The sequence below is a fragment of the Sturnira hondurensis genome, unplaced genomic scaffold, assembly GCF_014824575.4.
Source record: "Sturnira hondurensis isolate 20B ecotype Veracruz unplaced genomic scaffold, ASM1482457v3 Scaffold0003693, whole genome shotgun sequence".
NCBI classification, from domain to species: Eukaryota; Metazoa; Chordata; class Mammalia; order Chiroptera; family Phyllostomidae; genus Sturnira; species Sturnira hondurensis.
Genome location: NW_028076324.1, coordinates 6,233,029 through 6,289,736, shown reverse-complemented (window position 1 = coordinate 6,289,736; position 56,708 = coordinate 6,233,029). Strand labels below are relative to the sequence as shown.

General features: G+C 51.7%; 2 protein-coding genes across 4 annotated transcripts in view; one reads left to right on the top strand and one right to left on the bottom strand.

Annotated features, from left to right (window-relative positions):
- The window catches only part of CLU (clusterin), a 14,875-nt gene extending 13,427 nt beyond the window's left edge, over positions 1–1,448 (bottom strand). Inside the window, exon 1 of the mRNA XM_037042239.1 lies at positions 1,342–1,448. The gene's annotated coding sequence lies outside the window, so the exon portion shown is untranslated. The remainder of the gene's footprint in view (positions 1–1,341) is intronic.
- A 13,336-nt stretch (positions 1,449–14,784) lies between these two features.
- SCARA3 (scavenger receptor class A member 3) lies at positions 14,785–50,461 on the top strand. 3 transcript variants are annotated; one of them, XM_037042234.1, is made up of 6 exons: positions 14,785–15,239; positions 28,783–28,836; positions 30,071–30,190; positions 33,350–33,448; positions 34,404–35,447; positions 48,632–50,461. In XM_037042234.1, the coding sequence occupies exons 1-6, from the start codon at positions 15,233–15,235 to the stop codon at positions 49,081–49,083; spliced, it is 1,776 nt and encodes a 591-aa protein (XP_036898129.1). In that variant the 5' UTR covers positions 14,785–15,232; the 3' UTR covers positions 49,084–50,461. The 3 variants fall into 3 exon arrangements, with proteins under 3 accessions (XP_036898129.1, XP_036898128.1, XP_036898130.1); XM_037042233.1 differs by having other exon boundaries at positions 28,741–28,836; XM_037042235.1 differs by lacking the exon at positions 28,783–28,836 and having other exon boundaries at positions 14,786–15,239.
- The last annotated feature ends 6,247 nt before the right edge of the window (positions 50,462–56,708 follow it).

The window sequence follows — 56,708 nt, the reverse complement described above, 5'->3', positions numbered from 1 at the left end:
GATATTGACACGGCTAGTCCAGGCTGCGCTGCCACCTGCTGTCACTTTGCACTGATTGGCCTCCCCTCTCAGCTGCTGGCCCGGGTGCCTGGCTGGCAACTGCCCTGATTAGAGGACCCATGCCAAGGCCCTCCCCTTCCCACCATCGCTGGGCAGCCTGTTCCCCCAGGAGGGCGTCAACTGTGCAGAGGGAGCCTGGGGAGGTCTCGGGAACCTAAACAAGCCGCCACACAGCTTATACACTGCAGAGTTTAGAGCTCCGACCCCACTCCCTCCCAGATGTAGAAAACTAAACCATGAAGAAAACAATTTACCTGTAACTCATACCATCCAGAGGCAGACATTACCACTGTGGCATATTTTCTTCTATTTCCTATGCATTTATATACAATCGGATTCCTTATATCCACTATATCAACCATTCTTTAAAAGCACATTTATAATAATATAGCCCATTTTGTGATATACGTTATTTTGCTACCCCATCAGGCTAGACGTTTAAATCGTAAGTTCCCACTACTATAATGAACATTGTCATGAGCATCATTTTAAGATTCCTTTCTCTTTTAATAATAATAATCAACTTCTTTTTTTTAATTAGGTCCAGAAATTCTGGAAGGTTCAGAGGCTCTGGTGCTAATCTCATTTCTGACACCTACTTGCTGCTTATATTTGGAGACGTCCTAACCCTCTCCAGGCCTCAGATTATCATCTGTGAACTGAGACGGGTGAAGCAGACGTCTGACGCCTGGTGGAGGTGGTGTGACTTCCCTCTGATGTGCCGTGGTGCAGCGGGAAGCAGAAAGAGTAGGACTGAGTGGCGGCAACATATATTTAAAACATCTGTAAACACACTATCCAGAGAACTAGAAAATTCTGAGGCAAAGGAGATGACTCAGGCACGCAAGCTGACAATCACCACTGGGGAGATGGTACCCTGACGGGGAAGATGCTGCAGAAAGGGCCTATGTGCTGGCGGACTCTGCCACTCATCAACCTGGGCCTCTGGCTGTAGACGTCAGTTTCCCACGTCTCGGTTTCCCCAGTCTTTGCAAAAAACGAGGATCTTTACACCTGTCCCATTTACCCACAGAACTGTGGTTGCAGCTGATGAGCCGAGCCCCAGCCTGAGCCCCGACCCCAGCGATCTGACCCTCTGCTCCGCTGCCCGGTGGTCGGGCTACCCGCCTTCCCAGGCTCCCCCGACTCCCCTCCATCCTGGCGCACCTCCGACAGCCCTACGACTACTAGCAATCGTCCTCTGTCGCCTGCCTGACACCCGCCCGCCCATTGGTCCCGGAGAGGATCCGCGCTGGGGTAGGAAAGGTGGGGACCTCTCACCGGTCAGTGGCGCCCGTGGGCTCCTCCTGGCGACGCGGCGTGGTGAGCGTGCGGCGCCCGTATTTATAGCGCTCTGCCTCGTATACACCCCCTTTAGGGCTGGCTGCAAACCTGCGTGACTCACGCCCGAAGAATGCTGGGGAATAGACCCGGAGCTTTCTGGAAGCAGACGCGGGAGGGGGTGCGGGGATCCGGTGCAGCACCCGGCGTGGGGCACGGGGAGGCGCAGCTGCACTGCGAAAGGCCGCGCTATCACCGGGGAAGACGGGCCCTGGGGTGCGCCGGGCACCGCTCCCCGGGGGCTCACAGATGGGGGACGGCGACCCGGGAGGGGCGAGCCTGAGTTCCTCAGGGTTCACGGGGTCCACTGCGTTCCTTGCCCGTCTCGGTCCAAATTAAACGTCGCAGTTCCGTAGCGCTGTGGAACACACGCCACTCCTGTTTCATTTAAGTAGAAAAATACTGAGAGTGAGGTGGGGAGGGAGGGGTGTTGTGGTAGAGAAGAAATCATTAAATAAGAGATACTGACTTCCCAAATCACCCCAGTAACCGAGAGGAGACAGAACTATGTTTATAAGGATGATTATAGCATTTATTTGTGGAACCAGACCTCCCAGGAGCCTTGATTCCCGGACCTTAAGTAAGTATTGTCCCCATTCCCTGGGGCCCAGCCAAGCAGGGTGGGCTTCAGGGCGCGGACTCTGCAGCCCCGCGCCTGGTGCGGTGCACTGTTGTTGCAGTCGAAATTCTGAACAGTTGGTGAGTTAGGGCTCCGCATTTCCAGTTTGCACCAAACCTGGAACCTTACGCCACCCGCCCTGTATGTAGCATGAAAGGAGCTCACTTGGCCCCAAGTTCCTTCTGCTTCCGGGAGGAAGGGTTTTCTGGATTCCTTTGGTCCAGGAGCTTGGATGTGGGCAAGGGGTGGGAGCCATCACAGCGGCACCCCCTGGCTAGGAGGGGGCCAACCCAGGAGCCCCTCAGGCCTAACTACTTCCCCCGGAAGAAGCAGAGCCCACCCCTACCCACACTGTGGACCACCAAGAGGCTGGAAGATTGTTGTCTCGTGGGGCTGGGGCGATGGGTGGGCTGGGCAGGTGTGGGCAGCCTAGTTGGGGGGTAGGGGGCAGCTTTGAAAACAACGTGAGGTGAAAGGGTTGAGAGAAACTATGGGCAGGGGCTATTTTCCTGTTCACTAGTTTCGAGGTACAGCTTGAGGCCCAGACCCTGGTTGCCCAAAGTTCAGAAGCAACTTAGGACCTGGTCCTCCTCCGGAGGGAGTCCGGGGAAAGCTTCTAGGCCTGTGAGGGAAGCCCCCGGAGCTGAGTGCCTGGGATTCTGACCACAGTCTCGGCGCTGCACGGAGGAGCTGGGTAACCCTGGAGCAGTTGCTTTGTCCTCTGGGTTTCTTCCAGACGGTAAGGAATCTGTTTTGTATCATCTCTGAGGTACTCCCTTCACCCTAACTTGAGACAATGCCAAGTGTAAGAAAATCCTCAGCCCGGAAAATAACAAAAATCTAGTGAAAATTTGGAGCAGTATTTCTCCCCAGAGGTTTTTTCTTAAAAACAAAACAAAACAAGTTTAATTATCAGTAACAGCTACATGTTTTATGGAAACTGCCTCCTCTCGCCTCCTCCTTGGTCCACGGTGGACAAGTGGAAGAACTGTTTCTGAACAGGCTTCTGTAACTGTTCTGTTCCATGGCTCCCCCAGCATCGGGCACAGGCCCTGTACATCTGTGATCATTGTATTTCAAAAATCGAACTTTGCAGGGCAGGCGAGATCTGCCTTGGTCAGCTGAAGTAGGGGAAGGGAGGAGGGGAAGCCGGGACTTGGAGAAAGTAACCTGATTCCCAGCCAAGGCTGTGCCCCCTCCCCCTGCCCCGCCCACCGGGCACCATGACTTGATTACTCCAGGGGAGAAGTGTGAGTTTTGAAAGCACCATAAATGCATCACTGGATTATGGCTATTCTGAGTAAATCACAGAGGTCAGTGGGTCAACCCTCACACAATACCTGATTCCTAACCTCCCCACCTTCATTGCTTGCCCTTTGGCCTTCTGGACCTGGCCTCTCTTGAAGCCTTGGGCTCAGCCCCGGCCTGCCCGAACCAGAGAGGCCTGACCTCAGCACAGGGCAGGACCACCTGTGCTCGCCCACACTCTCTAGATTAGCTCTCGTGAGCTGCTGAGTCACTTGGCTGATTCATGAGAATCCATCTTTTTGGCAATGCTGCTTTCAAATCACTCTCGTCCCGTGTGCAGTCAGGCAACAAGTTTGGGGTTCTTAACTTGATATCTTTTCTTTGAGGGCATGGGGAGGGACAGGGAAGTGGTTCTCAATTGGGAAGAGGGGAGGGAAAGTCAGGAGCTTTACATTGATCTGTCTCTCCATGCTTGGCCTTGTTAGTGTCCCCGACCCCACCCGTGTCAGGCCTAGTGCCACCAGCTGAACAGCTTAACCACCGCTGATACAACTGGAACAAGTAGAAATGGCCGAGAGCAGCGCTCGGTGGCCTGTAATTAAGAATCACTCTCTAGGCTCTAATTATTTAATGGGTGTATTCAGTCAATTACAGGTTCATGGCCAAAAAGCATGGATAATAAAAGCATATACAATAGAATCAGCCCACAGCTGGTGCAGAAGAACCTCAAGCACTTTTTTGGGGGATGCTAAAGTCCACAAACGCTCGCTTCATTGGTGTGTTTCCCCGATCTTCCCGCCTGGGATCTGTCTGGGAAAATGAGTGGGACTGGGCCCTCCTGCACTGCTTAGCATGGACCTGTAAGGAGACGGACATCACCAAACGGCCTTTACTGTCCATCATGCTCTTGACCGGTCAGCTCTAACCTTTGCTCCAATTCACAGATTAATGGGCATTTTTTAATTGGCTCCCAGATCTGCCTGAGGTTAAATCTACGTATTTTTCATAACCACTGGGAATGCAACTAATTATTTTGGATCAGTGGTTCTCAGGGGAACTAGTCAGTGGAATTACCTGAGAAGAGCTTTAAAAGTGACCAGTACCTGACAAAAGGGAGAACCCTAGGGTCAGGCATGAGCACAGTGAGGTATCTGCCAACCTCACTCTGTGAGAGGTTGGCAGAGTGAGGTTGGCAGATACCTCACTCTGCCAACCTCAAAAGTGACCAGTACCTGAGTCCCGCCTCCAGAGGTTATGATGGAAGCTGGAAAGAGCATTCGACTCTCCAAGTAAGTTGTTTTGATGTTTTTTCCCCAAGTGATTTTAATACGCAGCCAGAGTTGAGGACGACTGCTTACAGTTTGCCCATTCGATCTTTAATGTATCTCTATGTTCTTGTTAAAAGTATGTAGTATTCTCACTTTATAGAAGAGAGAATTGGGGGTCAAGGGACTCTCAGTGAGCAGGTTTTTGCTTACGCGGAGCTGAAATCAGCCCCCTTATGCCTTCTTCTCTTTCCTCCCTTGTATTTCTGTGGTACTGTGTGTTACGTCGTTCCCTCTTTACAGCACAGCCCTTCGAACATCTCCAACGTGTGTCTTTGTGCAGGTCCTTTGCCCTCCTCTCACAGAGTGAGGTTGGCAGATACCTCACTGTGCTCATGCCTGACCCTAGAGTTCTCCCTTTTGTCATGGTCCCCCTTGTGTAGCTTTAGGAGCAAATACCAGCTTGGGCCCCCCAGGTGAGAGGGTGGTGAGACTCTGCCTGTGATTTGATATGAAGCTTCCGTACCCCCAAGGCACCGTTTGGTTAACTTTATGTCGTTATAACGCGTCGCTTCCCAAACGGGTCTGCGCCGACCCTGGGGCAGGCAGTGGTGCCCTAGGAGTCCACAAAGACACAGAAGCAGCCGGCTGCAGTTCCACTCAGAGGTTTAGGGAGAAAAGTTAATATTTAATGACAAATCAGTCTTTTTTCTCTCTTCCTTTCATCCATCTTTTTTCAAATCCTCTCTAAATCTCATGCTTCTAATGGGTGTTTATTTATACATACATTTATATTTAGAATGCGGGTATATAACAGGTATATGCATGATATATATTACATATATAAACCTATAAGAGATTTTGCCTTTTTCTTTTCTCTTAAAAATAAACATAAAATCATATTATATATATTGCTTTGCAATTTGTTCTTTCCCACTAAATAAAATGTTTTGGACATTCTTCTAGGTCAATACGTAGATCTAACCTACACTTTTTAGTGCTTACGTATTTTATTCAGTCATTCTCCTATTTCAGCTCCCTCTGCGGTATGGTGGTGCCTTTATTGGTATAAGGTGGAGTCTCAAGTTGAGATTGCTGGATATTGTTGCCCTTCTGAATTTTTGCCAATCTAGTGGGTCAAGTATTTTGCTCCCTTCTTAATCTCTTCATCTGATTACTGTTTTCAACTATTCATCTTTACATAAAGCTTCCCCTTGTTGTGTATTGATTTTTTAAAATCCTCACCAAAGACATGGTGAGAGAGAGAGGGGGGAAGGGAAGGAGAGGAGCACAGATGTGAGAGAAGCATCTACGATGGCCTCTGCATGCCCGAAACTCAGGCGCGTCCCCTGCCTGACCAGGAATCAAACGCCTGACCTTTCAGTGTGCCGGGCTGGGTGATGTCCTAACCAACTGAGACACACCTGCCGGGGCTTGGTGTGTATTGATTTGACGTGATTTCAAGTCTATTTACCATATTTTGCCATGTATAATGCGCACCCATATTTTTTGCCCAAACTTTTGGGGAAAAACCATTCATTTTAGTGCTTTAATTCAATTTTTATTTATTTGTATTTATTTATTTTTTTTAAAAAAAATTTTAATTTATTTATGTATCTTTAGAGGGGAAAGAGAGAGGGAGAGAAACATCAATGTATGGTTGCCTTTCGTGCATCCCCTGCTGGGAGTTGGCCTGCAGGGAACCTGCCTGCAACCCAGGCATGTGCCCTGACTGGGAATTGAACCGTGATCCACTGGTTCGCAGGCCCGTGCTCAATCCACTGAGCTACGCCAGCCAGGGCTATTTATTTGTATTTAGATATTTATTTTTTTGTATTATAAAGGAATTTTAACATTTATTTTTGAACATATTATGGTACAAGAAATTTTATGTGACAAATAACTATAAAACATAAGAACAGATACAAGATATTTCAGGCATTCCCCATGTATAATGTGTATAATGTGCATCCTTATTTTTCCCCTCAAAATTTTGGGAAAAATAGTGCACATCATACACAGCAAAATACAGTATTTGTGATGTAGGTGCAGTTGCTTTGGTCTATTGTTTGTGACTTACCTAAAGCAGTTTACAAGGAGGCTGTGTCTGGATATTGTCATGACGGTCGGTTGTCACTGAAAAGCATTCAGTAGCTCAGCTGATGAGGGGCACAGATGGGGATTTACCGATAAAACACGTGGAAAAGCAGCGATATCAAGGGGACATTTCGACTTTTAAGTACCAAGAGTTTGTGAGGCCGCCCTGAGGGCATTCACTCTGGGCAAGGCTATGCTTGCTGATCTAAATAGCTCTCTAAAGACATTTGGGGCACTAACTGCTGCCTGGACCAGGGCCACTCTTACCAGCCGTGGTGGAAACTGTCCAGTGGACCCATGAAAGAGATCAGCTTGCCTGTCAGCACTGCATCCCTCGTTGCTTAGCAGGTGCTCTAGCAACAACGGACTTTTGCTTTGGCACTGGCAGCTGAAAGCCAGCTCTCCCAAGTACCAAGTCATATAGAGGCATACCACAACTGAATTTGGAGTTTATTCCTTCATCTCCCCTTGCCTGGGACAATAGGGTGATGAATCTACTAGTGCTTTGGAATATGTTATTTCTTTATTGGCTTACTAAGAGATATTTTCCTGTATGCTTTTGGCCTGTGAAATTAGTGTGATTCCTGCAGTGAAGTGGTGTTAAGCTGTTGTCAAAGACAGTCTCAGGCTCCGAGCACAATCGCCTCCTTAAAACACCTCTTTTGTGATTTGCCGAATCCTATTGTCTGCTTGTTTTATTGAGTTATTCATCCTTGTTTTCTATCAATTTATAGAAACATTTGAAATAAATAAAGTAACCCTATATGTGTTGAAAATATTTTTGACCAAGCTAGCATGTCTCTTTTACCTTTTGACTATGCAGGCTTTTACAATTTTTTATGTAGTGAGATTTGTTCAGTTTTCCCTTTTTGTTTCTAGGCCTCCTGTCTTGCTAAAGAATGTCTTCCTTCCACTGAGATATGAACAGTTATTCTCCTAGTTCCCTGTCCTTTTCTGCTGTGTTGATTTGGGATTCAGATAACCCCAGCGGACCGTGTGTGTGCGTGCCTGTGTAAGTTTGTGAAGGAGGGGGTAAAGCAAGGATCTAACTGTATTCCTTCCAGGTATGGAGCCAAGTATGCTGACATGATTTATCAAATAAACCACCCTCTCATACAGGTGGAGCTGAAGTGCCGGTTTGTCATCTGTGAAGTCTCCCAAATGAACTCGGATCTGTTTGAGGACTTTCCAGTTTATCCCTCTGATTTATATCTTTATTCATGTGTAACATGTTATTTTCATTACATAGCTTTAAGCCAATATTTAATTTTGAGAATGTAATTGCCCTCACTTATCTCTTGTAAGTTTTCTTGGCTGGTCATGGACATTAATTCTTCCATATAAAATTTAAGTTAATTTTGTCCAGTTAAAAAAATGGTATTGTAGTTATAGTTGTACTGAATGTACATTTTAGTTTTGGAAGACTATACATTTTTGGGTTCTCTCTATTTAGAACCATGTCTAGAAATAATTTAAGCTACTATTTTTATTTCTAAATGAATTTTTCTTTTATGGAAGTAAGATATGCATATAATTTTACACTATCAAATAGTGCTTCAAATAAAGCATTACAACCTACTAAAAATAAATAGTACAAAAAAGCCCCAATGCAGCGGACCTCAGCCACAAAACCCACCACTCCGCCACCCTGCCACCTCCCCCACCCCCAATCCAGTAAAACTATTATTTTCGTATGGAAACAAATATTTTTTCATTATGATATGGCACACAATTTTTGTATCATTTTTTTAAATAAAAGGAAAGACTTTAGATGTTTGCTACTTCTGTCATTATGGCAGTGGAAAAATAAGAGCAATCCTGACCAAGCACATCATACTGAAAAATTGCAGATTATTGTTCAACTGTTTCTCCTCTTTCATTCAGCTTTGTGCTCCCATTCTCTAAGTTGTGGCCTAATAGGTGTTAAATACCTTCCTGTTAGATTACCTGAATTAATTTTTCAGGTAATTTAAGTGCAATTTAAGATCCCTTTTTTTTAGTAATCTCACCTCATTTTTTATTTATATCAAAACTATAATGCCCGTGAGGCTGGGGGAAACATCCTCAGGACTACATAGCTGTCGGCCACGGATTTGCTTAGTAAAGGATCGAAAGCTGTGAATAGCCCCGTACCGATTAGCCCTTTCTCTCTGGGTTACTAAGCTTCATCCTTGCAACTGATGATGAATGTAGGGTTTAACTTTATTTCTCTGGAATTCTATCTTATAAGTGCACTGTATACACCTGTCCACATTGTTCTGAATTTTGTTTTCCCAGTTTTGAATGAGAAACAAAACCTTGCAATGAAATAAGTATGGCTTTGGGGTCTCCATCCGGAGCATAGATAGAAATGTCCTATAGGGCTCTTCTGATCCATTTTAAAGCCCAACCTCTTGAAAGGCTGCTATAAAGAAACACCTGTGTACCAAATCCCTTGGAGAATATCTTCCTCAGAAGCATTCATGCCCCTTCTGCTCTGGTCTTTTTATTTTGACGTGTGTAGTTCCTGGCCACCTGGATACAGGGATTTTCTGGTCCTATTTGCCATCCTGAAATTGGAAAGGGATGCCCGAAAGGAGCACTTGGCATTGTCCAGGGGATAGTTTGGTTAAAAGAGTCTCTGCTTCCTACAGACTATTAAAAATCCTTCTTTTTCACCTACGTCCATCGCCAAGGGAAGTCAGCCACTTTCTTTCTGAATATGTAACTTATTTGGATAAACTGTCTAAGTAGTTTGTCTCTGCTGAGACTTCATTGTAGTAATCAGGAAGGTTTGTGGTTACACTGCTTTTCTCAGAACCTCACCCTTACAGAGTTCATCAAATAAGGTATTAATTTGACAATATGAACCCCCCCCCCCTTTAAGGATTTCTCAAGCTAGAAGTCATATTACATAGCATCACCCACTGGTAAAGAGTGGTATTGCAAGGCACTGCTTGGCCATTGATGCGCTGGCTTTCCATTGCTCACAATTTTGCTTTCGTCATTTCAGTTACCCATGGTCAACCACAGTCTAACATGATGAAGGAGAAATGTAAGATATAAACAGTTCGTGTGTTTTAAACTGCACTTCGTTCTGAGCAGTGCAATAGACTCTCACGCTGTCCCCCTCCATCCTGCCTGAGTGTTGCCATCCTTCTGTCCAGTGTACCCACGCTGTACACATGCTGTACACAGGGCACAATTAGATAGTGAGAGAGTCCACATGTGGGTCCGCTGTATTGTTAATAACTGTTCTATTTTATTGGTTACTGTGGCTAATCTGTCGCTGGGCCTAATTTATAAATTAAACTTTATCACAGGTACGTATGTGTAGAAAAGTTCATAATATACACAGGTGCAGTACGATCCATGCTTCCAGACGTCCACTGGGGGGTCTTGGAATGCATCCTTCGTGGACAAGGGTGAACTACTGTATGAATAAATTCCAATACTGGTAAATGTAATGCGAGGTAAGAATCTGTAGACATGGGAAAAATTTCAGGTGAATTTCTGGGAGAAAGCAATAAAAGATGGGAAACTTAAGCATTGTGAAAATATAACATAGTTCGGAGATTGGGCCAAAAAAAGCCAACTTAATATCGCTCAGGACAAATGTCTCCAATAGAGGATGTTGATGGATCCTCTTGCTTATTTTAACCAGGGAATTCTGTTACTTATTTAAAGTGGAAGCTGGTAGGAAAATGGGATCTAGAGTTTCCCTTGGAGCCAACTTTTCTGGAAACTGCCACAAATCAGGTACTGGGGAGCTTATTGAGGAGAAAGGGCAAAACCCTGGCAAAGGTCTGGGTTGGACAGGGGTATGTTAATGAGTGGTGGGGCTTGCCAGCACCCACGTGTCCCCCTTTCCTTGTGGTGATGCAGCTAAGGGGTGTATCCCAGCCCCCTGGCCTCTGGTTGGGGCCATGAGACTGAGTTCTGGCCCGTAGAATGGGGCCAATAGTCACTATATGCCTCTTCTACGCCTATTCCATGATAATCTCCACCCCTCGAAGCTCCAATCTCCTTCCTCTTCTACGACCAGCTTGGAGGCTACTTACTAAAGCAGGCGGCACCACATGGGGGGAAGAGGACTGGATCCCCAAGTCAACATTTTTTTTTATTTTTTAAAAGATTTTATTTATTTATCCTTAGAGGGGAAGGGAAGGAGAGAGGGAGGAAATATCAATGTATGGTTGCCTCTCATGAGTCCCCCGCTGGGAACTGGCCTGCAACCCAGGGATGTGCCCTGACTGGGAATTGAACTGTGATCATGTGGTTTGCAGGCCGGAGCTCAATCCACTGAGCTACACCAGCCAGGGCCCCAAGTCAACATTTTTTAAAGATTTTATTTATTTTTAGAGAGAAGGGAAGGAAGGGAGAAAGAGGGAGAGAAATATCAATGTGTGGTTGTCTCTTGCATGCTCCCAACTTGGGACCTGGCCCGCAACCCAGGCATGTGCCCTGACCTGGGATTGAACTGGTGACCCTTCAGTTCACAGGTTGGTGCTCAGTCCACTGAACCACAGCAGCCAGGATGTGAGTCAACATTTTTAAGAGAAACAACCAACCTGCAATGGATTGTGATTTGAATGAGAAATAAACTATTATTGTACGATCCTTAGAATCTTGCACTTATTTATTAAACCTAGTGTGACTTACTCTAACTACTATAGAAATTATCTTACAATGGGATGCCACTGGAGTGAAAACGTAACTGTGTGGCAGGAGCTCAGCAGGTGAGTAGCAGCAGGGTGTGAGGAACCCGAACATCTTTATTTTTCATTGGTACATTGTCTGAGGGGCCTCAACATCCCCACAGACCGACAGCTACTTCATCCTTCATCCTTCCCTTTCCTGAATGGGCCTGTCTGTTGTGGTGCTCTGGTCCACACTCCATCTGAGACAGGAGTCACTTCCAAACCTGTGGAAAGGACAGCATCCCAGGGAGCACCTTGAGGCCTTGGACTTGGAGCTGAAGCCGTTCTCTCTTCCATTCTGCAGCGACTTTAACGCTACACGTCGAAGATGGCGGTGACACATGATGGAAGCTCCCTGGGCCCCCAAATCACCATTTGATTGTCTTGTGAATGAGAAATAGACCTTTGTTGTGTTAAGATAGTGGGGTGTGGGGGTTGTTGCCACACCAGCAAAGTGTGAAAGTGAAGTTACTTTTACTAACTGATATAAGACTAGGCAATGCTTATATTTACAAAATATACCAAATAGGAGGAGTCATTTGAGAAAAAGGAAGTCAAAGGAGTTTAGGAGAAATAGAAGTGTGTAGAATATGATAAACCGGGGAAGAGAAGTTCAAGGAGTTGTCAGTGGTATTTGTGATGGGTAATTCTCTGTGCCAACTTGGCTAGGCCATAGTACCTGCATATTTGGTCAAATGTTATTCTAGATGCTTTTAGATGGGAAGGTATTTTTTACATGAGATTCGCATTTAAATCAGCAGACTTTGAGTGGAGCAGATTTCCCACCACTATGTGGTGGGCCTTGTCCAATCAGTCAAAGACTTAGTAGAAAAAGGCCGCCCTCCCGTGAGAAGGAGGGAACCCCCCCAGCAGCCTGGCTGCACAGTTAGCTGCAACACAGCCCTTTCCTGGGTGTTCAGCCTGCTGGTTGTTGCCCCTGTATCTCTGGAGAAACCTGACTGATACAGTGTTAAATCTACAAAGCAGCTGAAGGGATACAGATTTCGAAAAGGCTATTGTATTTGGCAAGTCAGAGGAAGGGAGCAATTTCACTGAGCACGGAGGGCTGAAGCTACATTCCGAGAAGGAAAACAGAAGTAACGTCCTAATGCTGGAGAGGAGCCTGGCTGGGGAAGGAAGCCTGGAGGCATAGATGGGAACACTAAGTTCTAGGAGGAAGAGAGATGGGCTTTTTGTTTGTTTGTTTGCCTGAACTTGAACGCTGAAAGGAAAGTCTGCAGTGCTCCCTGGGAGGTTTTATTCTGAGCAAATCACAGCGTGGCTCAGGAACGGAGATAGGACTTTCTCCCTTCACGAGTACCTGGAAGATTCCACCATTAGTGATTCTGTTCCCCCCCCCCCATGACCTCTGCTCTTTAGCTATTTCCTTTGACTTTCAACCAAAACCTGGCTTATGTGCTTCAATCAATGGCCCCCACTCCATCCCCACCCCAACTCAAGTTAAAAACTGTATTAAGCCATTCCCCCAACCCCATCGCACCTGCCCTACCCTGACTGCGACTGTCTGGGCCTCTGCACGGTGGGCCCAGCTGAGCCACATCCTGATAGTCACAGTGTGGTCTCCCAGGAGGAGTGGGTCCAGTCAACCGCGAGTCCATCCCTCTAGTTGTTGGTAGAAACAGCTGCTGAAAGCTTTCATCCGAAGGCTGATGTGGTATCCAGGAAATCCAGTCTCCTCCCTTCCTGATCTGTGAGCTGTGGGGGTCCATTATGCTCCTCTTGCTGCCGTCTTCCTCTCTGAGCTATTCTGGGGCTGTGGCCTCTGGTGTCTGCCAACCTGTCTCCAGCCCTTTCTGGCCAACCCACAGGTCTGGGGTTCCTCTCCCCGGAGTGCTTTGGAACTGGAGTTCATCCTCTGAACATCTTCAGGGCTGGGGACCAGCTCTGCTCATCCAGGGCTCATCCACAATCAAGCACTGATATCTGTCATAGCTTTGCTGATTCCCCTGCATTATCACAGCAACACCACAGGTACATAAATTCTCCAATAGCAAAGGGGCAACATCCTCTCTGTGTGCATGTAAGAAATGTTCAAACCTGCAGAGGGTCATTATGCCTTTTTTGAGCCAAACTGATGATCATGACCAGTAAGATCTCAAGTGCCCTGGAGAACGACAGTTGGCCGTTTCTTTTATACATTTGGAAGGAAGGAAGGAAGGTATGTTACATGAAGTTGGGAGAAAGCAAGGCAGGAATCACATTACAAGAGAGTTAAGAAGTCATGTGCTTTCTGGAGGGTGGCTATGCTTCTGCGGGGTCTGAAAAAGAGGCATTTCAAACGTGTGTTAACCTACGTGCACAAAAACAAGGGGTAGGGCTGGCTCCAGGCAGAGACACACCTTTTCCTAGGGAAGCTATAGATCTGAGGCACGACTACCCACCACGCCCTGCTCAGTTAGGAATTTATGATCAGATCAATGTGTGAGATCACTTTTGGTTAGATTTATCACAGTGCTCCTTTTCCATCCTCATCCCTGAGCCCTGGTCTCCCAAAATGGTACCACGGTTCTCAGCCTCCCTCTCAAGGCTGTCTTGAGGTTCATTTTGAGACCTGACACTGCAAAGTAGAGGAGATTAGAGGTAGCTGAGCATCACCCTTTCTGAGTCGGGCGGGGGGCAGGGGGGGGCGCGGGAGAAAGTCTCTCTGCCCCTTTGACGTCTCCTACTTTATACTTCAAGGGCCAAATGGGGGTCGCTCAGAGGCGTGGCTGTGTGGCGCAGGGACTGCCAGCAGCAATCCAAAGGGACCAGGCAGGGCCATCCTCACGCTGAGGTCCCTTCTCTCACTGAACTGCTCTGTGCAGCGTTGGCATAATGCAACGCCATTGCTTGTTTCATCCTTGGCTTTCCTCACGCAGACGGTGCCCTACGACGCGTTCCACGCACTCCCAGGTCCCGGGGCAGAATTTGGCACGGGGTAGGTGCTCAGAAAATTAAGTAATTGTTCCACCGATGAAGAATGACATGGGAAGATCTCAGAAGGCAAGAGGCGCAACTTGCTGGGGGATCCCTCACTGTTTACACCAGGGGCCTCTCCAGGGACAGAATCACGGAATGTGGGAGCGCTGGGGCCCAATTCTCTCGTGAGGAAAACCAGAGTTTGTGGATATGAGGCAACTGGCCAGTCACTCGCCTAGGGCGGCAGAGCTGGAATGACCAACCGTCCCTGGCGGCCCAGAACCGAGGGGTTTCTGGGAATGCGGGACTTGAAACGCTAACATGGGGACAGTCCCGGCAAACCAGGACGACGAGGGCTGGGGCTGGAACCCGAGGATCCTTCTTGCTCCCAGGCCCGCTACCCCTTAAAGGGGTGAAACAATGTCCAGGTCGAACCTCTTTGCAGCCCCACCCCCATCCCCACTCCCACCCCGCCTCCAGGCGGCCCCCACAGGCAAACGACTCCTCTGGAAGCGCCTTCCCTCTGCGCTCCCCCAGCACAGCCGGGCAGGGAGGGCGGTTGGCTGCCCCGAGGTCCTGCGCCGAGGCGTGGGCGCGGGCGCAGGGACCCACGGCGGCACAAAGAGGCCTGGCCGCGGCAGTTTTGAAAATACCAAGAAGTTGATCTGGGCCAGGGCCCAAGAAGTGACGAAGAGGGAGGGAGCGAGGGCGGGAGCGCGGGGATCGGGCGGCCGCAGAGCTCGCCGGCCTCCAGCGGGGAGCGCGGGCGGCGGGATGGGCGGCGGGCCCGGCGCCCCCAGGCTGCGACCCCGCAAACCCTCCCCTATGCGCGCCGCCTCTGCGCCCCGGTGCTGCCGCAGAACTCCAACTCCCAGCCCGGCTTCCGCGGGCGGCGCATAGGGCGGCGATCGGGTGCCCCTCGAGGAGCTGCCGGCTTCGCCCCGGTCACCCCGCCGTTGAACCCCCAGGAGCGAGGCCCTGCGGAGGCCCTGGCGCAAGGGACCATGAAAGGTAAGCCTCTGGCACTCCAGTTCCCAGACGAGACCCTGCGGGGACCACCACACCCAGGCGGGGCTGAGGAGAGGGGGACTCCCCGGGGCAGGGGCATCAGGGGTCTTCTTCCTGCCTGACCAACCCACTTGCGAAAGGCATTAAGAGCCCTGAAGTTAGGAAGAAGGGGAGAGCAGAGGGAACGTGGAGAAAGTTCATGCAGTCTGTCCTGTTCATCGCTCTGGCCCTAAAAATCTGCTTTACATCCCAGAGGCGTTTCGGATCCCTTTAACTGGCCAGTGCAGAAAGCTGTCACCAGCCTTCAGCTGTGTAAATCCCACCGGAGGACCCACCTCAGGCTCCGGCAGCCCCCACCTAGCCTCCTGCCCAGCGCCAGGACAAGTGTTTTCCTCCAGAAAGTCAACCCCTTCCTCAGGAGAGCCCTGCAGTGTCTGAGTCCCTCAGTCCAGGCTGTGCCCTTCCCAACCTCAGAACCCTGGCTGACCTGCCCTGCCCTCTGACCTCCTGGGAACAAAGCACCTGGAAAAGACCAGTGGTCCAGACCGGAGCCATCCATCCCCAGGGCAATGGGTCATCAGATGGTGGCCGTTGCAGCCAGTTCTTGGGATGAAAACATGAACCAGACTTGGTCCCAGGTGCTCCTACCTGGGCTGGGCTTTCACGAGGCCTGGGAAGCCCGGTCTTCACACTCCTTTTCAGGGTAAGAGAGAGGCAGGCTATGTATGGGACGAGGAGCCATCAGTGTTTCCGAATGCTGTCTCCTGTGCTTTTCATCAGTCCTTCCTTAGGACCCAGGCACACGCTTGTGCTTCTGGCAGCGAGAACCTCACTGCCTCTTCGACTTAGTGAACGTTGAAACTGAAAAGGACTTGCAAGGTTACCTGCAGGGCGTGCAACTATACTCTCAGGTGATGCCGAAGGAGCGGCTGTTTGTGTCCTTTATATATAAACGTCCGAGGGTTTCTCTGATTGAAAACAGCCTCTGTAGGTGAGGAAACTGAGGCCCAGACAGGTTGGACACAACCTGTGCATCCCCACAGGGAATGGCTACGCAACCTGTGCATTCCCACAGGGCCCTGTGCTTGGGAGGCCTCACACTAGGGTAATGCTCTCCTGTGGCTGTCTTGAAATTCTTAATAATTTTTTTTAACAAGGGACCCCCACGCTTTCATTTTGCATTGGGCTCTGCAAATTATGTTGCTGGTCCTATGGGCAGGAGAAAGGACTTGCTTAAGATTCAGAGCCGGTCAGGGGGAGTAGAGCCCAGGGCTCCTGACTTCCAGGCCAGAGCGCTTCCTTCCCTGTGGCCCCTGGTCTCCTGATGGCCTCACCATGTCTTGTGCTGTCTAGCGTAAGGCAAGCTAGTTATAATCAACCTCAGGGAGTTTGAGTGGCAGCAGGGAGGAGCCTCCCCCAGAAAGTTTCTGCTCTCTGCTACCATGCCTATGGAGCCATACCCTCTGCAGTGAGCCGGCTGGGGCAGGTATTACCCAGAAGCCTCTGGGAAGGTCTCGGACCACATCTCACCACAGGCCTGGAGCCCATGCCGCTCTCAGCCTTAATGATGCTGCCGAGATGCTGTGCAATCGCAGAGCGGTTTGGCTCCACCAGCCATCCAGACAAGCACTGTGAGGGAACGCAGTGCAGGAAAGACGGGGGCAGGTCCACAGTCCTCCGAAATGGAGGAGATACCCAGCTCCCAAGGAAGATGGGGTCAGGAGCATGTGACCCACCGTTCTGAGACTCAGCAGGCAATCCTATTCCTCCGAGTGGAGGAGAAAAGAGTTGGTGTGACCATATTTAGAGGAGGTCCCTGAGGAGGGCCAACTGAAATGTGTCATCATGTCATCAGGCTTCAGGGTCCCCCTGGCTTGCTGACTGGGAGGCTCAGAGTCTCAGAAAGACTTTTTCAGCCTGCCCCTCTCACGTCCTTTTCCTGCTCTCAGCCTGCAGCCTCGGCACCACGTGGGGCCCAGTTCCTGCCCACTGGGGCCTTCAGGGCAGCTGTCATGTATTTCTCCTCCAGTCTCCGGGAAGCCTTCCCATGTTCTCCCATAACTGGGACATGGGCTGTGGGACTGCAGGGCTTCGGGGGAACGAGGAGTGAGGCCCAGCGCGCCTCCCTGCGGGGTCTCCCATGGTGCACCCCAGGAGCCAGGAATTGCTGCCACCTCGGGCTGAGATGGAAAAGGCAGGGCAGACAGCAAATATTTGGCCTTTGGGATCGGTGGAGTATGAAAAATCAGGATTTTTTTCACCCACATGGAAAAAGTAAAGTGCCCGGCGGGGCAGGATGGCCCCTTCCAGGGCAGCCCTTCCTGGGGGGGGGGAGGCTGGCTTCTCCAGGGCCCACCACTCGGAGAACTATGTCTGTTGACGAAGGTTCACCATGCCCGCTCAAAGCAAAACATGGTGATGTTATGTTTTGTGGGGGAGAGGGGTTTTGGCAGGGATGGTACTTACACAAGAAAACACGTTCTCTGAGGAGCGCTGCCACCAGTGGCCGGGCGCCAGGGCCGACTCTGCCAGCCGAGCTGTTTCCACCCGAGGCCCCCCCTGCCCGCCCGCCAGCCAGGCCTCCCAGGCAACCGCATCTTTTGATGTAAGCTGGCACCTGGCCCCAGGTGCAGCCCCGCTCACACCCGAGAGCCGAGCAGCTGCCTCCAGCCCCCTGGTGATGAGCCCACCTCCAAGCTTCCCCATGACTTGTCTGAACCATTCAGAGCCACCTGTGGGATTGTTTCCACAGCTCTGATGAGAGGGTCCTGTCCTGGGAGACCTCCCAGCTCTGGGAGTCCCATCCCCAACCCCAGAAGCAGCCCGGTCCTGCGTTCACAGTGTTTCCCTCTCCTGGTCTCTGCCTCCTGGGTGTCCCCGAGGCCATCCTGCTTCGATGCACCGGAAGCAGAAGTGACTTGGTGGAAAACTGTTTAGAAGCAGGCCTGCTGCCTGGGCCACTCTATGCTCCTGGGAGACTTGTCCTCAGCTGCCACTGAGGACAGGGCAGAGAAATGCCCCACCATTCTCCAAGCAGGGGAGGAATAGCCCCTGCCCCCAGAATCAGAGAGCAGTACCCACTGCCTGTGGGCAGAGGGCAGGCCGGGCAGGAGGGGGCTGCGGAACACAGTGGTTCCACAGCTCAGTGAGAGGGGATCATATCCACTCATGAGTGGGCAGACTGGGTCCCCTTTGGAAGCCCGACCTCCATTCCGAGGCCCTGGGGCACTAGAAGGAGCCTGAGACTAGAAGAAAAGGAGCAGATGTGGCAAAGGTGCAAAGATCTGTTAAATGGCCCATGTCAGGGGAGGGGGAGGGGCTTAGATATTGGGGATCAGCTCCAAACCCTCTCTCACACACACACCTTGCCATCCAGCTGGGGTACCTTTAATAACGGAAGATTCATATCCCATAGCTAATTGCAGAGAGAGGAAAAGGAATTCTGCTTCTCAGTAGATGTTTGTGGATGTTTGTTCATGAAGGGCAGGCAGCTGTGCTGGGCGCTAGAATAGGCAAGTATCGCAGAATGACACACGGTGCCAGTCATGTACACACTGCCCATGTCCGTTGTGTTTAATTTAGCAAGTGTGTGTGTGTTGTGAGCACCAAAGCCCAAGGTTAGGCCTAGCCCTGCCCCAGACCAGCCTTATAACTATGCAACCATGAGGAAGTCATTGGTGCTCCCTGAGCCTCAGTCTCCTCCTCTGCAAGTGGGCTGGGTGATCTTTGAGGTTCTTTCCAGCGTTAACATTCTATGCTATCATTTCTCCTTCAGTGAGGGCACACACACACACACACACACACACACACAAATCTCCCCCCCAGAACAAAACTGTAATGCCCACAGGGTAATATGAGAATGTGAGTTCATGAATGTGGAGTCCCTGTCTGCCCCTTTCCTGACTCACTCCTGCACAGTGCCTGGCGCATGGTAGGCGCCCACTACATTTGCTCGGTGGGTACACCTGAGTCCCCCACCCAGCTGGAATCCTTAAAGGCAAGTATCACACTGTGGTATCCCCACATCTCATGGAGGTATTCAGTGAAGAGTCATGCTTCTATTTAACAAGCATTTTTTTAAAGATTTTATTTATTTATTTATTTATTTATCTATTTATTTATCTTTAGAGGGAAAGGAGAGGGAGAGAAACATCAATGTATGGTTGCCTTTCATGCATCCTCTGCTGGGAGTTGGCCTGCAGGGAACCAGCCTGCAACCCAGGCATGTGCCCTGACTGGGAATCGAACCGCGATCCTCTAGTTCTCAGGCCCGCGCTCTTAACAAGCATTTTTATTGAGCAACTGCTAAATGCCAGCTAGAGCTTGTGTATCCATGTGTGTCTAATGTCCAGGAAAGATGCGAAGAAGAGCTCAGACACTGCTCTTTCTCTCAAGGAGCTTACCTGTTGCTAGGACACGTAAGATGTGTGCCCAAATTATTCAAAAAAGACTAAAAGTGGTAAGTGTCACAGGAGAAGCCCCAGGAGGCAATTCGGGTGGTACTGGTCCTTTCCCCATCTCCTCTGCTGCTCCTCTGGATGAGTCTGTGGTTCCAGCCGTGAGCTCCTTGCTCCTTCCTGGACACCCATTCTTTGAACAGTCTTACCCGGGGTTGTAGATGTGTCATGGGAATAGGTTGATGACACCTCTCTGAGCTCCAGACTCCTCTGTCCACCGGAGTCCCTAACGTCTCCAGGCGCAGACCTGCAGGCCCAGAGGAGACGCCTGTATGTCCACCTGAAGCCAAACTAGAAAGCTGGTTATTCTTGGGTGTTGCCCCACGCTTTTCAGTCAGCAAACATGTGTTGAGTACAGGCTTTGGGGAGGAGGCATGCAAATTTAGGCAAACAAGGATGGTTCCTGCCTGCAGGCAGAGACCCCTAAGAAAACCGAACAATCCAGGGAGAAGATGCAGAAGAACAAGTGGGGGTGTCTCTGGTAGATCCGATAGGAATTACCAGAGGTAAAGAGAGCGGTTCAAGTTGGGGTGGTTCAGGAGGACTTTGGGGAGGGGTTGAGGGTGGGCAAGGTTTGGATGGGGTCACTCAAGGGACAGTCAGAAGAGGCAGGTGATGGTGTTGGTGAAAGCTGGGCATCATGCCATTGGGCAAGTGTGTTTAGGGGTGGTGGGTAGAGATTTGTCTGGAGTTGAGAACTGGCTGAGAGACACAGGGTGTCACCAGACCGGGAGGCCTTGAGTGCCATGCTAAGGACTTCCAAATGTGTGCTGTTGACACTGGGGAGGATTGGGACGGGTTCGTCAGGAGGTAGCTTGGTCGCTGCTTCTCCCTGGAGACGGGGCGGGGGTGGGGGGAATCTCTCCTTTTGGAGAATGAGAGGAAGAAAATGAACTTTCAAGGGAGCCAAAAGGAGTGGCCAGAGCTCGTGCAGAGAAGTGTGACAGTACTGTCATGGAAATCGGGAGGAGAACGCTCCGAGAGAGAAGTCAACAGCGTCAATACAGCTGGCCCTCAGTCAGCAGAGCTGGCACAGGCTTGTTGGGTCCAGAGGGAGCCAGGCTGCACGGGCCGAGAGGGAAACGGGCAGGCTAAAGCAAAGATGCAGGGAGGCCTTGGGTCAGACAAGTTTCAGGAAAAGGGAACCGAATCATTAAAGTAAGGAGCAGGGCCAGGCGGGAGGGTCTTTCTAGGGGCTCACTGGAAGGCAGAAGGAGAGAGAAGAGAGGAGTATCGGGGACACGGTGATGGTGACGAAGAAGGCAGGGGTGGGTGAGCTCTGCCGTGGAAGGAAGAGACGCTCTCTCCAGGGGCCCCAGGGGAGGCTACGGACATAGACTTGTTGCATTACTAGAGAGAGAGGAAAGGCGAGAGAAAAACATCGATGTGAATGAGAAGCATCAATTGCTTGCCTCCAGTACGTGCCAGGACCAGGGACGGGCGCCCAGACAGGGGATAAACCTACGGCCTAGTTATGTGCCTGGATCTGGAATTGAACCCGAAACTTTTCGGTTACGGGAGGATGCTCTAACCAACCAAGCCACACCAGCCACGGCACATTTAATCTTTTTATGATATATACTCATTATGAGAACTTTTGGAAAATTCAGAAAAGGAAAAAATAATAGCCCTCACTTGCACTCTTAGCCCTCAGAGATAATCGACAAGATCTGGGTGAGCTTCCTCTCAGAAATATTTCCTCGTGCATCTGCACACAGATTTTTTACGTACCTAAGATTACACTAACACGTGTGTTTTAAAATTCAATGATAGAACACATATCTTTCCCGGGCAATAAGTACAGAGCTGCATTATTTTTTCAATGATTGCATAATATTCCGTAGTACAACTTTACAATAATTTATTTAATCAATCCCTTATTAATTGAGCTATTTGAGGCATTTGAGCTATTTACATTTTTCTCAGGTTGATCATAGCCTCTAGTGACAGTCTGCACACATCCACCTCAGCCTAGTTGAATACGTGTTCCCTGAGGGGGAAAGATGATTAGAAAGGAGGTTGCTGCGTCCAAACGCAGGCTCACGTGAAGCGTGGAAAGGAGTGCCACTCTGTGCTCCTGGTGCACAAGACGGCCCGTTTCCACACACCTGTGCCTACACTGGGTGTGTGGTGAAGCAGCCAGAGGAGTTTGGGGAAAGTGAAGATTTTAAACCTAATAGTTTTGGTTTTTTGAGAAAGGGAGGAGGTGAGCTCATCTTTGAAGAACAGGAGGGGCATTGAAGGAGGACCCGGACACCAGGACTTGCCTGGGGCCAGCCCCATACCACCCTCTGACACGCTTTCACCCAGCCGGGTTGTCCCAGCTCAGAGCCGTGAAAACAGTCCGAGGAAGATAGGGCACCAGGGCAGGAGAGGAAGCTCAAGGCTCCAGGGTGCGGAAGCGGACCCTGGGGTCTCGGTGGATACCCCGGGCAGAGAGCAGAGTGTAAAGGCTCCGTGTGGTAGGTTGGGGAAACAGCAAGGGAGGTGGAAGAAAGAGCTGAGACTGTGTGGGTGGAAAGCAGTATGTGGTCAGGCTGAGCCACGGCCATCTAGGAGATGAGACCTGCAGATTCCTCGTCATGGAGCCCTGAGGTCCCGAGGGCCAGTGGGCTTTAAACATAATGTTGCCGCCATGACGGTTGGTGGGGGGAGGCAGGATGAAGAAATCGCCCCGTGCAGGTGAGGACTGGCCCAGCACAGTGTTCCCTGAAGCGGGTATGCCTCTGAATACCATTTCCGTGGGGTTTTATAGGTCACTTTTAAAAAATTTATTTTATTGTTGTTCAAATACAGTTGTCTGCATTTACCACTGCCCCCCCACCCTATAGGTCATTTTTTTTTCCGAGAGTGGCAGCAAGTTCTTTATCAAATTACGTACAAATTGCAGTAGGCTTATTTTTTTGAAGGACTAAAACTGTTTTAGCATAGTACTATGTGTTTCTAAGATGGTGAAAGTGTGAAGCATTTTCCGGACTAACTTGATCAAAGAACCCTTTTTCAAAGAATATTTTGTAATTTGCATTCTGTAGGTCATATTTATTTGTTTGTTTGTTTCCTGAGAAGGGAGAAGGGGAGGAGGAAGAAAGGAAGAGAAACATCGATGTACCACTGCCTCTCACACCCCCAACCCTGGGGACCTGGCTGCATCCCAGGCATGTGCCCTGACTGGGAATTGAACTGGCGACCTTTTGGTTTGCAGGCCTGCGCTCAGTCCACTAAGCCACCTCAGCCAGGGTGTGTAGGACATAGTTTAGAAAATGAATTTGTTGAAAGTTGGAAATTGGTCCTGAAAGTGACAGACATGGGGAAAGGGGGCAAATGACAGCAGCAGTTCCGGGAGGGCAGAGGAATAGTCCTGTAAAAACAACCATTACTACCACTTCCCGCGTATTTACTATGTGCCAGGAACTCTACATATGTCGCCTCACTGAATTATCCCAGCAGGTCGGTAAAGTACCTGGTGTTCCCACTATTTCTGCACGTGGAACTCGGAGACGGAAAGGAAACTTCCCATGCAAGAAATAGCAGGGACCTCAAGTAGGGTTTGAAGGCCGAGAGGTGACGATAGACATCAAGACCCCCTACCCGTCTGTCCCCCCCGGATTTGTGGGGTTCAGGGGAGGAGTGACTCTCTGCACAGTGGCGACCAGTGCAGATGTGGTGGGGGAGGGTTGGAGTCTGTTGTATTGAGTGAATACCCTGGGTTCTCTTCTCAACTAGAGGCCACATCACCCCTTGAAGGGGTATTTGGAAATGGGGTAGCCCCTTGGAGTTATCACAAGGACCAGGGATCGCTACTAAGAGTTAGTGGGCCGCCATGCCAAGTGTGCGAAGAGTGTGGGGAAAACCTGTCCAGTGAGGCCTGGTGTCGCCTGAACACCATGAGGGCCCCAGTGAGAAACACTTAGGGCCAGGAAGGGGGTGAAAGTCATTCAGAATAAAGAGGGTTTGGGATAAAGGGGGAATTCACCCACAAGCTCTGTGGTTACCAAGGACAGAGTGGAAGGCAGTAGGCAGTGGGAGGCTGTGGCTGGCCGGGATTCAGACAGAGGTGGCTGGGGAAAGGAAATGCCTGTCCCAGGGCATCAAACATGGATTTTAGGAATGAAGGAGCAGAAAGGAGGCCAGGGTTCCGGGAAAGCCAATTGTGACCATTTGCTGAGCAGGAGAATCTGAAAGGGAAAGACCAGATTCATTGGAGCCCAGAGGGACCGCCGGGTTCCTGCCCGAATATAGGCGCATCTGCAGAGGAAGCCTCTGGGGAGGGGGTAATAGCAGGGGGGTTCTAATGAAAATAGTTTTGCAGCCTTAATTACAGTGTTCTCCAAGCTTTGACTATTGCTATTCTGCAATTTTAAATATAGCATTGGCTCCTGAGAAGACTCTCAAATCTTTATTTTTACTGACCCAATTGGCTGTTTTGAAAAACCCACTCTGTGAACTTCGTAGTAGGAGATAATCATCAAAATATGTTCCTTGAAGTTCCCAAAGAAAGGCCTTTTATTCAGTTCCTCGAATCTCTCCCCCTTGCCGACTCCGACGGAAGATTGCAGAAATTCTGGCTAAGGAGCGCATTAACTCCACATTTTTGGTCAGCCAAAAGCAAGCTGGAGCCGGCGACCGCAGTTGAGTGAGCAGCAGGTTAACAGGTTCGGGCTCTTGTCCGCCTCCAGAAGGAGCCGGGAAGCGGCTCGGCCCTGCCGCGTCAGCAGTCCGGCCTCGCGACGTGCCAACAACGCACCTTCAATCAAACCCCCACGTGGCTCTGCGGGAGCGGAGTCTTAAAAAAAGAAAGGAGTTCCCCTTGTGGCCGTCCTGGTGTTTGGGTTGGATGTTATGACCTTAGGTAGGAGACGAACAGAGGCTCTTTCAAGTCTCCAGTGGTTGCCACTGCTTTACCAGTCTGAGCTTACAACACTGGCTTTGGAGGCGATTTGATTTTTTTAAAATTAAGATACTGCCTGTAATTGGGGTAGATATTGCTGGATAAAGACTGGGACCTGGCTATGTCCTTGGTGGGTAACTCGTGGGCCTGGCTTCTCTACAACGGGGAACAGGATGCTCCTTTATGACACTGCCATCTCTCGGGGCCTCTGGAACGGCTGGCGTATAGAGTCTCGGGTTTTCGCTACTCGGAGCAGCATGCTGTCCCCAGCTTGTCCTCCCCTTTTCCCAAGACAGGGGCTTTCCCAACGTCCAGGCATGACCACGTCCTCCCCAGCGTCCTTCCCCGAGCTCACCTCTTCCTGTCACAATAGCCTGTATCTGGGATTTAGCAAAATGAAAAAAAAGGAAGAAAAGAGAGAGACGGAGGGCAACAGAGGCTGTTGGAAACTTAGCCTCTCTTCAGACACCCGAGGCCCACCACGTGGCGTCTTCTCCAATTATCCCAGACACCTGGCCGCCCGTGGTGTTTGGTACTTGGATGCGCCTCCGTTGTCAGCATGTCAAAAGTCCTTAGTTTCCCATGGCTAGTTTGTGTGACTCAGGGAAGGGCCAGGGCCTTATTTCGGAGGACCATAAAAATGCCAGGGGTATTCTAAGGTAATTAACTGGGACACTAATGGAAGCTCCCCCCTGCAAAAAAAAAAAAAAAAAAACCCACCACAAGAGAAGCCTTTTAGGTTTGGGGGAGGAATATTATATCCCCTGTTCTAGTTCTGAGAAAGGGAGAAGCAGGTCCTGAATTTGGCTGCACCCTCCCCCCCATCGGCCGTTCCTTTTCTGTTCCAGCTTTAGGCTTCTGTGTGTTCATTTTAAATCTCTGCGGCTTTAAGCCTTTGCCTCCTCAACGCATCAGCGCTCCCCAACACACCCTAGCCGTGGAGAGCTCTAATAATAAGCCCGATTTAAACTGCATTTTAAGTCATTAATCTTTATTATTTTATTTTTTTAAGATTTTATTTATTCATATTTAGAGAGGAAGAGAAGGAGAGAAATATCAATGTATGGTTGCCTCTTGTGAATCCCCTGCTGGGAACTGGCCTGTAACCCAGGCATGTGCCCTGACTGGAAATCGAACCGCGTTCGTGTGGTTCGCAGGCTCTCGCTCAATCCACTGAGCTACGCCAGCCAGGGCTAAGTCATTAATCTTTATTTTTGAACAAAGGTGCACCCTTTATTGAAACAGCAGAAGTTAACAATCAACCAAGGAGGCAAAGGGTCAGCAAACCCATCTATTTTAAATGCACACCATGTGGTCAGCCCTGTGCGGTGGGAAGATTTCCCAACCTCAAGTAGATGACGAACTCCTGGGAGGCCAGACACGTAAACAGCTGTGGGGCCTGGTGGGAAGGACGCTGCCCAGCTCCTCAGCCGTCTGAGTTGGGTGTAAGCAATTCTGTGTGTGTTGCTTCCGATTCCTGGACATTCATTTGCAAACCAGTCACTTCGCCTCCCTGAACCCTCGTAACATGACTGGTGGGTTCTGTGACTTACAAGTTTCCTTCCTCCCGTTGACATAAGAAACATCCAACCTGTAGAGATTTTTATGAGTTTATTTGAGCCAAACTGAGAACAATTAGTGGAAAACAAAATCTCAGTGGATTGAGAAAATGCTCCAGGGGATGTCAGTTTTGCAGCTTATTTTGTACATCAGAGTCAAAGGAGGGTTGCATGAAACCCATCGGTGATAGGTTAGGGAGGTGGGAGGAAGCAAAGCTGGGAAACCTCGGCGACTGGATAAAGAGAGACGCATCCTTCTTTACATTGGAGGGTACAGGATAGTTAACATTTGCAGCACTTAGCAGGTATTTGCAGAACAAGGTAACAATGAAGGGTTCTGTGGTCTCTGCTCTGGTGCTGGCTGTGCTCCGAGGGGTTTGGTAAAGGGGGGTTACTCTGACTGTCCAAGTGGACGTTATCTTAGACCATAGACGGGCTCGCTTACAGTAAAGACTGACCTCTGTCAAGGAAGCTATAGGCCTAGGACATGACTACCTGCTGTGACCTGCTTTTAGTTAGGAATTTTCATGTTCAGACCATCCCCTGTGGTTACTTTCGGTCTCTGAATTTGTAAGGCCACCATGCAGGCCTCCCTTGAACTTGTCACGTTTAGTGTATGGCCCCCTTTTCGTCCACACTCCCTGTCTCTGAATACACTTCGAAGGCTGGGATGGCCAGCACGAACTCATCACCCCAGAAGGCATGGGGAGGGGCAGGCGTGGAGGTGCAGAGCGGGGGGACATTCTTTTCCTGTCTCTCTGTCAAGCCTGCTTGGCCCAGGGCAAGGGGGAGTACAGGTTCCTGTCTCCCCTCATCAATCATCTCCTAATCAGTCGTAGACTGCGTTCTCAAGCCAAGCTTTTCCCAGTTCTCTGTGCCTGTTGCTCCCTCCACCCTCTCACCGGAACAGTCTTGGGGTAATGTGAACATAATGAGCCCGTGCTCGCAAAGGGCTTGGCTTATAAAAGCCTCACAAAGGCTTTGGATCGTGTTCTCATTAAAATAAACAAGGTGAAAGTGGGGAGTTGCTATAGTATTCCAGATATAGGCAAGTGAGGGGTCCCCAAGGCTCCAGGCTCAGCCCTGGCGAACAGGAAGTCCAAAGGATTAGAGCAAGAAGAGAGCTCTTTGGGGATTAGGGAGGGCTGTGAGTTATGATGCTGAGACGTCAGCGAAGGAAACAGGGCCAAATACTGGTGAACCCCTCCCCTGGAGAGAGCCGAGACCCACGCTGGCAGCTGTCGTTTCCCTTCCCCTGGGCTGCTCCGCAAAGCACCGGAACGGGGTCTTTATTGCTTCCCACTTGCTAGTGATTGCCAATTTAGGGGACTCTTGGAGGGAGAGCAAGGTTATGACAAAGCTGTGTGCTTTTCAAGGGGATGTTTGCTGAAGGTGGGAGTCAGCTGTGCTTGATTTAAGTCTTCCCACATTCGCTGCAAAGGTTATAAACAGTGAAGTGATGAAATGAGCGCCGGAGCCAGAACTGGGAGGAGGCCTGGTCACGAGGGAGGGCAGAGAAGCACCACCAAGGGGTGGGGAGAAATGAGGAACACGCCCGGAAGGCCTAGGAGGCATTTCTGCTACAACGAGTGGAAGGAATATGTCCCCAAGGAGGCCTGAGTTGGCGGTAAGTCCGATAGGCCGATGCAACATTGTCATAGCTGAGATCATCGGGGGATGCGAGGGCCTGAGGTGTGGGGCAGACAGTCAGAGGCACCCAGGAATCCTAGTAGGCCCACCTGAGACCCCAGTTTATGGGAAAGGCCCAGTGGTCCTTGTAACCTCCCAGGGAAACTTATCCTGTAAACTGCTGGCAGATTGACAATGGGATGGGCTAGCTACCTAGGATGCAGCACAGGTCCGAAGGGTTGATTTCTCAGAATACATGTATGGGGGTGGACAAAAGTAGGTTAGCAGTTGTAACACAAATAAATCACACAATAATTAGAGCGGCACGGTGGGCAGCTGGACCCAAGACCCCAACATAAATCCCCAACCCTAGGAGGTGCTGCCCCAGACCCTGCCGTACTGCATCGCCCTAAGATAGCCTGGGTTTTGGGGGGTGCCCACTCTTTTCTAATGGGTCAGTCTTCCCACCGACTGGTCAGCACCCATAGCTGTGATGGAAGATTTTGAGTCTCAGCCCAGCCAGTCTGCTCCTTGAAAAAGGGAGCAAGGGCAAGAGGCTAGGGGAAAATGCGCCCGCTGCAGTCCCCGCATGTCAGGGAGCGGAAGGACACTGAGCCGGACTGAGCGGCTGGCTCTTATTTCCTTCCACATCCCAGAAGGCGGTTGCGCAAGGCGCTCGTGGAGCAGCAACTGAACTGGCTTGTGTGTCTTCACTGGTGGGAGGTCATGGCATCTTGTTACCCAATGTGTTGGGACATCCCAGTTCCTCAGCCACTTTGATTCTTTCCTTTGTTCCTGTTTTCTCTGCTTGCTCTCAGGTCGCCTGGAGCTCAGGTGGACTGACTTGGACCCAGGGGTGGGAGGGGGTGGGCACAAAGTGCGGGGACCTTCAAGGAATGGGGTGGCTGGAGGGGGGTGGCTGTGGCTCGGGGCCCCAGCCCGGCAGCTGACGGCGCTTGGCTCCATCACAGTGAGGTCGGCCGGTGGCGACGGAGATGCGTTGTGTGTTTCAGAAGAGGAGCTGGCCGGCGATGAGGACATGCCCTCCTTCCCGTGCACGCTGGAGGGTAAGGGCTCTGGGGCTGCCCTCTGATCGCTTTTCTGTGCTCAGAGTCCCTCCTCGCTCCCATCCTCGGGCTGGTCACTCGCCTCTCTACAGGGCTTCAAAATCCTGGCTGTCCTTCTGCCCTCTGCTTGCTGGGGTGGGGGTGTCTTTTCAAAGACAGAGGGGCGCGGGCCTGTGTTATGCAGTACAGGTGAAATCAGAGTTTGACACGAGTGCTGTCTGTCCCCAGGGATCCTCGTGAGACCTGCCAGGGACCTCTGCCAAGTCCCCCAGGGCCTGTCTCTCAGCTGGCCCAGAACTGTGTCCTGCTATTGTATCCCATGCCGGCCAAGTAGCCTGTCCTTCTGAGGCCCACAGGATCCAGTGGGCATTTGGCTCATCTGAGCTGTTACTCGGAGTAGGGTTGGTTTCTTGATGGGTTTCAGTGTAGACCGGAGCAGCTGTTCCCAGCCTTGGCTGTTGTACATTGTGATCTCCAGGGATCCCTGAGACCAGCCCTCAGGAGTGCTGATGTCTTTCGGTCTGGAGTGTGAACAGGGCATTGGGATTTTTAGACATTCCTGGTACTCCTAATGTACAGCTGAAATTGAACAAACCCTAGAGATTCCACTGGGCCTTGGCCACCTGCCAGAGCAGCCAGGAACACCTGGTTCTCCTTCTTCTGCACGAGGCACCACCTGGGGGACTGGAGCAGTTCATTTAGTTTCCATAAGAGTTGTTGGTTACCTGCGAAGTTCGGGGACTGGTGACCAACCTTCTGGTTTGCCTGGGACCTAAGGGGTTGCCTGGGTATGTGACTTTCAGTCTCGGCAAACCGTCCTGGTTGCTCCACATTGAGGAGTGCCCATGACACGAGACACTCAGTGCTGAAACCAGGAACATCGCAGGCAAACCGGGACGGGTTGGTCACGCAGGGCTAGAGCATGTGCTGGCTGCCCACGTTGTGGATCGTTGTAAGGCCAGTGTGTCGGGAAGACGTGTTTGCCCCCAGTCCAGGCGGAATGATGATGCCATAGAGTGAGGTAGTGATGGGTGTTCTTGGAAGACTCTGACTCTGGTTTCTTCCATTCCTGAAAGCTGCAGGGCCTAGAGGAAAGGCAGTGAGGGGGGCAAAGAATGAGGCTCTAGAATGTGAAATGCAATGGGACAGGCCAGAGCAGGAACGTGGAACCAGCCTGTCAGCTGCAGCCTCAGCCACTGGCCTGAGACACCGTCCTCCTTTTGTCCCCACACAGGCCAGCTGGGGCCCCGCTGCAGCCGCTGCCAGAAGAACCTGTCTCTGCACACGTCGGTGCGGATTCTGTACCTCTTCCTGGCCCTGCTTTTGGTGGCCGTGGTCGTGCTGGCCTCTCTGGGTGAGTGCAGACTCCCAGCAGCCTCTGGCTGGTCCAGGGCTCCTCCCACCCCACGCCCTCCTGCACCGCAGGGGATTCCTGATCAGGTCTCCAGCACTGAGGCTCCCCTACGCAGGCACACACAGATCTCTGCAGCAGGGCCAGAGCCAGGGAGCCTCAATGCCTGGTTTCAGCTGCAAAGCCTGGCTCCTAACTTCTGGTCAGTAATTGGCTGTGTGGCCAGGAAGGAGGCCCTTCCCCTCCCAGGACCTCCATTTCCCCATTGAGGAAATGAGAGGCTAGGACTAGATCAGTGGTTCCTGGTTTTAGCTCCATGTTAAAATCACCTGGAAGCTTTAAAAAACATTGATGCTTGGGCCCTGCCCCGGATAATGGAATTAATTTATATCTTTAAGCTTTCTGGATGATTCTATTGTCTATCCAGAGTTGAGGTCAGGCCATTTCTAAGACCTTTCCATGGTCTTAGTGACTTTCTCGAAGCCAGGTTAGATGGCTCCCTGCATCGCCATCAAGTCCGCAGTTGCTGAAGTACAGATTCCTGGGCCTCGTGCCGAGTTACCAGCTTGGAGTCCCACGGGTGAAACCCAGGGATCTCACGTTTGGGGCTTCTGTTACGCACTGTCGTTTATCTGAGTGGCAGCTGACGCAGGTGAGGGCGTGCAGCTAGATTCCGGGAACTTCAGCTTTCTGGATGCTACCAGTTTATGGTAAACGGATGAACGCAAATTTGATGGCTTCTTACTACAAGCCCATGCCATTTGCAGCTTCTGATTTTAAAACTCTAGACTTCTTCACTGAGGGAAGCAGTAAGTTCATTTGCCCTAATGGACTTGACAATGAAGACAAGAGTGGGACTAGAGGGAGACAGGTGAGGTGCTCACGCCAGGTGCCAACCCTGCACTCGTCCAACCCTTGACAGGGAGTGCTTGGTCCAGCCCTGGAACCCAGTGAGCAAGTCCTCACTTAAAGTCATCAATAGGTTTTCAGAAACTGCATATACTGAAACCAGTTCCACCACAGACTGATTGCTATGAACAAGAATTAAGTTCCTATATTATATTTCTGGTCACAAAAATATCACCACACTTCTAAATAAAGACCCAAGACACAATATTAAACATTGAAATAAATGTAAGCTATACATACACTTAAGAAAGATGAATAAGACCAGGTAAGATTATTTTCCAACCTGACGACTCCAGTTCAGGGTTGTGGGTGGCCAGGCCTCTCCCCGCAGCCCGGGTGCACGCAGGGAACCCACCCCAGATGGGGCGTCCTTCCATCCCAGGGTGCTTTACACACACTCACGCTCAGAAATCCCAGGCTTGCTCAATGGGTTACTATTACTAATTAAACCTTGACAGCTCTGACCTATACAAAGGTAATTAAAGCCCAGAGATTTTAAAAAATTAGAATAATAGGATTTTGGAGCTGGTAAGAATCTCAGAAATCATTTATGAGTAGCTTCAGATTTTCTTTTTATAGATAATCCAATTGCTCTCCAGAAAAATCAATGACTTGCCTGAAGTCACCCAACACATTGAGGCGAATCCAGACTAGAAGTTGAATCACCCAAATCTCTTAGTGGAGCTGATTCCATCCCCTAACCCTTGACCTTCATAGGATCTGTGGGAAATACCTTGTCCACTCTCTGTCCGATCTGTCCCCATCTCTCACTACGAGGCCCAGCCAGGCACCAGATGAAGAAAGCCAGGGACCCTGGTGCTGCCCAGATGCGCTCTGCCCCCTGGCCAGTGCTGAACCCGCAGCAGGGTGCCAGCCTGTCCGTGAAGTGGGAACTGGCATAACCTTTCCAGGAGTGATTAGGCAACATGTATTGACGACTTCAAAAATGTTAACACCCTTTGGCATATTCATTCTAACTGTAGCAATTTATCCTAAGGGATAAACCATAGGCACACCACCATCTTATCCAGGGATTACTTCTAGGATCTAGAATTACTCAGATTTCATTTGTAGGCTCAGAGAGGGAGATACCTTAAATGTCCCCAACATTAAGGGGCTTTTTAAAGTGTTGAATCAATTATATAGAGTGTGTTAACAGATGATAAAAGTAACGACTATAGCCCTGGCTGGTGTGGCTCAGGGATTGAGTGCTGGCCTGTGAACTGAAGGTCCTTGGTTAGATTCCAGGTCAGGGCATGTGTCTGGGTTGCAGGCCAGGTCCCCAGTAGGGGGCGTGCAAGAGGCAACCGATTGTTTCTCTCACATGTCGATGTTTCTCTCTCTCCCTCCCTTTCCCTCTTTCTGAAAATAAACAAATAAAATCTTATTTTTAAAAAGTAATGATTTTAAAACAATTTAAATCTTAGTGAGGAAATGTCCATGACATGATACCAAGAATGCAAAATGAAAGAAATGAGATCTTCAGAACATCCCAATTTCCTGTGTTATGGTTTTCTAAAAGTGTGTATGTTTATGTAGATATAGAATGGTTGTGGAGATAAATAAGATTATATGAGCTGCACAGAGATGTTGATGGCATTTATCAGTGGTAGGATTAGGAATATCTTTTTAATATTTTTTTCCTAATTTCCCCTATTCTATCTTGTGGTCAGGTTCTAGCTCTGAAATCTGGGCAGGAGAGAATCTATATGTATAATTATAGGTTATGCATTATAATATATCAATACATACAACACAATACATATATCTGACAGATATATATACTTATGGAGGATATGTAAACAGATATATATATATATATATATATACACGTCATTCTATGTCCATAGACAGATGCAGTTACCTAGATACGTTTTTTTTTTTTAAAGATTGTATTTATTTATCCTTAGAGGGGAAGGGAAGGAGAGAGGGAGAGAAACATCAATGTGTGGTTGCCTCTCGTGCGTCCCCCACTGGGAACTGGCCTGCAACCCAGGCATGTGCCCCGACTGGGAATTCAACCATGGTTGTTTGGTTCGCAGGCCCGCACTCAATCCATTGAGCTACAGCAGCCAGGGCTAGATACATATTTTAAGGGGCTTGTGACCAACTGGTCATAAGAAGAATTTTCCCTTGCCACCATTGGGGAGCCCCCTGGGAGCAGGAAGAATGGTTTTGGTTGCAGAAGGGCTTATAAAAATGCCTCTCTGAGCCAGCGCCCTGCCCAGTTTCTCATCTGTGTTTGCTCTACAGTTTTCAGGAAAGTAGACTCTCTCTCCGAAGACATCTCCCTGGCCCAGGCCATTTATGACAAGAAGCTTGTGTCTGTGCAGGAAAATCTCCAGGGACTTGGTAAGTGTCCAGTGTCCAGATGTGCTGGGGGAGTAACGTTACTGAGGCAGGGCGAGGGTCCCCCCTGTGCTGTGTGACCTCCATGGCATAGGACCTGGAGCAGGGCAGCTTTCCTCAACCTAGGCGTGAGGAGGGACAGCCATGGCTCCCTGCTCTTTGTCCTGCTGGAGAACCACCCGCTGGAGGAGGTCGGCTACCCTGGGGCTGGAGTTCTGTGTGCGGTACAGATCCTAGAGCCTTTGGGGAAGGGACGAAGTCCACGACAGTTCAGTCCCCCAATATCCCCAGGTACCTGCAATGGTTTTTAAGGCCTTCCAAAGCTTCTTGGTAAGCCAGCTCTTTTCTCGTCACTACTTAAAGTGTCCACGATTTGTGTTGCTCTTTATCTCCTGCCCTAATGAGGCACGTTCTCATGCTGACAGTGAGCAGGGAGGAGCCATAATAGAAGGGGTCAGAGGTGGTCTGTGGTCATGGAAAGAGGAAGCCCTGTTCTACCACTGTCTCGAGACCCACAGTGACACTGGCCAAGCCGGTTCTCTGTGCCTCATTTCTTATCGGTCACAGCAGAAAAATTCCTGCACCATTTTCTCCACAAGATTATTGTGAGACAATAGAATCAGATAACAGTTGTAAAAATATTTGGAGAAATTTTAAAATAAAATGTACATGGGAGGTTCTTGGCAACCTCAGAAAAGTTAGGAAGATGCATTTCCAAGAATTTGGTGGTGAGATGGAGAAAATATCCTAGGTCCTACGTTGCAGGTCGTTTGATAAAAAATTATTTTATAGACATGGCAAGGCTCTTCCAAAAACAATTTCATAGAAGAACTTAGGAAAGGAAGAAAAATCAGAAGGCCACTTGCCAATTCATTCTGCTCTGAGACATTACATTGAAAGAAGCCACCATGGCCCCACGATCCCTCAACAACTAAAATGGTATTTCTTTCTCCTGAAGATCTGAAAGCCCCAAACAACTGCTCCTCCTGCCATGACGTTGGGCACCTGGGGCAAGAGATCAGAAAACTGCAGGAGGAGCTGGAGGGAATTCAAAAGATGCTTCTGGCTCAGGAGGTCCAGCTGGACCAGACCTCTCAGACCCACGAACTGCTCTCCACCACCAGCAGTCAAATCACCCAGGAGATGGGCACTTGTTCCTTCTCCATCCACCAGGTCAATCAGACTCTGGGGCTCTTCCTGACCCAGGTGAGAGGCTGGCAGGCCACCACAGCCGGCCTGGACCTCTCTCTGAAGGACCTCACCCAGGAGTGCTACGACGTCAAGGCTGCAGTGCACCAGATGAACTTCACTGTGGGGCAGACTTCAGAATGGATCCATGGGATTCGCCGGAAGACGGACGAGGAAACCCTGACCCTCCAGAAGATTGTCACCGACTGGCAGAACTATACCCGGCTCTTTGGCAGCCTGCGCACCACCTCAGCCAAGACCGGAGAGGCAGTCAAGAACATCCAGGCCACCCTGGGGACCTCGTCCCAGCGCATCAGCCAGAATTCGGAGAGCATGCATGACCTGATGATGCAGGTCATGGGCCTGCAGCTGCAGCTGGATAACATCTCGACTTTCCTGGACGACCACGAGGAGAACATGCACGACCTGCAGTACCACACTCGCTACGCCCAGAACCGCACGGTGGAGAGGTTCGAGACGCTGGAGGGACGCATGGCCTCTCACGAGATCGAGATCGGCACCATCTTCACCAACATCAATGCCACCGACAGCCACGTGCACAGCATGCTAAAGTACCTGGACGACGTGCGGCTGTCCTGCACGCTCGGCTTCCACACCCACGCTGAGGAGCTCTACTACCTGAACAAGTCCGTCTCCCTCATGCTGGGCACCACGGACCTGCTCCGGGAGCGCTTCAGCCTGCTCAGCGCCCGCCTGGACTTCAACGTCCGCAACCTGTCCATGATCGTGGAGGAGATGAAGGCCGTGGACACACACCATGGAGAAATCCTTCGCAACGTCACCATTGTACGAGGTGAGAGCGAGATGCGGGCTGGGCCACTGCAGAGCTCCCAGACAGCCTGGGTCATCTTGCCAGACCCAGAAGTACCTGATTCCAGGCAGAAATCCTAGTGGGTTAATCCCATCCTGTAGCAAATGCCTAGGTAACTGGCAGTTTTAACGCACTTGCAAACCTCTTTGGTAAAGGTGTTGTGATTCCTAACTTGGCCTGTCATACATATCCAGATTTTCACATATAGATTTGTTTAACTGGTCCACAGAGAGAAGTAGGCAGGCCTTGTCTTTTGGAAACTCTGTCTCCTCTTGTTTTCTCCCTTCCCACCCTCTCGCCGGCGCTGTCATCCATCTGCCCTGCAGATGCCCATCGTTCTGATGCTGCCTTCTCCTATCTCACCCCTGCGTTAGTCAGCGTTCTCCAGAGAAACATAGCCAATAGGACAGAGCATAAGGAATTGGCTCGTAGGATCATGGAGACTGGCAAGTCCCAAATCTGCCCGGCTGATGTCCCAGTCCATCTCCAAAGACAGGAAGCTGCTGTGGAACCAGGGAGGGATGATGTGTGAGTGTGAAGACTGCCAGGTCAGGCAGGAGAGTCCTCTTTGTTGGGGGAGCATCAGCCTTTTGCTCTATTCAGACCTTCAGCTGATTACACGAGGCCCACCCACACTGGGAAGAGCGATCTGCTTTACTCAGTATTGATTTAAGTGTTAAACTCGTCCATAAACACCCCTACAGACACACCCAGAATAATGTTTGACCAAGCTATCTGGCCGCCCTGTGGCCCAGTCAAGTTCATACCTAAAATTAACCATCACAGGTCCACCCCTTCTCAACTCGGCACTCCTACACATGTCCTTAAATCATACTTGGTCCCCAAATGAAGACAGTGACAAGGTCATCATTTCACCTGGTGCACATGACGCCGCTCTCTTGTGTACAGCCAGAAACACACTAACCCCTCCTCGGGAGAGGAGGTGGAGTAATTCAGTCATGCTCACGCTTCTCCTTTTTTAAATCGCTTGTTCTATTACAATTGTCCCAGTTTCTTTTTTCCTCTGTCCCCTTCCACCCAGCCCACCCCTCTCGCCCAACTCTTTGCCTTAATATCTCATAACTTAAATACTATGATAGAAAGTTAATCATATTTAAATACTGTGATATAAAGTCAACACACCTTATAATTTATGTTACATGATAAGGGAATAAGAGAGGGAAGAAACAAAGATATTATGTGTATTACATATATTCCTATATTAATGATGCAATAAGGAAGAGATGCTCTTGACGATTACAGCCCTCGTTTCTGTAACTGGTCGAGTGTTTGCAGCTGACGTTTATAACTAATGCCCTTCTTCCACCACCCACTCCATGTTCCCTTTGCTCTCAGCAAGCACCTCGGCCGCTTGCGATTCTAGGGTGACCCAAACCTTCGTTCTTGAAGGCCCATTAGTAGTCCCGCCTGGATTGGGTGGTCGTAGGTTTCCATTCACCTTAATTGCAGGGCGTGGTGCTGCTAAGAGACATCCTAAGTGATCTGTACCCTAGACACACACCTCCTGTAGGGTAGCAGTCCAACCTCCCCTGGGTGGTCAGGCCCAGTCACCCCAGTCAACCCAGCAACTTCTTTACCTGTTAGTTCTGAGGCTTGAGGAGCCCAGCGTGCCTGGGTGGCCGTCTCAGCTTCCCATTTAATGGAATCATTGTTGTGTCTCCTGGCAGAAACATCCCTCCCTTTGGAACCAAGGTCTCTAAGCCAGCAGAGCATAAGGTTGTAGGGACAAGAAGTGAGAATGTTGCCAGTGGGTCACTCGGGAAAGTGGTGCACGGTACCCCTCCCATTTCTACCCTGGCCCCTGGGCCTGTGAGTCTGGCTATAAGAGAAACAGCAACACGGGTTGGACACCGACTCAGCATACACAGCCCTGAAAGTGCCTGCCCCCTAACCAGCACTGTACCTGAGTCTTCAAAAGGCCGTTCCACCGCCCACCAGGCCAGCTGCCTGGAGATGATAGGAAACGTGGAAACACCAGAGAATGCCACAATCAGGGGCCCGTTGTCACACGACAGTTGCTGTGAAGTTTCTTGATCAGAAGACGTGCTGCGTGCAGTGCCAGGATGGTGGGTAATGCATTCTGTGAGCACAAGGATGCTGGATTCGGCAGGCGCATTGCATGCAGGGAAGGCATATCCACATGCAGAGTTAGCGTCTCTTCCGTTAAGAATAAAACACACCCCCTCCCAGGATGTAAGTCATCCAATGCAATAAACCTGCCACCAGACAGCTGGCGGGTCCCCCTGGGGAATGGTGCCATGTCGGGGATTCGTGCTGGTCCCATCTGCTGACAGGTTGGGCTCTCAGCACGTCAGCCTTGGTGACTGGATGTCCATGTTGCTAAAGCCGTGAATGACCTCCAGCCCTGTCACCATGGCCACTTTGTTCCTGAGCCCACTGGGTGTTGGCAGGGGGGCTGGGGAAAGCGGCGGTCTGGAATCCCCAGCTCAGGCTGCCCGGCCCTCCCGATTGTTAAAATCCTCCTCTGCTGAGGTCACCCTTTGGTGAGCATTCACATGGAACACAAATCTTCGCATGTTCTGCCCATTCAAAGAGAACTATTCACACCTTTCCCAAATGTTGTTTCAACCAGTTTTCCAATTGTGTTCCTGCCAAGTCCCTAACCATCCAGCCAAATCATTGGCCACAGACTAGAAACTGATACACAGTAGGTGCTCACTTAATGCTGTCGATGGGTTCCAGGAAACTGCAACTTTAAACAAAATGATGAAGCACAAAACATTTTTCCAGTAAGTTAATGGATACAAGTAAGAGTTAAGTTCCCACAACATATTCCCATTGCCAAACTTCTAAATGAAGACCCAAAACATTTCTAATATTAAACACTGAAATACATGTGAGCTCTGCATACATTTGAGAAACATGAATAGAATCAAGTAAGGAGATGATATGCGATCTGCTCAGCCCAGTCCAGGCCCGCAGGCGGCCGGGGCCTCTCCCTGAAGCTCTGGGAGCAAAGTGGGACCCCACCCTGCACAGGCCCTGCTTCCACAGCAGGGCCACTCGCACGTCCACAGCCACGCAGACTGGGACCACACAGAGACACCAGTCACCTGATGTGCACATCTTTGGGGTGTGGGAGGCAACTGGAGTCCCCGGAGAAAGTCCACGCGGACACGGGCAGAACGTGCTGACCCCACACCGATGGCGGCCCTGGCTGGGAACTGACTTTTTCTCTTTCATCAACCTTATAACAAAGCGACTTGAACCAAGGGCCTGTCTGACCATTTTTCCTTCCAAGCAGACAGAACAGTCAGGTTCATGACCAAAAGTCCTGCCCCCTGGGAGGATGTCCCTTCCCCACGATCCTCCAGGGGTGACCCAGAGAGGGGCTGAGAGGCTGCAGTGGTCCACTTTGAGGTGACACCTGCCTGTTGTGCAGAACCTGGACTGAGTCTTCTCCTCCCCTGTCTACTGACCCCAGGGCACTCCCCATGACACCACAGAGAGAAGGCATTGGGGACCATGGACAGTGGGCCACTTCTTCATATGACTTACTTATTTGCCTTTGGGGCCTGCTCAGCCCCAGTTGCCTACATACATTGTCCATCTGGATGGAGTGCGGTTCTGCACGCCCAGCTTTAGGGTCAGGTAATACCCAGGTCACAGTGGGCAGCTCAGGTTGCACGGTGACGTGGCCCACGGCTGAGCACTCAGTCCCTACCCAGGCCTAGTAGTAGGCCAAGAACTATTTCTCAAAAGGAGAGCAGTTATCTGCAGAGGGCAACAGTGCTTTGCCCCGGATCTTAAGGGCCTGCACTGCGATTTACTCGTAGGGACCCACCGAAGGCTGTGAACAGCACCCTGTCTGCCACGGCCACTTCAGCACAGATGCACATGCTGGGTCGGATGACCCAAGTGGCAGGGCCGCTTGTGTGGCAGCGGGACCTGCTGCCGAGCCTGCTTGTGTTCTGGGCCCCACCCAACGCCCGCAGCGTCCTGGGTCACTCAGTAAATGGGCTGGAGTTTCACACCCGCTTGAGGAGAACGTTGCCTCCCAAACCCGAAGAGGCCCACTGGGTGTGGTGCCTGCTTTGTGATTGTGGGAGAGGCCTAATGCAACCTCTATTCCTCGCCTTTGGAGGGGTATCTGGATACGTCCCGTCCATGGGGCCCCTGGAGATTTCACTAATGCGGCAGGACCTGAAATCTCTCAGGTTTGTTTCCCCCCTCTGACATATAAGTAAGTGTCTTACAGACAGAGCTGCACCAGAGTGAGCTGCTATTTGCTGGCCCACTCGGCACATTCAGCATGATGCCATCAGTGTCGGGGACTGGTGCGGTGTCTCGAGGAAGAGAAAGGAGAACAAGGCCCCTGTGACCTCATCGTGACAGAGGCCTGCAGCGATGGTAGCCCTGCGAGGTCGGACAGCGAGGGAGAGAGCACACTGCTCCTGGTGGGCCTTGGGGACAGGGGTGAACAGAGCAAAAGGGCATTTGTTAAAAGTGACTGAGTGCCAGGGGATGTGTTACTTTGCTCAGGCCGTGAAACCACACCTGGCACAGCAGCCGCAGTGGGTCTCACTGCCCAGTGAAGCTCACAGAAACCTTCTGTCTTTCTCAAATCCCTGTCACTCTCCTGCCCAGGCCAGAGAGGAGAGGTGGGCAGGGTCACTGTGCCTGCGTCTGTGAGGTCCTGATGGTGGCTCTGATCCCTGTGGCCCTTCCAGGAACATGCTGTCACTTGCGTTCATTAGTCTCCTGGGTAAGGACAGTTCTGCCTCCCACAAGGTCTTTCCCACACACTATCCCTCCTGCCATCGGCCAGGGGACCAGTGTGGGGATTCTGCCGGCTGCTCAGCACGTCTGTTCCAGTTACACAAGGTCCAGCACTGGGGGAATCACCCAGGGTGGTGCTGGGGACTCACGGGGCCCACTGTGAGATGGACTTGAGCCAATGCTCCATCAGTCACCTGATCTCCATGACCCCTGCCCTGCCTGGGGCACAGTGACATTGGGTGTCCCCGGGTCAGTGTCAGCTCCGAGCCAGGGTCCAGCAGCCCCTGAAGGCCTGATTATTTCCTTTTCCCCAGTGTGATGACCCCGGGGACTGCTCATAGGCCCCTTCATGGAAGGCTGGAGGAAGAGTCACAGTGTAAATATCTGGTGGTGTCCTGGGCTCCTTCGTCAGGGGACCCACTTCCCTTTCGCTCAAGGCACGCTGGGTCTGCAAAGTGGCTCAGGTCGGAGAGTGGACCAAGGACCATGACTCCGTGTTTGCCATTCAGACTGGACGTTATTCATGTGACCTAGAGCTGTTCTGCTTACACAGAGCAGGTGAGACTTCAGTCGGGTGCCTTTCCATTTCAGCCCCGGGAACACCACGACCAGCGAGCTGACCCCTCGTTCCGCACACGTCACACTGTTCTGGGTGCTGCTTTGACTCTGGTCATTCAGTGACCACACCCACCTTGCCTCTGGTGGTTGAGTGCCATCACTTGTCCCCAACCCCTTGGGGCTCCATTTACCCCACTGCACTCAGGTTTCCGAATTCAGTGCCTGCCGTTCCCAGTGTGAGGTCTGGCCCACAGAGAAGGGCGATCCTGGCTCTCCCAGGACACTGGGTCCCCTTGCAGACTCACTCCCTCACAGCCGTGTGTCCCAGGGTGGGTGCCTCGGTCTCAAACGACAAACCCCCTCTGACATTCCAACCCCCCTGAGTCTTCGAATCCCTTCCTCTACCTGCACCAACCCCACGGGGTGCAGATTTCTCACTCCCTCTCTGTGGGTCTCCCTGAGGCCCACGTGTCAGCCCACCGACCACCAACCCGCCAGAGGCCTTCCTGCCTCCCCAGGAGGCACCTTCAGATACATAGCACCTCCCCTTTGTGTGCGTCTGTCTCTGGGTCCAAATTCCCCCTTTTTATGAAGACACCAGCCACACCAGAGGAGGGGCCACCCCAACGACTGCATTTAAACACAATTACCTCCAAAGACCAAATTTCCAAGAAAGGTCGTATTCAGAGGTGTTGGGGATTCGTGCTTCGGCATATGATTTTTCAGGGGACACAGGCCAACCCTGAACAAACACCATTACTTTTCATTCTAGTCCTTCACAGCAATAGTGCCAACAGTTTTTCTCCTGGAAGATGGCCCCAAAGACTCCTAATCAGAACTCCCTCTCACGAGGAGTTGGTAAGGCTGTAACCAGATCCCCTGGCCCCTTCCCCCAGGAAGTGCGTGTCTGTGGGAAGAATGTTCAGCCTAAAACCACAGCAGCTCTTGGCTCCGGAGAACAGGATAAGTAGCCACACAGATCTGGTCATTCCAGAGCGTGTAGTTGACATTTGGGGGGGGGGCGTATATCTGGGCCCAGTCATCCAGGGAGCTCCAGGAGGAATGAGGGAGGCCCCCACTCTCCCAGGCAGCTCTGTTCTCTCTGCAGAGCTCAGACTTACACCGACCTCTCTTGTTCTCCGGTTCGATCTACGCACTTAGTATCCAACCCGTGCTGCTGTCCGTCGGTCGTCTGTCGCTTTTGCATCATTGAGCGTTTCTACTACCACTAGGGATAGTTTCTTCTTTGATCTAGATTGGTGGTTTGGGGGCCTCATGGGAGAGCCGATTTTGTTTGCCTATTGTCATATTTTTGTAACAAAAGCAGTTACTGAGTATTTCCTTGGCAACTGAAGTCTTCCCACAGAATTCCCCTAGAATGTGGATCCACGGGAGGTCCAGAACAGTGTTGCAATCCAGGCATTAGTAGATAGCTCTTTTGGTTCATCTTCTAGTAATTTGCATCTTTGTTGCAGTCAAGCTAAGAACAAAGGCAGTAAAAGCTTTCCCGGGGACAAAGCCCCTTCACATACTTTGTTTCACTGTGTTCACATGCTTTGTTTCACTGTGACCTCACGGCAGCTTTGTACCGTGGACAAGACGTGTTGGTGTCTTTACAGAGAGGTGACCTGAGACTGGGAAAGGGTAAGGAATGGGCCCAAGGTCACACAGTAATTTAAAATCCTGACCCCTGGCCATGGCTCTGAGAGGCACATGTCTAGCGCTCAGGCAGAAGAGGAGACCCTCAGAGCAGGAGCTTGCCGATACCAAAACGGTGTTTCTGCCCCGTCCTGTTTAGGGCAGTAGAGGGCGTGGGGCAGAGAGTGGAGGAGAAGGGGGAGACAGGAGACCAGAAGAGCTGGCATGCTAAATTTAACCTAACCCTAGTCGTGGGAAGTCAGGTTTGCTGGGGTCCCTGTAACAGCAGCGGTCTCATCCAGGGGCCTTGTCTTCCCTGGAGAGTGAGGGGGGAGGGGGGACATCTGTTTGAGCTGCCTCTGCTTCTTAGTTCAGCCTCTGCCCGTTTGCTTATAGTTTTTATTGGTCAACATTCCTCTTGGTTGTTAAATCACCACATGTAGAATGACTCATATCTGAAAGAAAATTTTAAGGACAAAATGTCCCTGCTTTCCCCCAGAACTTGTCACTCACGCATTAGTGCAGACCTAGGTGCTGACAGGCTCTGGCAATGGGGTCTCCCCATGGCTGGAGCTGCGTTGCTCTCTAGATCAGAATAAAGAGAGGGGGCAGCAATGGCCACGGCCGGAGTGGAAGGCGCCAGGTGCCGATGGCAGGGCCGGGACTCTCAAACTGCGTGGCAAAGGAGCCTGGCTTGTAACTCACTCTGGGTCTTTAGGAAAATCACTTCATCTTTCTGAGCCTCTGCTGTTTGTTTGTTTTCATCTATGAATGAAGGGCTAAGACCAGCTGTTCTCGGACCTCGTCCAGCTCTGTGATGAATTCTGAACCTCCGTTTGCCCAACAGAAAGCCTGTGGTATTTCCACAGTGTTCGTGCCTCTCCGAGTATTTCTCTCTCCCTACCCTGCAGAATGATTTCTGTGTCTGTGCTAGACAGGCCCTGTGGGAATCTGGAGTTGGAGAGAGGAAAACACCTGTATCACTGCTTATTAGGCAGATGACCTTGGACAAAGCTCTTGGTTACTTTTCAACTCAGCTTCCTCATCCAAGAGTTAAATACCTGCCCTACCTGTATCCTGCAGGGTAGTTGTGAGTGTCCATGTGGACACGTTTCTGTAAAGTATTCTAAGAAGTGTCCTAATGGAAGGGATGGCTCTAACTGTGATTTGCTGGATGGTGGGCTCCTTGTCTTCCTCCTCAGGCACCCAGCGGTGTACATGGCCCTCGGAGGGTTCTCAGGAAACGTTTGCTTGGTGAACGCACAAATGGCAGCCGTGGACAAAGGGCAGAGGCCGAGGTGGGCAGGAGGGACGAGGTGTAGAGGGGTTAAATTTGCAGTCTTGTTCCATAAGGCCTGCCCTCCACCCTTCTCCTGCACCCGAAGGGTTTAGGGGTTCACATGTTAAAAGGGGGGAACTGGAGCATATTGCAGAATTTTATTGCTTAGGGCAGAGGAGCCCCTGGAGGTGGCGGTGAGGGAAGTGCCCGCAGTGGAGGCTTGCTTGTTGCTGAGCAGCAAAGGTGAGATGGGAAGGAGGACTGTGTAAGCTTCGGTTGGTGCCTGCGGAAGCCCTGACCCTGACCTGTGGCCGATTTCTGATACAGACTTACTTCTAGGGCATGGTCCTTGAGGGCCCTACCATGTCCTTGGCCTTGAACTCTCACCGGCCCACAGGACTAAATAAATGAAGCTGAATGCTCTGATCAGCTTCTCTGCCCAGCGGTTCTTTGAGCAAAGGCACACACTGTTTCCTTTTCTCCTTTGGTCCTGAATCTCCACCTGGAACGTGGGCAGCCCCGCGCTGCAGCCCCACGGAAGCTGCTGAAAGCCCGACTCAGCTTCCCAGCCTGACAGCTGCAGCCTCCCAGCCCCTCCACCCAAGCCTGTTAGTTACTAATCAACAAACCTCAGGCTTAGTTCCAGGAGTCTCCCTTCCCCTGGGATTTTTGGTCTTTGAACTCTCTCCAAAGCCTTCAGAAAGCTGTCCTGGTATTTTTATCTAACGATTCTGGTGGCACTTGGTGGAGGTTTAGTCTGTTACAAACCAGGCCGTTAGAGGTAGAGGTGCAAGTAGACTGGTGTTTTGTTTTTTCAGTTGCTCCTCAGGTGACAAAAGTCGGGATTGAGAGTTCCAGACCCAGGCCACTATTCTCGGTGAACAGAGGGACAGAGCCTTACCCAGCCACCCAGTGTGTTAGTATCAGAGCTGGGGCTGCAACCCGAGGTCCCCGAGTTCCCGGTCCGTGTGCCTTTCGTGGCACCAGGCCGGTTCCCTAAGGGGTTCCCCTTCTGCCTCCATGCCCTTTCGCCCTTGCAAGCTGGCTGTTTCTTTGGCCCCTCCTGCCCGAGCACCTTGCCACCCCCTCTCTGCTCCCAGTGCAGACGGGGCCAGACCACCTATTTGTCCCAGACATGCAGTCAGCGGTGGCTATGCCCTAATGGGCCAGGGTGGCCTAATTACAGCCTCTGGCTTCCTGCGTAATGATGGCCTCCTGGGGGAGGCCAGGGTGCTCTGCTCCCGCCCCCAACTCCCCCGCTCGGCCTCCGCTGCCCCCTCGCCTCCTTTGCCTGAAATGCCACCCTGCCGCTCAGAGCAGCACTCAGCGCCCCCCCCCCCCCCCCGGCCTTTGCCCTTCAGCTCTGCTGATACCAAGACCTTATTCCTGGCTATGTCAGGGGCACAGTGTCCTGGAGAGCGTGTTGGTCAGCCTGCATCCACATGCCTTCCGCCTGTGCCAACCACTGAGCTATGGTTGTTGACTTCCTCCTGGCCAGACCCAGGTCCTGCCCCCTCTCCTCTCTCTGGCCGCGTGATTCATGGCTGGCCCAGGAGGGACAGGTGGAGGCAGGGCTCACCTGAGTAACATAGTCCTTCTGGCTACCCCTTCCCCTCCCTGAGGGAACCCTCCCAGTGCTCTGGGCAGCACCAGGGCAGGAGGGTGGGCAGTTAGGGGAAGGACCAGGAGCCCCAGCCACAGTGTGACAAGGAGCACAGGCAGCAGGGTGAGGAGAAAGAAACAGGTGGCCTAGCTTCTCAGGCCTGGGCTTGAATCCTGCTTCTGCCCCTTACTGTTGGTGATCTTGGGCAAGTTGCCACTCTTTTCTCCAGTTTCTCATCTGTAAAGTGGGGCCATGATCTCTGTATAGAGTGTCAGGGGCATCAGAGAGACCAGTGGACGACATTCACTGCTCTCATGGCCCTGCCCCTCTCCGAGAGAAGGCAGGTCAGAGACAGGTTGGAGAGTGAACCCGGGGCTGAATAGGGCAGGGCGGCCAGGTGCAGCCCCACCCACTGGCCCATGACACAGGTGGCAAGGGAGGTCCCTTCTGCAACCCAGGCACCTGTCAATAGCCCCAGATGAAGCTGCCCTATTTGATGTGCTCCAGGCTGCTTCCTGGGACCCCTGTCTGGGTTCTCAGAGATGGGGTTGGCAGTAGCAGCTGTGGTGTGGGTGTGGAGAGGGAAGTCATCCCTTCCTCATCATCCTCCTTCCACTCACACGGGGGGCTGGGGCTCCCGGGAAAACGAGGTAGAGTTGTGACCCAGGCTTCCGCACAAACCTTTTACCCAGGGCAAGTGGGCGCCTGGCCTTCCTCATCCAGTGAAGATGCGAGAGCTTCTCTAGAAAGGGGAGCCAAGGGGCCTGGTGGGGAGGAGTGAGAGAGAGGACATAAAACCCTTAGAAGTCCTGTGTCAGGCTTTTGTGCCTTTCAGGGGCCAGGGAGGAGAGGCTGTGGACTGAACACACGGCATGGAAAGGATCCGGTGAGAGTGAGGGGCGAGAAGGGGCTCCTCAGTGGACCTGGCACCGGGCAGGGCGTGCTCGTGGGACTGAAACTCCTCAGGCTCTTCCTGAGTCGAGGCTAGAGATGGGGGCTGTGGACCGTTCATCCAGAGGACAAGAGCAGAGTCCACAGAAGTGGCTGTACGGAGAGAGAGTGAAGAACCAGGGAGCTGGGGGCGAGGCCTGGGAGCCAGTTCCGAGAGCGAGCATGAGCCTAGAGGAGCGGCTGATGAGCGGGGATGGCCATGGAGCCACAGGGCCTGGGGACCTGGTGTGACGCTCACTTTTATAGGTGAGGCGTGAGCTCAGAAAGTCCCTCCATGGTCTCCTGACTCTCATCAGCCCACACAGCCTCCAGGGCTGCATTCGCTCTGAACGCTCTGCTTGCTCAGCCTCTGCTGGCCCAGGCGCGAAGAGCAGAGTTGGGGTGAAGACAGGGTGGTGGCTTGGCCAGTTCCCAGACCATCCTGCCAGGCTGGGGTGGGAGGGAAGTCCCTGCTCAAGCATCTCCCTGTGCCCCTGTTCTGTGTTGTTCTGGCTGCCTTGTTGGGGTGGGGGTGGGGCTTGCTCTGGACCAGAGGGCAGGTCCTGCCTTGAGCTGCTCCCTGGCCAGGGCAATGCTCACCCCTACCTCCAGCCAGCCCGATGCTGGTAAGCCACATGAGCTGAGCCCACGGAGGGCCACATCCCTGCTGTGCATGGAAGGCGGGCATTGCAGGCGGTGCAGGGAACGGCTAGAAGGTTTTTGTTGGCCCTGGTGGGCCTGACTCCCTTTAGGTTCTGGTTCCCAGTTTAGATGGCAATAGAGGACAGTATTCACAGACACTTTGTCCCACTCTGACACACTCTGGGAAGGAGACGGGAGGGGAGCCGGCTGGCTTGGGGAGCACGGGGGAGGGTGGGTAGGTGGCAGAAGCAGCAGCCAGGGCAGGAGCTCTGACACAGGGCTGGGCCCAGCAGCCAGTGGGAGGGCTCCCAGCCCCTGGCATACAGGATCCCTTCTCTCCAAGAGGCCACCTGGGTTCTGGCTTCCACTCGGGGACCTCTGGGGATATCACTTCACCTCTCTGGGCTTTGGTTGCCTCCTCTGTGAGATAAAGGAATTGGACTGGTTCCTAACCAGCTCAAAAACACCAGCGCTCTCTTTGCCAAGGGGATGATGTAACAGCGGAGTTCTTAAAGAGAGCTGACTGAGGGCACTGGACTCTCTATTCCAGGCCAGCCCTGGGGTCCACAGCTCCCCCCATTTTTATGCCGAGGCTGCTGCAGAAAGCCAGGTGGAGCCCTGGCCTCACGAGGGCTAAAGCTGTTCTCCACGCTGCCATCCTCGCTAGTCCCGGCAGCCCTCTTCCCTCTGCTGCGAGCACGCTGACATGCCTTGGGCAGAGGCATGGCTAGCCTCTGCTTTGTGCCCTCGGGGTCAGCACAGCTCTGAGAGATGGTACCTTGCAGGCCTATGCAGCTAGAAGGATATTATGGTTCTCTGAGCCCTGGCTTGGGTGCTAGACTGGGCTCTTTAAGGAAGGGCCATGTCTTCATCTTGGCATCTCCCCCAGGCCCCAGGCCAGAGCTGGGTGGGAGCAAGGGTTCACAGCTGTTTGGTGAATCATCCTCTTCAAGCATATACTGAGCTTCCCCTGCTGTGAGCCAGCCTCCCGGCCCAGGATGGAGGATGTAAGCCAAGGCCCTCACTCTCTTTCTGGGGCTCCACTGTCTAGTAGGATCCACCAGATAGGCCCCAAGGGTTTGCTTTCTCTGTCCTGCAATTTCTCTTTCTACATGCCAAGTAAAATATTCAGAAAGCAGTAGCCCCAAAAGCTCCAAGAAGATGCTGGAGTAGTCAGTGTGCTTCCTGGAGGAGCTGTCCTTTTTCTGGGCTGTTATTCTGCCCACTCACACTGGGAGGCAGCTGCTTCTCATGCTTCCCTTATTGGCCTTGTCCTCCATAACACCTGACTTCATTCCTGGTGCCAGATCCTAACAGCTCATACTCAAAGCCTGGCATTGGGATTGGGGTGTAGGGTGCGGCAGGGGTGAGTGCAGCAAGTGAGGGCCACGAGGAGGTGTAGAAGGCCAGGCCAGCCTCTGGAGCAGGACAGCTGTCAGTCCCCAACTTGAGTGCATGTGGAGAGCTATGGACAAGCGCTGGAGTAGGACAGTGGGTGCCCGCTGTGCTCCAGGCCTCATGCTGGGCACTCGCACGCGTCGTCGCAGAATCCGTGAGTATTCTCATCGCTTCTGCGCAGGCGGTTGAGCCAACTCAGAGAGGCCAAGTGGTAGGCCTGCGGTTGGCAGACCTGGGCCTCACATCTGCCGAGCCCGCAGGTGCCGTGGAGACTGGTGCACTGTACACACTTCCTGAAGAAACCTCGGAGACCTGCGCCTCCTGGACTGACCTCTCCCCTCTTCTCTCTAACCCTAGGTGCCCCTGGCCCTCCAGGACCAAGAGGACTCAAGGGAGATGTGGGCGTGAAAGGGCCTGTTGGTGGCCGAGGACCAAAAGGAGACCCTGGCAGCTTGGGCCCCCCGGGCCCCCAGGGCCCTCAGGGGCAGCCTGGGGAAATAGGACCTGTGGGGGAGAGGGGGCCTGTTGGCCTTCGAGGTTTCCCAGGCCTGAAAGGATCAAAGGGCAGTTTTGGAACTGGAGGCCCAAGAGGACAGCCAGGCCCCAAAGGGGATGTGGGACTCCCAGGGCCAGAGGGGCCCCCAGGGTCTCCGGGGCCAGAGGGGCCTCAGGGAAAACCAGGGATTGCTGGGAAAACAGGTTCACCAGGCCAGCGGGGGCCCATGGGACCTAAGGGTGAGCCAGGGATCCAGGGTCCCCCTGGCCTTCCTGGGCCCCCAGGACCACCAGGAAGCCAGATCCGCTACTGAGGAGGGTCCCCAGTCCCAGACACTGCCACACAGAATGCCAGGAAGGGGGTCAGGGCAGAGTGAGCCCCCAGAAAGCCTTATATACAGGCAACTGTGCTCCTTTGATCCCAAAGGGGTGGCCCCCAGGCCTGCCCCTGCACCTTTGGGCTCCCTAATAGTGACTGCACCATGGAAAACAGCGCCCTCCCCCCCCCCCCCCGCACGCACACACACACGCAGTTCCCTGCTGGCCAGGGGGGCCAGCTGGGTGTCCCTGGCTGGGCAGGAGGAGAGGGCGGAAGGCCTCCTGTGACTGAGCCAGCCAGGGAGGCGGCTACCTCGGAAGGGGTCTTGAATCTGTCCCTGAGTTGGTGACCAATGTCAGCCCTTCCAGCATCTTCACACCCATCCTGGCCAGTAGTTTCCTGGGGCTCCCGTGGTTGAAGAGACCCAGGGGAACCTTTACAGGGGATTATGGTGCTCACCCTAGGGCCAAGGTACCCTTGGCAGCCCACAGACCCTCCCCCTAACTGTGGGAGCTGAGTCCTGGAAGCCACCCTGTCTCACAGAGGACAGAGGAGTCCACCTCGGCTGACACTCTCAGGCCCTGTGCACTGTGTCCCCAGGAGTTCAGCAGTTTCTTCCACGTCTCCAGAAAATCCCTTGCTTCCTCCTTGCAAGGAATTCCAGAAGAAATCTAAACAGGAGTTTCATCCGTGCAGGGACACTCACCAGGCACGGAAGCATTCTGTCAGTGGTGCCCAGCCCGTGGGAGGTGGGGGAGGGTGGCGAAGGCTGTGGTCACTGGGCTGCCTAGAAAACTGTCCCCTTTGCTGTCTGCACCTGAGGTGGGCCCTTCGGTGGTGGCTGGGGGAGGACCGACCCCTGATAACAGGAACAGCTCTCCTTCTGCCCCAGCTCTCCTTCTGCCCAGGGACTTTGTCATGCCCGCCCCCCCCACCCCATAACCCAGAGTGGCCCATGACCTCTCTGTGAGAAGCACAACTGAACAAGGAGGGACTGGCCTGAACGTCCACAGGAGGCTTCATTTGGACGTCACCCCTCGCTCACCGCTGACTCGCTGTACGCCCTGGCAGAAAGGAGCGCAGGGCAGTCCCCGGCAGGCCCAACTCGCTGTGAAGCGGCCCTGCCTTTGTGTTCCAGCAGAGCCCGACCTCCCCTGGCCTGGGGTGTGGAGCGGGAGCTGTCCCCTCCCCAGCCCGACTCAGAGATGAGCCCCCCTCCCCCACTCCAACTGCCTTGATGCCACCTCCCCACTCGTAAGATATGTGCAACTGGTTTGCATGCCCACCCGTCCCCCTGTCATTTAATTCTCCTGTGTACATATGATATCAGCAACATAGTGTTACTGACTCAGTAAAGAGTTGTTTCCAAGAGAGGGGTGTCTTCTGGTCCTTTCTGCTCGACTGGGAGCATGGTGCCTCTGAGGGCTCTGCCTCACATGGCCTTTGAAAGGGAACCTGTGGGCCAGAGGGGCCCTGCGTGTTCAGTCCCACGGTGGTGTCTGGGCCTGAGCCCCTGCCCCCTCCTCCAGAAACACTGAGCTCTGCGGGGAGTTCACAGTGGTCCTGTTGGGACCAGGGCCCAAGGGTGTCTGAGGGAATTAACCACGACGAGCAGGAGCCCGGTGGGGACCAAGGTGAGCTGTATGAATCAGGCAGCAGGTAAAAGGAGACTGGAGTCCTGACTGGCCTGGCTCCGTTGACTGGGCATCATCTGGCAAAGTGCAAGGTCACTGGTTCAGCTCCCAGTTCAGGCACACGTGCCTGGGTTGCGGGTTTGGTGTCCGGTTGGGGTGCATACAAGAGGCAACAGTGAATTTTATACAGAGGTTTTTATACAGAGATTGCCCAAGGTGAGTCAGAGGCCACGTCTGGCAAGGCCACCGCTGGGCCGGGCAAGCTGGAGCAGGAAAAGCCCAAGCAGGAGGGTGAGGAATGCCCTGGAATCAAAATGCAGAAAAGTTAGATCTGGAATCACTTCCAGGGGAGTGAGGGCCAAAATGAGAGGCAAGGCCTTAAGGATCAAAAACAGGCAATTCAAGAACATAAAAGCAAAGACATTAGAGGAAACCACGGGTCCTGGACAGTTGCCACCAACATATCCTTGGCCGTTTGGTTCAAGGATCCGCTTGATTCAAAGGAACAGGGTGGAGGCAGGCACCCTGAGCCCACCGATGCTGTGGCCCTTGCCCCGAGGTCCAGGCCTCTGGTTTCCCTGGTCACAGAAGTCCTCTCAAGCAAGGGATTGGGGGACAGGCCTCATGATCAGGACACAACAGCTGAAGTCAGGGGTGTGGAAACTGAAGTGCAGCTAAGCCTCAGGGTTACTAGAGGTGCAACGCTGCCACTGTCTCGAGCTTCTGTCTTTACTTCGGAGAACGGAGCAGTCTCTCCTCTCTCTCCTCTTCATGGCTTTGCTCTCTCCTCTCTGCTACTCCTGTCTCCTTTCTCTTAACCAGCATCTTCTGTTTGCACAAGGTGCAGCATAGCAGGGCTGCTGTCCCCCACCAGAGGACTCAGCCTACCTTCTGCTTCTCCACCCTGGAAAGCAATTGGATGGCTAACCCCTCGGGTTGGGGCTCTCCCCCTGACCCAATGGGCTGTGGCCACAGAGGGAGGGGCAGAGGCAGAGGAGGAGGGGCCATGTGGTAAAATTAGAGGCAACAGAGCAAGAGTGAACATGAGCAAAGCTGCACATGAAACCGCAATTGGCAATATGGGACCAGGAAAGTAACATCAACCACGATAACAGACATCAATGGGAGAGTGACTGCCATGGAATACCATTCTAGGTGCTGTACATATATTAACTCATTAAACCCTCACTACGATGTATAATGTAGCTGGTATATCTATATAGCTATATATCTCCATATATCCGTGTCTGTCTGTCTATCCATCTCTACATATACTATTATCATTCCCACTTTGCCAATAGGGAAACCGAGGCTTGGAAAGATAACTTCCCACCATCACACAATGACATTTGTAGACATATCTCTACTAAAACTGCCTTATGTGAGTTGACCTCTGAGCATTTCTGTTCGTCCCTGGTGAAGTAGGAATTCCCACTGAACCTACCCCACCAGGTTGCTGCGGGGGAAGTAAGACGATTCTTTTGTCCAGCTGCCCAGGGTGCTAGTCAGCTCGGGTGGCCATAACGAGACACCACAGGCTGTGTGGCCCAAACAACAAAAATTCACTTTCTCAGAGCCTGCAAGTCCAAGACCAGGGTCCCAGCTCTTCCTGGCCTGCAGACGGCTGCCTTCTTGCCCTCTGCTCACCTGGCTGAAGGAGACAGTTGAGGGGAAAGTGGGGGAAAGAGAGAGAGAGCGGCCCTGGCTGGTGGCTCTGTTGGTTGGAGTGTCATCTGTGCATCAAAAGGTTATGGGTTAGATCCTGGTCAGGGCACTTACTTAGGTTGGGGTCCTATCCCGGTGGGGGTGCATATGGAAGGCAACTGATCAGTGTTTCTCTCTCTAAAAAAAGATAAATGTATAAAAACGTTTAATTTTTAAAAAGAGAGGGCTTTTCTCCCTCTTTTTAGAAGGTCACAGTCCTATTGGATGACCCTTATGACCTCATTTAACCTTTATTACCTCCTGAGACCCTGTTCCCAGATAGTCACACTGGGGATTAGAGCTTCCACGTGCAGATTTGTTCCCAGTACCCGGCAGGGGTTGCCCTTCCATAAGCCTCAGGCATTATCGCAGTGGTCCTTGTCACCCGGGTCCAGAGTTGCTGGAACTGCACGCAGGGCTGCCAGTTTCCTCTGCAGATGCGTGGCAGAACTGGGGCCCCGCACGCTCCCACTCCCACATTCCCTTCGTGGTTCGAGCTAGGACCAAGCTGGAGAACCATCTGGCTCCATTGCTTAACTTTGCAAGTTATGAGCCAAAGGCTGAGAACAGCTGAGGGGTTTCCTGCCCACCTGGGACCAGAGCTCGGGTCCCTCGGCTCCTTGTCAATGCGATCTCTCCTGTCCCAGATTTGGTTGCTGTTCTAGTTCTCAGGCCACTTCGCAGTTGGGGAGGACCACTGAACAGCTCCTGCTGCGAGTTTCTCCAGAAGGACCCCTACCCCAGTCCCTCTGACGCACCTCTTCAAATGACCCCAGGAACTGATGTGGCCCGTCAGAGTGCCTGGGCCGTCATGGCCACTGCTTACCATGGGGGTTGGTGGGGCAGGCAGCCAGAATCACAGAGCTTGTAGCAAACACTCTGAGTCAGTGTGTTGCCCTGGGCATGAACTTGGTGAAACGGGTCTGACTGCATCTGAGTGAGGGGACTGGTGGGCTCCTCAGTGGAGTCCGTCTGTGACACGGAACCAGGGCAGGCTGTGCTTCCTCTGTGCTGACCCATCATTCATCGTGGGACCGCAGGCCCAGTGGTGCCCTGCTCTGACCTCCGGTTTCTTTATCGGGAAATAGAGAGTGGCCTGGTCTTGACTCTTTCTGGGAATCCCATAGAATGTGCTGGATTCCTCTGTTTGGCAATTCTAACCAAGTGCTGTTCCTCCTGCCCGGCTTGGTGACTTTCCTGGAACTTGCCAAGGCCAAGGTGATAAAGCCTGGCCCCATACCAAGGGGTGACGGCTCAAAGCGTTTAGTCACTGGATTAAAATCAGGGCCTTGACCATTGGGTGTCTGAATCCCAGCCAGATCCACAAAGCCTTGAACGAGCTCCTGGGACTCCTTCTAAGGGGAGCAAGAGGGCTTCCTGGAGGCCACAGGCCTCAGGTACATTTGTGGACACCCCTTAAAACCTCAGGCCTCCCCATCCTTCTTCTGCAACAGCCTCACCACCCCTTCCTCTAGCCACTCTTCCCTGGCAGGGGCTAAGCTGGCGACGTCTGCCGAGCCAGCCCTGGTCACACCTGTCAAAACAGAGCCAGGGGAGCGGAGAGCCAAGGGCTGACAAACAAGGTCTGACCGCGCGTCCTTTCCAGCAGGGTGGGGCTTGGCTGGGCCAACAAGGGACACACACATCGGGCGGCTCACTCAGCGGCCCCTGGGGGCTGCTGGACTCGCAGAGGCACAAGGCATTTGTTTTCCTTGCCTTCACCTGTCCAGTCCTTTTGTTTTCTTTTCAACACTTCAAACTGCAAGGCTCTGTGTTTGATGTGGTAGGAGACCTGCAGAACTTGGGGTTGAGTGACTCTAGGTGGGAATGACCACCTGAGAGCCCATAAAAATGCAAACGACGGGCCCCCACCCCGGACTCACTGCTTCAGAACTGCAGAGAAAGGGTGGAGTGGGAGGAGTCGGGGAGGATTCCCCAAGGGATTCCTGTGTCCCATATAAAATTTGAGAACCACAGGTGTAAGAGATAAAGAAAGGGAAATATTATTTTGGGGTGTACACTGTCTCATTGGATCCTTACAAACAAAGTGTACTTTCTTTTTATAGGTTGAGCAATAAGGCTCAGAAAAGTAAAGTGATTCATTGGAGGCCATGTAGCTGTTACATGGACTTGAACCCAGGGTTAGGGAGCCAGCTGCCCTGAACTACTTCTCACAGAATGGCTGGGACTGGGAATTGAGGGAGCCTGCGTTTTATACCTGAGAAAGCCGAGAACTGCAGAAACGGACTTGCTCGAGGTCCCAGAGTACGCTGGTGACGCAGCGGTAACCAGGCCCTTCACCTCAGAGCGCCCCCATCCTGGCTGCCCTGTCACTAAAGGTAACCAGGGATTACAGAGAGAGCAGCGCAGGAGTTAGACACAGAAGCATGCTTTCCATGTGGTAGCTAGAGGCCAGGTGGAGGAGAAGGGAAGCCAGGTGCAGCCCTCAGCTAGGCCGCTAACCTCCCTGGGGACTTTCCCTTAAACCCCAGGTGTCCCCGGGCACCCCACTAAACCAAACAAACTGCTGCATAGTTAAACGTCTTTGGATTGTGCTTGTGCTTCATCCATTCAAGGCCATGCTATGTCTTCACACAATGAGATCTGACACAAAGTCAGACAAAACGCTTGGAATGACACAAGCACACGATTTGAAAATGAATGAATGTTTACTATCCTTAATGATAATATCACCCTAAGTGCAATTATGCCCTAAGACATTAACCAATGATAGAAATATGGAAAATAACTTATACATAAATAAATGTGAATATGTTAGAAGATTAAAAAATGAACACAAATTTTTTACTAATGGGGGTGTGATCAAAATATTTGAACACCATTGTCCTAAGCCAACTTCATTGCTTCCGACATTCTCAATCAGATAAGGCGGAGCTTCATATGGAAAGAGAGAAAGAATCTTCACATGACGGTTTTACCCAGGTTGGTAATCTGATGGTTCCTTCTTCTTCTGAACTCCCAGAACCTACAAATGCCCCAGATGCTTGACCTCCCCCCGCCAAATTTATAACTGGGAACTTGCTTGCTCCCCATTATCCATCTTTGTCCTTATTTCAGCTTCACAGATCTTCCTTGTTTCAGACATAGAAACATTTAATAACTTAATAGACAGTGTGGGGATCCCATTGCATTTGGCCACTCATTTAACAAATAGTGAATTGAGGTTCAATGAGCTGCCACGAACCGTACTTGGGTGCAGAAGAGGTGAGCTCCGCATTTGCGTTAGCTCCCTGCCCGGGAACATTGTTCAAACCACCTCACAGAGACGAGGGGCCCAAATGAAGAGCAATGGGCTCACTGCGTGGAGAGAACAGAGGTCAGAGTTGGGGGCTGAGGAAGCAGCTGGAATCAGCTGCCAGACAGGGTACTGGACAGAGGGAGCTGTGCAGAAAAGGAGCTCCAGAAATCTGCACAGCCGTCCCCAAGTGGCTGGCTCAACTATGCAGGGTGAGAATCTGTGGGTGTCGGCGAGCTAACTGGGAGCTGACTCTAGACCCAGGGAAAGAAAGCTTAAAACAGCATCCCTCTCCTGATAATTGATGGAACTCAACAGAAGAGCAGTAAGGATACAGGAGATAAGAATAATACTATCAACAGATGGTGCGAGAAGAACACTTCACCCAGTGAGAGGCATATAGTCAATCTTTTCAAGTGCAGATAAAATATTTACCAAGACAGAGCATAGTGAGGGCCATAAAACAAGTATCAATCAACTCAAAGGAATTCAAGCCATGCAGAGTATTTTCTCTGACCATATGGAATTAAATTAGAAATAAAGAAAGAAAAATACCTGTGAAGTCTCCAAATTAATGGAAACTAAACAACACACAATTGTCCTTGGGTCAAAAAAATTACAAGACAAGTTGAAAAATATTGGAGACTTCATTAAAATGAAAACATAATATGTCAAAATTTGTGCGATATGGCTAGAACAGTACTTGGAGGGAAATTTATAGAATTGAGCACATATTAGAAAAGAAAAGAGCTCTCAAATCAATAACCTAAACTTCTACTGTAAAAAACTAGGAAAAAAGAGCAAACTGAATGTGAAATAAATGGAAGAAAAGAGATAATAAAGAGAAAAATAAAAGAAAAAGGAAAATAAAAGATGTAGAGAAAGATTCCTAAGAGAAAAAGCTCATTTTTTGAGATCAATAAATGGATAAACCTCCTAGTGATAGTGATCAGATAAGAGTGAGAGGACATGAATTACTAATATCAGTAACAAGAGTGGGGACATTACTACATATCCTCCAAACAT

Bases quoted from the DNA above. Each gene is read 5' to 3' on its own strand.
- SCARA3 (XM_037042233.1), top strand. The intron at 33,449-34,403 runs GTAAGTGTCCAG...TTTCTCCTGAAG, and splicing joins GGAAAATCTCCAGGGACTTG to ATCTGAAAGCCCCAAACAAC. The intron at 35,448-48,631 runs GTGAGAGCGAGA...CTCTAACCCTAG, and splicing joins CAACGTCACCATTGTACGAG to GTGCCCCTGGCCCTCCAGGA.